The 71,943-nt window shown below is 40.7% G+C and overlaps 2 protein-coding genes and 1 long non-coding RNA gene across 8 annotated transcripts; 2 read left to right on the forward strand and 1 right to left on the reverse strand.

Annotated features, from left to right (window-relative positions):
- Positions 1-5,418: 5,418 nt before the first annotated feature.
- TRIM55 (tripartite motif containing 55) lies at positions 5,419-48,523 on the forward strand. 5 transcript variants are annotated; one of them, XM_029923897.1, is made up of 12 exons: positions 5,419-5,730; positions 6,279-6,451; positions 12,519-12,684; positions 14,589-14,684; positions 26,409-26,642; positions 26,985-27,007; positions 27,111-27,235; positions 28,570-28,647; positions 28,750-28,931; positions 30,269-30,556; positions 31,864-31,951; positions 47,232-47,321. In XM_029923897.1, exons 1-12 carry the CDS (start codon positions 5,563-5,565, stop codon positions 47,240-47,242), a joined length of 1,632 nt encoding a protein of 543 aa, XP_029779757.1. In that variant the 5' UTR covers positions 5,419-5,562; the 3' UTR covers positions 47,243-47,321. The 5 variants fall into 5 exon arrangements, with proteins under 5 accessions (XP_029779757.1, XP_029779756.1, XP_029779755.1 ...); XM_029923896.1 differs by lacking the exon at positions 31,864-31,951 and having other exon boundaries at positions 28,570-28,629; positions 47,232-48,523; XM_029923895.1 differs by lacking the exons at positions 28,570-28,647; positions 31,864-31,951 and having other exon boundaries at positions 28,678-28,931; positions 47,232-48,523.
- Positions 48,524-49,149: 626 nt separating this feature from the next.
- CRH (corticotropin releasing hormone) lies at positions 49,150-51,345 on the reverse strand. 2 transcript variants are annotated; one of them, XM_029923893.1, is made up of 3 exons: positions 51,018-51,345; positions 49,648-50,253; positions 49,150-49,532 (listed from the first exon to the last, which is right to left on the reverse strand). In XM_029923893.1, exon 2 carries the CDS (start codon positions 50,240-50,242, stop codon positions 49,652-49,654), a length of 591 nt encoding a protein of 196 aa, XP_029779753.1. In that variant the 5' UTR covers positions 50,243-50,253; positions 51,018-51,345; the 3' UTR covers positions 49,150-49,532; positions 49,648-49,651. The 2 variants fall into 2 exon arrangements, with proteins under 2 accessions (XP_029779753.1, XP_029779752.1); XM_029923892.1 differs by having other exon boundaries at positions 49,648-50,256.
- Positions 51,346-58,438: 7,093 nt separating this feature from the next.
- Positions 58,439-61,074, forward strand: LOC115279306. The gene is made up of 3 exons (XR_003903353.1): positions 58,439-58,745; positions 59,091-59,224; positions 60,749-61,074. It is a non-coding gene; the product is annotated as an uncharacterized LOC115279306 (long non-coding RNA).
- The last annotated feature ends 10,869 nt before the right edge of the window (positions 61,075-71,943 follow it).

Genomic DNA, 71,943 nt, shown 5'->3' on the forward strand with positions numbered 1-71,943 from the left:
TGGAGGAGTAATTATCAAGAAGAAAAGCTTACAGCCAGAAGTTTGCAAACTATCTAATGAAAGAAATGCCATGGTATTAGCTTCTGTAAAGTACTTTTCAAGTTAACTCATTTGGTTTTATATTTTATAAAATGTTTCTCTTCATTAAAAAATGTTAATTCGTATATCCAAACTCCCTATTTCCAGATGGACAGCTAAATTGAAGAGTGACAACGTAGACAGAAGAAAAATGTTAAGTATTTTATAGAGCTTATGAGTCCTTGGTGTAAAAAGATTGCAAGAATCCTTTTATTGGACAGAGAGTTCTGGGTTATATTTTTTTTCAAGTAACTTGTAAAGTTGCTAAATTGTTACATAATGGTTAGAAGGTGCTTTTCTAGATCACAATCCTGAACTCCAGAGTACCAAAAGAAATAACATTATACTCTACATATGCCTCCTGAGGTCAGATGGGTTATATCTAACAGGACTGATCAATAGAGCCTGGCTCTTGGAACACCAGCTTATCTAAGTCACAAATGAAGTGCTGCCTTATCTCCACTGGTCATGTATTAGCGCTCTCACTAATAGACAGAGGTACAGTGAGAGGGAGAGAGGGATGGATGGATGGATGGATATTGCAGGAAAGAAATAATAACCTCATTGTCTTGGTTTTAAGAGGAGCTGGTCTGCATAACATTAAGAATGGGTCTTTATTTTGGCATGGAATTAAATTGATTTTCAAGAAATGTGTGTCTGGTGCTGGAGTTGACCTGAGGTCCTGGTTTACTCATGCCCTAGTGTTCCAGGCTAAATAAACCTTCTTCGTAAGCAGTCCCTAATTCTCTGCTTCCACATCCACATTATCCAGTGTTCTTTCCCTGTTCTAATGATTTAGTCAGCCACCAACTTTCTCACCTCTGATGGGTAGAAGGAAGAATTCTCCTTCCTTTCTACCTTAGACATGGAGCTAGAAGCAAGAGCAGCATTCTAGTGCCTTTATTTTCTCTTCCTTCCGGCAGGGCCACAGTCTCTCTGCCTCACTGCTTTGTTTGAAACTATTATAAGTCTGCTGCTCTGTTTGATGAATGACTAGCTCCTTGAGCCAAGCCTTGATGATTTTCCAGTACCTGGATTTTCAATTACATGTGCTAACGAGACAAAGAGAACATGGATAAATGAAAGGCGGACATCCTCAGGAAAGTTAGCACTCCTGACACTGATTTCCTGGGACTCTTCTAAGTGCCTCCTGTTCCCAGGATGGTCTCTCTCATTTTGCAAGTTGGGATGAAGAGTTGATGTTGCTCTTGTAGCTATTCTAGCCTTAAAAGAATTTTCATATCACTGACCATGAGGTATAATTTAGAACTCAGATCTTGAATTGCATTATACACATTTAAAGTACTCAATAGCCACCTTTGGATAGAGGTTAGACATTACAGATAGAGAACATTTACATCACTGCAGAAAAGTCTAATGGTTAGTGTGCTATAGAGCATGGGTGTGGTATAGCTTAGTCGGTGAGGTCATGGATTCTGTAGTCCAAAGATGTCTCTAAATCTGCTTCACAACTAGCAGCCATATGTCTAGGCAACTACTTTGTTGAGCTACAGTTGGTTCAATGGACATAATACCTATTATAAAGAGCTATTATAAGTACTGATTTGTACTCTGTACAGATTATGTTTGTTGTGGGAATATACAGTTGACCCTCGAACAATGTGGAGGTTTGGGGTACTGCACTCCCGCCCCCACAGTTGAGAATCCATATAATTTTTGACTCCCTCAAAATTTAACTACTAATAGCTTACTTTTGACCATAAGCCTTATTGATAAAATAGTTACTTAACATATATTTTTGTTATATATATTATATACAATAAAGTAAGCTAGAGAAAAGAAATGTTATTAAGAAAATCATTAAGGAAGAGAAAGTACATTTATAGTACTGTACCATAAAAAAATGTAAGTAATTATTCAAGGGTCAACCATAGTACTAAAATAGACTTTAGGACTCCCTTTTCTTCCTTTCTGAGATGAAAAACACACTGAAATCCACATTTCACTCCTATGCTCTGTTCCCTGAAGTCTAGGTCCATTCAGTCTGGTTGCTAGAGGTTGAAAGAAGTCAAAAGTCTTCTCTTTTTGTTATCATGTCTTAATGCTAAGTCTGCTGTTGGGCACATAGGTTCTTAGGGACTCATCTTGCTTCCTCTGACTTATTTGCGGGATTGGTAAACTGCTGGTCCTCCAGGAAGTGAGAGCAATGGTCATTTTGCTTCAGCTCCTCAATGTGTATAAACATACCCCTACCCTAGTTTGCTGTGACTCAGTAATGAGAGGTGATTGGGGCTTCCAATTAAACCAGTCCCCTATGTTAAAATTGCCCCTAACTGGTTTCAACCTCCTGTCCTAGTTGTGGTGGGTGGGGGTATGAGAAGGGGAGAAAGTTGTGTATCACTTCTATACAGTCAGAACCCCTTCAGGAAACTAAGCTGGTTTTCACATCTTTGGAAATCCCAGAGCCTTGAAGTTGGCTTCAAATCTCATTCAGCTTCACAATCTTCAAAATCTTTCAGGGAAATCTGTGAATGATTTGGGAACCCACTAAAATGTTCTGGTTCTTCCCTAGAACAGAATGCTACTCCTATGACCTACTCTTAACTCACATGCCCATCCCATGGGCTGCTGGTCTCTGAGATTAGGGAGGAGCAAAGAATGGGAAAAATAATTTAAAGAGGGAAAGGTGATAATTACCCATCAACTTGACTCTTACTCCTATGAGATTCTTGCTAGTTTCCTGGGTAGCCTCCTAATGGCAGTTCTAAGAAAAAGTACAAGGCAGAAAGCAAGAAACAGAAAAACAGAGGAGAGGATAAGGATCAACTTAGCATGACATTAATTTAATTGAGGATTCTCGATGTCAAAATTAATATTGTTTCAAGCGTTTTTCTTTTCCCCTGCAAATACAAGCCTTGGTTGTAAACACCATTCACACAGATTAAACAGAAATCAAGCAAAGTGAGGTCAGTTTCCCAAGATGACAAAGCAAGGTAGATATGGAAACTGGATAGAAGGCCTGTCTCCTGACTCACTGTGCACTTCTCACTGCATCACTGGTGGCTACTCAGACTCAGAGCATCTGAGTCACCTCTGTGGATTCCAATTTCATAGCCTCAGAGTCCCTTTCCTCCTTTTCTTCCCCATTGCCATCTCCCAGTGCCAGGGCATTATGACCTCTCACCTAGACAGTTGGCAACAACCTCCCATGTGGTCTTCATCTAGGTCACCTTCACTCTATCCCAGCCACCAATGTGATACTAATCTAACCCATGCATAGCTCTCATGGAAATGCTTCTCTGAGAAACTTTCAACAACTTCCTGTTGTCTAATTTATTAAGTGTTAAAAACTCTTTAGCCCAGTATTTGTGGCCTGCTCCTGTGTCAGCGGTATGCTCTGCTCTCCAGCCCAAAGCACCATATGCTCTGAGCATTCCCCACACTCTTGTGCCTCGCTGCCTTTGCTTCTGTGTCTTCTTTTAGAAAGCCCCAACTATGCCCCATGTAATGACATATCCATTCAGCTAAGTTCTTAGTGGATCAGTTCAGATACCATTTACCCATGAAGCCCTCCTGATTAATCCAACTCTGAAATTTTGTGGCTCTTTATCACATTTCGTTTTGTACTGTGGTTCTGTATTTGCATGTCTTATTTCTGCTGTTAGACTGAGTTCCTTGAGGACAGTAATCTGTGTCTTGTTTGTCTTTCAATCCACAGATCTGAACACAAAAGGGACACAATAAACACTCAATGAAAATTTTTTAAAAGAATGAATTCCTCTAATAACGATAGGGTTGGCTCACTGTACGTTATTAGTTTGTTTCTTTCTTAGATTGAAGAGTCTTTTACAGTAGAAACTTTATCTTTCCTAGAAAATAACTCACATATTGTGTTCAGACCTCCATTATCCATGTAATGATAAACAGTTAACTGTCAGGTGAACTGAATTAAATCAATAAGGAAGTCACCAATTCCTTTCTTTACTGTAGTTGCACAATAGGTATTGAAAGGAATAACAAAATTCCTAAGATCCCTGAAATGTTTATGAATACATGTAACTCATCATTAGTTAATAGAGCTTATTAGATTCTAAATAAGCTTTCAGTGCACACAGCAATAAGACTACATAACCAGTCACACTGGCCTACTAATTAGTGGTAATAAAGTGCACACTGGGGATATGCTGACAAGATGTGTTCAATGTTTGAATATGTTTAAATCAAGGAGAAATAAGCCTACATGTTAATCACATATAAACAGATATTATTTCTTTTTCATTTTTGATCTGATTTTTAATTTTTAAATAACTATATTGATGGAAGTTTCACAAAATCCTGGCAAATATCAGAATTGTTATTTGTGACTCAAGAGCAGACCAAGAATATCAGAAATGACCAGGGAAACTATCATTTAAAAAAATCAACTTGGAGGAGCAGGCGGTAAATGCAAAGAGGTGTTGTACGTATTTCAGACCAGATAAAACCCAGGTGTGGAAGCAGGGCTCTATTTTCACTTCAGTTGGCAACAGCTCATCTCTCATCTCTGTTCTCTGCTTTATGGAAAAATGAGACAATGGGTCTGTTACCCTACATGCCAGTTACTACCTCATTACTGATTATTGTTGCAAACTAAATGTATATTTTAAAAGATTGCCAAATTTTCTTTGTATTTTTAGCATGTATGAGGGTGGCTATAGGGATGCAGGATGAAGGAGGAGGGTAGAGAGGAAGAAGAGCAGTGCAGAAGAAAAGTGAATTTACTAGAATTTTATTCACAACTTATAAAAAAGTGGATTTTTTTCATAGATACTTTTATGGTGAAAAGGACTGAGGGACTGAAATCAGTTTTTAAATTGGAATTTTTCCCAGACCACAATTTTCACAAAGATGAAAAATTTAATGTGAGGCAAATTATTTTAGTGAAGCCAAGGAAATGATTTATGAGACATGTTTTGTTTGTTTTCACTTAAGATAATATGATCACGCTACTTCTGGTGACTTGCTTCCTAAATTCTCCAGACAGAAATGGCATTTGTTATACAGTTAGACACTTGGGCTGCATTTCCCCCTGTCCTGGAGAAACCCGTCACCACGTTCTTATTGAGTGCTCACAGAGGGCATGGCTCGGTGACTAGGCATGCATATTTGCATTTGTTGTTGACAACTGTCAGCTTCAACCTCCCTCTCCTCACAACTCTGTCTAAATGGGGTTTGTAATCCTTCTTCCCACCCACTCTCTTCACTCCCTGGGGCAGGAATGTTGGCTGCTGTTCTCTGTCACCTGTCAGAGTCCATCCTCCTGTCACTGGCTTATATGGACAAGTCAGCCCACTGTCACGTGACCCCCTGCTGCTAAAAACAGCTCCGGCACCCCCTCTCAACCTGGGCCTGAAACAATGTCTTCCACCGAAAAAAACATAAAGGACACTTGATCACCCAATCCTTGGAATTATTTCCAGGAAACACTTGCAGAAACCATTTGGAGCACACTTTCCCTGGCAGTGCACAAGGGACGGCCAGGAGATGAGCGCATCTTTGAATTATAAGTCTTTTTCCAAAGAGCAGCAGACCATGGATAACTTGGAGAAGCAACTCATCTGTCCTATCTGCTTAGAGATGTTCACGAAACCCGTGGTCATTCTCCCCTGTCAGCATAACCTGTGTAGGAAATGTGCCAGTGATATTTTCCAGGTAGGTTTGTTTGGAACTTAGGGGGTAAGAAAGAGTCTCTCTTCTTGGAATCAGGTCCTTAACTTATAAGTGAATTCTTTTAGAAAATGTTATAAGGCTACATTCATTTTCAAGAAAGCCATTTTTTTAATGATTTGCTTTGTGCTTTACTGTCTGCCTCCTCTTTACTCCCAAATCTAATTTTACTTAAATACTAAGGATCTTATTTGTTTAAAAAAAAAACCCTTCAAAACATTAAATCTGCTTCAAAATTGTAAATGAATTGCTGCCTAAGACATTAATGTTAGAGTTTCTGGCCAGACCTTTTGGTTATGAAAACATTGGATGGAAAGGTGCCTCATGCTGAAAATGGTAGACAGCAGTTGACTGTGGATAAAGTTCTGGCCCTGTATTTTAGGACCACTTGCTGCTAAGGCCCTAAGGGATTATCTTATGGCCAACTTAAAGTAGAAGTTGATCTTGTTTATAGTAACAGAGAGTGAAAAGAAGTCTCAGAAAAGCTACCTGTAGCATTACTTAATTCTGCTTTTCTTGCTTGGCAAGAACAGGCCTCTAACCCGTATTTGCCCACGAGAGGAGGCACCACCGTGGCATCAGGGGGCCGGTTTCGCTGCCCATCCTGTAGACACGAAGTGGTTCTGGACAGACATGGGATATACGGCCTTCAGAGGAACCTGCTGGTGGAAAATATCATTGACATCTACAAGCAGGAGTCCACCAGGTACTTCCTGTGTCATACCCATCTGAAGCTTGTTTTGTGTATTTGTTTGTTTGTTCTAACAGATCAATCTATCCAATGCTTGTCTGCCAATCGCAGACATTGTCTTATAGGAAAATGTTTTTCCAAGTGAGTCCCTACCAGTGTGAGAATCGCTCACGGAAAGAGCAGGGAGCTGGTGCCCAAGTCTTTGCGTCAATTTAAAAATGAAGTAATTCATTAACACTAACCCGTTCAGTAATGCTGAGAAAGGCATAATATGGCCCACTCCTCTCAGCCTTGTATTACATATGTTTTAGACATTTCTGCACTTCACAGGTCCTTTGTAGCTCCTGATTCTACATAGCAGAAAATTTACAGTACAAAACTTTAAGGAAAACTAACAGAAATGGCATTTTCCAAAATAGTCCAGTTCCTAGTTTAGACAGTCTCACCTTGAAGTTGTCTAGATGATCATAATAAAAAACAAATTTCTCTAACATAGTTATTCATTGTATGGATTCTGGGAAGTTGCAAAGCAATGCATCGCCCTGCCCTTCAGCAACTGAAAGTTTAGAGACATGGGAAGGGGTGGGGGAGAAGATGGCACTCGGGTTATGGTTCCTTACTCTCTCGATTGTATTTGCTGCATACGCTCAGCATCCACCTGTTGCGTGATTGATACTGAGTATATGCGTCCATTCATTAAAAAAAAAAAAAGACTTCTTCCTCATCGAATCACATTGGCTATAGAGTTCCCTTCCTAGAGACAACACTGCAGGAGTTCATTCCTAGAAGGCATGGTATGAAGAGCCCTTTTTCAATTGTACACAGGTCAGTCCAGTCCACAAAGCTTGATAGCAATACTGAGACCATCTGGGAATGAACTCATTGTGATTCTTATTAGGAGACATGTATTTATGGAACATCTGCAGGACTCTAAGAGCCTTGCACTCTTAGAAGGAAAGCTGTTCCATAAATCTAACATATAATTATTATAATCATTATGGCTTTTAGTTTCTGCTTAAGATTCAAGCTAAATTAGATAGTGCCAGGATCTAGATGGAATTGGGGAAGAAGAGTAATTACCAATGACATATTACAGAGATACAGAGTCAGCCATTTCCCTCCTTCCAAAGTCTCTGCAGAAGAAGGAAAATACCATTGCTGCTGCTGTGCTTCACAGATCTGATTTCATTCTTTTACAATACTTTAAGATGCAAATACACACATTGTCTCTTTAAAAAAGTCAATTATCAACCAATTATTAAGGGTGTTTATATAACAACTGATTCAGTGCCAAGTACAGTGTCTTGCATAGAATAGTTGCTTATTAAGTGCCAACTGATTAAGCAACACCAAAAAGCTTCTTAGATGTTCTATTTACTTCAATAATTTAGTTTTGTTACTTGCTACAGTGAGAGATTGAATCATGGGAAATAATAACAATGTTATGAAATCCAGAGAAGAAGAGAGGTTAAAACTTGTAGCATTAGCAAAACCAAAAGACACATCCTTAACTTTAAAGTCTATGTGTACATCTGCCAAAAAAGTGCCCAGGTGCACAAACTGTATAAAAGTAATGAACCAAATTTCCAACAATGAAGCTTATAGCTAGGTGCACTAGTGGTGTTTTTCTGATTATCAAGTTCTTCTTATGCTGTTGTTTCTTGAACTTGAGACTCACCTTGGGACATTTTTACTTGGTAGCAAAATTGCAAGTCGTACAGAGGGCTCAGGTACATGTTTGGGCATACACCCAGGTGCTCCCTGGAGGCTGGCAGGATTGCTAGCCCCGAAGCCTGAGCTTCAGAGTCCATTAGACAACTTTAGAATAACCTTGGATATTCAGAGTGGATGCACCCATTTCTGGCTCAGTCATTGGCATGGGGGCAGAAAGGAGAGGGGGTTGGTCAACTCTGACCTCCCACAGATAGACCAGACATTGTAGATCTTGACAAAACCTGGCCTTATCTAGTGTGACTGCCTGGTACTGCACTAGCCACAGTTTAGAGAGGTGAAATGGAAAGGAATTTATTTCATTAATATGAATCACAAAAATCATAATAATTAACTTTATAATAAGTAAAACTAATGTGTCAACCACTGTTTAGGGTGCTTTACACGTGAATCGTGCTGTAATTCTTTAAACTGCACAACAATCCTGTTGATATTGTGATTATTATTTTTACCTTATTAAAAACTTTGAATATTTTACTCAAACTAACTCATATACATGATTTAAACATTCAAATAGTACTAGGAAATCTCTAATAAGGCCCATGCTCCCACCCCACTCTCTCTCCACCTCCAATCTCACTCCCCAGAGCCAACCACTTTTAACTGTTTTAATTGTTTTTCTGTTATCGCCCTGTGATATCTGTATACTACTACTGTACTCTATATTTTGATTTTTCAATTTAGACATTCTCTATGGACTATTCGCTGCAGTCAGTCAGGACTTGCCCTCACGTGGTTGGGCTGCACCTACTTTTCCTCTTCCCTGAGTCGAATCCTTATTTCCTAGAGCCCGTGTCTTTCTCTTTATTGGTTTATTCCACTGTTTTTTTTGTGAAGCAGATCCTCAAGCAATCTTCCAAAATATGCAAAAAAGTGCTCCACTTTTCAGCCTCCCTCCCTCCTGTCCCCTGAAGTACCTGGCCTTCGTAATTCCAGAGCCTTTCCGGGGTCCGCAGCTCAAGGCAGCTTGCTCCTCTCAGCCTTCTCCCCTGCAGGTGCTTAGCAGAAAGAAGAGGCAACTCAAGTAGGTCACTTCCTTTCATCCAGATGTTCTCAATTTCCAACATGTGTTTGACATCTCTCATCTGCTGTCATCGCCCTCATTTTTTGTCCTTATTGATTTATACTAGAATGCAATTTTTAAAATTTCCTCACTCTCATTTTAGTGGGATTTCCACAGGAAACAAATAAAAAAGGCATATGTTCATTCTGCTGTATTTAATTAGAAGACCCGTAGGCCAATTTCCAGATATGAATAACAGCTGAGTCTCAAAGAGGTTAAGTAACGTGCCTGAGGTCACACAACCACCACATGGAGAAGATGAGCTGGTATTAAGCTTTGAGATAAGTTTGACTTTAAAGGTATCACCTGCAATGCCTCGCCAAGACCAGATGCCGACCCTTCAGGATTCCCCAGGATGGTCCCAGCAACCTGAGACCAGAGAAAGCAGGCTACAGACTCCTTGACTGGGTAGGGGCCATGGCTAGCATGTGGAGCTGAGCCCTGAGCCACAACTGTGAGCTCAGCCACCCTTACTTCATGAAAGTGCATTTACATCTTTATTCTACATGCCTGTTTGACCCAAGTCTGCTGTATGTTTTAAGTTGTCTAAAGGTTTCTATTATACACCCACTTACAAGTGGTGGACACCTCTGGGCCTGTGTTACCACCTAAACAAGAAAAACCTACTAAGGAATATGGGACATAGTTCTCAGTCTGTATTGTACTATGGAAAAATAATCACAACCAAAATCTAAACATACAGCCTTATGGCTATTGCCTCATATCCAGTGTTTGCAACACACACACACACACACACACACACACACACACACACACACACATATTGTATACATATATATATGTACTCACAGACCTGAGCTCTGGTCAGGGCTACTGACACCAAAAGAACATGGGACACAGGCTGCTGTCAGGAAATGCTTCAAGGAGGTGGGCCACAGAGGCATCACCTGTGCCACTTTCCAGTAAATATGCTCCAGACACATGCTTGACATGTATTATTATGAGGTGGAGATATATGGCGCAGAAGATAGAGGAGGTGGAAAAGCCTTTGACCAAGCAAAGAGCAAACCACTTCTAGTCTCTAGATAACCTCGAAAGGACATTGTCATTTACTAATGGAGTCCAGAATGCTGTCTAGTCTCTTACTTTGCCCCTCATGAGTGTCAAGTGACCCTGGGTTTTCCCCATATTTCACATGCCTTCCCCAGATGAATTAGAGCACCAGGAATACTGGCCAGTAGTCTGGCAAAGTCTCTTTCATTTCTCATTCATCGCATTGTTCTGGGCACTGGGAATCCAGAAAAAAAAAACAAAAAAAACAAAAAAAACAAGACAAACTTGCCCTCATGGAACTCACAGATTTGTAGAGGAAACAGACCTGGGCAGGAATGATACATTTCTTTGTTGCAGACTTTACTTTTGTCACTTGACTTCCAAGGTTAGGGCAGAATTTCAAGTCAGGAGGCCACAGACTTCGTGGAAACCGTATTGTTACAAAGTCCAGGTGACAATTCCTTTTAACAAAAATCTCAAAGCTGGAAGCCCATACAATTCCCTCACCTGAGCCAGGTCTTCTCCTAACAGCTTAGTCTCCTTGACTTGACTCCTACCTGGTGATTTATAGATGTAAATCAATATATTTTCTGCCTTTCTCTGAGTTCTGGGGCCGCAGACATGTGGTACCACACATCAGTATCAATGGCTCTATTTTATTCACATTAGAAGTACATTTTACGTTGTGATTCAATGACCATTACATACATGGATGGATATAGATACATATCCATATCTTATGTACTTTGATACATGTACACACATATGCATGTACATACAAACACATATATTTATGTCCACCAGAAAAAAACGTTTCAGGTATCATTACTTTTTCTTACTACATGTAGCTCACGTATTTACTGTTCTATTTTATTATAATTTTAACAATGCTGGTCATGACCTCTAAATTGATTTCATGGCCCATGATAATCACTTTCACAGCCCATAAATACCTGCAGTTTTTTTAAAGTGGATCTTGATAACAACAGAAAAATTCAGTCCCAAATCTTTTAAATAACCATGCTTATAAATAACTACGTGTTTGGGAATATGAAGAAAGGTTTTGGATTTGTATTTACAATTTTCAGGTACCTCTGAAAACTATTAACAACCTCGGTCTTTAGATAGGATATATAAGAATTCCAGGTTTTTGCAGAAGCAGGCCACACCTCACCATATTCTCCAGAGGGGGTCTAGAGCACCACTGTTTGGCATAATTTTGATCTTGATCATAACACATGTCACGCTGATCGTTAGGAGAATATACAGGGCCCTACTACATGCTGTGCACTTGGGCCGCTCCCAAGTTCCCAAGTTGGTTCCACAACAAGTTATTCTTAAATAGTAATGACCTGTCACTCCCCTTTCATGCTTTCTATTCCTCATTGCTTGGTCTCACTAACACATACATATCCAAGGCTCCATTATTACCTGTTGCAGTTCCAAAAAGTTTTGGCTGGTACTGGGAAAACGAAAACTTGGGGATTATGTGTGAGATCCTTACTTCCAAGCCTACCATCATGTCCCAGAACAGCATTTTGGATTTTTCTTATTGTTTAAAGTGCTGTTCACAGTCACTGAGCACATACTACCCACTCTTAACCCCTGCCAAGTCCTCTCTCGAGAAGTTATTTACATTTAATTTTCTTCGTGACAGGAAGAGACCCAAAGAAATCAATGAAGGACACACTGACATGTTCCTTCTTTTACGCAGCTATTTCTACCAGCGCCTCGACTAATAATCAGAGGTTTGGATTCCTCCAGCCCACCTCTATCCTTCTTATGGTGGGAGAAGTGTGCTAGAAGCTGTAGAGTTTGGACAAAGGGCCTCTGCAAAGCCAGGGTAAACCTGAGATTCAGTTTATCAGCACATACTCCTTCTTTACCCATAATTGCAAAGTATCTCAAGAGACTTATAAGTATGTGGAGACAGTGTTGGAGCACACTTCTAACATAAAAGCCCAGTGTTCAACATCCAGGAATCTGACTAGCTGTGTTTTAATCAGTCAATAATTTGAAATCAGCCACGATGGGAACACTCAGCACAGAAATTGTCAAACACTACAGATCAGACTGTCCGTGGCCTATGCCCTACTCCAGGCTGGCTGTTAGAGATCTGTCAGCACACCACTGCTAAGCCTGAAGGGCAACAATTTGGAGGGCTCTGAGCACAAAAACAGGACCTTGGGAGTGTTCTGGAATGGCAATACTATTCCCCCATCTCTGCTCTGCTGCAATGGGAGTTGACACATTTATCTGCCCACCTCCTCCCAGACCAGAAAAGAAGTCTGACCAGCCCATGTGTGAGGAGCACGAAGAGGAACGCATCAATATCTACTGTCTGAACTGTGAAGTGCCCACCTGCTCTCTGTGCAAGGTCTTCGGGGCACACAAGGATTGCCAGGTGGCTCCCCTAACTCACGTGTTCCAGAGGCAGAAGGTAACAGAGCCTCTTCTCCTCTTCTCCAGCTCCTTCCACATTTTTGTGTGATTGGCTCCCTTTGCTAAAGGGGACCGCCCAAGCCACGAAGCCCTGAGCCTGGGCGGCTCAGAGGGTGGAGTAGGAACAGAGCGGTGCTGGTGCAGACGTGGCCACATGCTAGATCCCCCGGAGAGTAAGGGGACTGCAGGAGAGGGAAGGGGTGCCGAGGCTCAGGAAGGTGCACAGAGGGCAAGGATCCCTGTTGCTTGTGCATCTGGGAGGTTGCTGAAGACAAGCAATGTGTTGGGGCCTGGTCAGAGCTGTTTGAAGTTCAGACTATAGATAAGAAAAGGATAACTTTTCACTCCAGACACAGGAATTTTTCTTCACTCACTAACAAAAGCTTCCGCGTCCCACACCCCTCCCAGGCCTTCTCTCCCCCACTCCTACTGTATCAGCCTTCAAGTCCAGGTTAAACTGGCCTCCTAGGCTTTCAACCTAGGCCGGTTGCTGAAAGGCCTCCTCTCAGTTTGGCACATGTCCCCGCCCCCTGCCAGGGCCTCAGCCTCCTCACCCTGACCGACCACAGCAGCTTATCACTAACCTGCCAACCAGGTTTCACCCATTGGCAAGTAGCAACTTGCCCATTTGATGCAAATAAACATGCAGTTTTGTGCTCAAATAGATGGAGCCACTTCCCACACCTAGGATTTGAGGAGCTCCATATCTCAGCTCCTTTCTGTGAAGAATCATAGATCCTACATTTGGTCAGAGTTTTATTGTGAGCGTCAGAGTTGGAATCGAATGTGAAAGCCAACTTTTGGGCAACACCACTCATGACCAGTGAGTACTAACTGCCAAAAAAGCAAGGTTTAGCAAGACATCTGTAACATTTATTTATTTTTCAATCCATTTATGATTTATTTCCCCTTTTGTTCAATATCCACCCATCCTCCTCAACTCATGGTGTGTTAGAACTGAATGGTACTTGTTTCACATGATTTCCCTCAGAGCCCTAGGAACTCACGGGGGATGGACAGGACAGACTGGCAGGACTTCTGCCCACTCCTGTGTGGACAGAGCAGCCTCACTGTTATCTACTGGGATTCCATATGAGCTTCCTTTTACTGAAGAAAGGGTTCAGAAGCTTTAAGATGTTTCACAAGCACGGTTCTGGTCCAACCTTCTCACTTTATATCCAAGAAGTTTAGGGTCCACCTTGATTACACATTTGCCCAACATCATAAAGAAGTTAAAGGCAGAGTTGGATCAAGCAGGTAGGTCTTCTAAGTCCCCACTCAGTGCTCCCTGGTGCTCTATAGCCAGTCTTGGAAAGTGGAGAGGAATTTCAAGTTGAAAATCCTCCCCTAGAACCAGTCAAATGTTAGAGTTTCAAGTTTGTACTCACTTAGTCTAGTATGTATATATTTGTGCACCTGGCATATAGAAGGTGCATATTAGTTGAGTAAGTGAATAAATGAATACTTACTATTTTCATTTCCCTAGTAAAATTGATCCTGAGCTATACTAGGAAAAGAATTCATTTTGGGTCCCTGAAGTCACATATTGGACTCCATTGAATTTATAAACAACATTTACAATTACTTAGCTTGAATATGCTATTCTCTATAATCTATAATTCAGTGTTTATGATGTTTTTAGCAGGGTCAGGTCACCATCTCCATTAAGAATTTGGTGAAAACTATGAAACTTCTTCCTAGACAAATACATTTATATGTACATTCAGACAGAATTTTATTACAAGACCAGGAAGCTTCCAGGCCTTCTATGCTTCATGGTTACTCCTAAAAGGTTTAGCGGATGCTGGGTTAGGAATTCATGAGTATAATACTACGGTTTATCTACAATCAGTGCTTACTAGAAAACTCCTGAAAGCTTGCATCCCTCCTTTCTCTTCTTAGTCTGAGCTCAGTGATGGCATTGCTGTCCTTGTGGGAAGCAATGATCGCGTCCAGGGAGTAATCAGCCAGCTGGAGGACACCTGTAAAACTATTGAGGTAAGTTAAGCAACTGCAGCTGAATATAAACCAAGCCTAAACTCCTGGGGGGGTTGTGGCTGCCTCACCACCACACAATCTTTCCTTATAGAGTGACCTCCTTCCTCATATGTCTCTAAAACATTCTCCTCCTGACTCAGGAAGACAAGGGACCTCGGGAGTCAACAAGGCAGATCTTACCACATTTACTCGGGTGGCTGTTACATTTGTGGTTCTTTGTTGGCCAACCCATTCTGAAAGATTAGCTGGAAGAAAGATCAACTCCTGGCAATGAAAATGAGTGTTGTCCACCATTATAGCACTATTTCTTTGTGGAAATCCAAACTGTCTCAAGAAATGCTAGTTAGTGCTTTGGAAAATCAGGTTCAGGTTTGAGCTGCATATCTGCACTCTGACAGCGAGTTCACAAAGGGGATAGCAGGAGGAGGAAGATGTGTTTGTGGTTACAGAATGATTCAGTCATGGAGCTCATTGAGACCAGAGCTCTGGCTCATTCATATCTGCCCTCTGCCTGGCCCAGGGCCTGGCACATAATAAACACTTGATACAAACTTGGTGAACAAATGCATAAATGGCTGGCTGTTTAGCTCACACTGAAGCTTGACATATAAGAAATACTGCGAATCCACCCTTCCTCAAGATCAAGTATGAACTGTGTAATTGCTGAAGACAAAAAGCTGAAGCCTAAAGAGGTTTAGCTATGTGGCGGATACCTTTTCAAGAATTGAAGATTCACAGACTAGTTAAGCCAGGCTGCATAAAGGGCAAGTGCAAGACAGGTAGGTTGAGAGCAGGTCTCTGGGTCTGTAACCTGGAGCCATTTATTGTTCCCTGTTTTAAGTTTTGGGTTGTTGGTTTTTGCGGTTGGACCTCAGATGCAGTGTCGAGGCACTGGGCTGCTCACTCTGGAGTATATCGTCTGTACTGCTGTGGGCACGGCCCCTCTTGTTATCTCCTTTCTCTCTTTAACTCCCACGTCCCCTCTTGTTTTCCTCTCTGTACATAAGCAGTCTAGCATGTTTGGTGTTCTGTTTACCGACACTCTTATAAAATCTTGACTGCTTTATATGCACATCTTTTACTTTTATAAATGGTATGGTGCTAGATGTCTCATTCTGCTTTTTTGAAACTATGCATTATGTGTTAAGATCCATTCTCATGTACATTCAATCCCTCATTTTTCTCCTCTGTAAAAATGGGACATAGTACCCACTTTATAGAGTTACTGTGAGAAATTAAGCATAAGCAAAATGCTTAGCATAGTGCCTAGTGTATGGTGAGTGCCTGATAAATACCCTGTTTTTGTTATTTTATCATTAGAAAGGCAAATTCTATCAGGGGCCCAAGACTGGTTCTTGGATGATGACCTCAAGACATTGGCCATAACCATCTCATTTTAGAAATATACATCATTAAAATCAATGTCCTTTCTTCCCCATACTCATAGTCCTGAAAGGATCATGATAAATCTGGGATCCACTTATAGAAGGGAAGTTTTCTTTTGGTGAAGAGCCCAAAGAGATTACAAAATGGACAACATAAACTCTTTTAGTTTTACTTGCCAAATACCACTTAATCAGTAAGCCATGAATCAGCACTCCGGTGTGGTGCCATGTTGAGTCCCGGGTGTATAAATAGGAGTGTATTGCTTGCGGGTAAGTGAGGTAATCTCTATACTCATCTCTGGTCAGGCCTTCATCAGAGATCTCTGCAGCCATGGAGGCTGCAGGACACAAATGGGAGAAAAGCTCTGGGGGTCACATTTGGCCTTGAGCAAATAAATGCAAACAACCAAGGGCCAGCTTCCGGGGACACTGAACGGGTGAGAGATTTGACAACCGGTTTTCTTCCCAGAGGCCAGTTGGGCGCGACAGAGAGCAGCTGTTTTTTCTTTCTCTGAGAACAGGACGAGAAGGAGCAGGTTTGAAATTAAGTCAGCAGAAGGGATTTAGTGCAGATATCAGGAGGAACTGCCTGGCAGTGAAGTTTAGGATTATTACTCCTATGATTACTGATAAAAGCACTCATCAAACATGACACACTTTTATAAGTACTTTCACAGGTTACTAGACAAGTGTAATTGTTCCCTGTAGAGTTTTCAGATGAAGGTGTAAATTGGCAGGGGTCTTAAAAGTAGCCATCACTTTTACCTATTTATTTCACTTCTGAGATTTTACTTTAAGGAAATAAAACAGTATAGAATGTATATATTCATAAATAACCCCCAAATATATTTATATGGGAGGAAACTCCAGAAACCAAAATGTTAGGAGTAGTGAACAGTGGGACTACTGTCTTCCTTATATATTCCTGTATTTCACATTTTTCTAAAGTGACCCAGACATTTTTTAATAATCAGTAAGATAAATATAGAATGAATGTTACTCAGATAAGCACAGTTCTTTTGGATCAGTTTAGGCGGCTTATCTGGAGATGGAGGTATTGGCTCAGAGCCTCATGGAGGTTTTTATGAACCTCTGATTTCATGAATCATATTTGCTGCAAATATCCTCCATTTGAAGATGACAGAGAACAGAGACACTGCCACAAATGGCCGCCTGGTGCACTTGTAGTCACTGAGGTGGTCTCCCACAGAGCCAGGGCCGTATCAGTGGGCAAAACACCAGAGGCTCACTTCGTGAGCACCAGCCTACAAGGCCGCATGTAGGGCATGAAGCACACCAGGTTCTTGGCTTAGAGTGAAATGATCCTACCTTGCAGAGCTGGTGAATTCTGTACGAGAGTTCAGGTCACAGAGCTCCTGTGTCTCCCATTCTCACTGGGGTGGTTGTTTTCCTTCCTGCCTTTGCTCGCCACCTGCCTGGAAACATTTTCTGGGAAGCCATTGGTGGCTCCTGGCCAGGGGGTGGGGAGCTGTTGTTAAAGAAGTCACTGTTCTGATTGGTGAAGAACCCCTTAGGGATGGGAAATGAAATAGTCCCTGGGTGGGCACTATCCTTCCCCAATTACCTTGCCTCTTCCCACTTGGGGCCCAGACACCTGCCCTTTGGTAAGAGTGCCCATCCCTTGTATGTGTCTAATTTTGTCCTTGATCATCTAATGTCTTGCAAGGCTGGGCTGGTCAGACACCTGGCCCAGGACCAGCCCTGGAGAGCTGCCGAGCTTAGGCTAAATCACACTGTGGATTCCTTATTATCCTTTAAAAATAATGTATTCTTTCTCTCCCTCTTTCTCTGTCGCTCCCCAGCTGACGCATGTGTGCTCGCTCTTTCTCTCTTTCTCTCAAAATAAATAACATTTTAAAATTAAAATTAAAAGGGGACACCTAGGTGGCTCAGTTGGTTAAGTGTCCAATTCTTGATTTCATCTCAGGTCACGATCTCCCAGTTTGTGGGAAGGAGCCTCACATCCAGCTCTGTGCGAACTTTGCAGAGTCTGCTTGGAATTCTCCCTCTCTGCTCCTCCCCTGCTCACTCTCTCTCTCTCTCTGTCAAAATAAATAAACATTAAAACATTTTTTAAATAATGTATGCAATTGATGTGAGTTTACAATGAGTATGTGAGCGGCTTTGAAAAGGGCTGTAGTCACAAAAGGACAATCTGATCTGTGTCAAAAGGAGGAGTGGCATTTTTTCCTCTTTGCTGTGGATATGACAGTGGGTAAAGAAGCCTTCAGTCTTTTTTACCAGCCCTGGCTGAATGTGGCTCCACCTGAGATGTTCCCAGAGCTCTAGACTGCAGGTTGTTGGAGGGCCTTCTAGGCTGTTCTAGATAAGCCCAGCATGGTAGGAGCTACACTTGCCTTCCCAGGCCAGGAAATGTTCTGGGATAGGCTGGGTCTCAGAAAGAGGACAGCTGGTTGGAGTGGACAAGTGCACTGCCTTGGGAGCTCTCTGCTTCCAGAATACTGTCTGGCTTTCCTTCCTCATCCCTAGAAATCATAACCTCTGTCTCTATCTTACAGTCTTTACAAAGAGCTCTTATCCTATATCACTGGATACCCAAGAGAGTAGGCTATTAATTCTGGTTCTCCTGAGGCTGGCAGACAAGAGGCCTAGAAATAATCCTGTTTTGAATGGATGCATGTCTAAAGGAAACAGCTACAAGTTGAATAATAACTATTTGATCTTGGGCATTTCCCTTACCTGAAAAATGAGAACTTTAATAAGATCCTCCAATGATTTTGCAATGAGAACAAATCTATTGTATTCCCCAAACAATAATTTTACCCGAATAGCTTTGGGGACACTCTCCATGAAGTTACAAATATGAAGTATAAATATCGTAAGAATTACTATCATAAGCATGCCAGAATTTTTAAGGCAACATTTCACAGGCAATAGAACATATGCCTAAAAGTTTGACTTTTAGTTGCCACTTAACTATATGAGCTTAGAAGTTACTTAAGCCCTTTGTCCCTCAACCTCACTGGTGCAGCGGGGTTAATACTACATCTTCACAGTGTTACTGTGATGACTAAGCTGGGTAAGAGGAGCATGCCAGGAGCTCAGTGTTACCTCATATCATTCTCATAGCTTGGAAAGACCACACTTATTGTAATGATGCTAATAATCATTTGAACCACTGGAACGTCTGGAGCATCTTTTAAATGGTATCAGAAAAAGACTCTTGAGATCTTGAGCAATTACGATGCAGGGCTAAGCAACCCCCTTCAGATGGAAAAACTGAACATGAATGGCAGAAGGTATTATCCCTATTCTTTATCTAAGATATGAGTTATTGCAAAATATGGGCAACTAAGGGAGGCTAAGGCTTTTCTGGGAGACGAGTTGACTCTCTGCTATATACGGAAGCAAATTAAACAACTTCTCAGCTTGCCATGGTCCTGTGGCTTTCACTGAACCAGAGGACTCAAGTCAGTATGGCTCTCTGGGCTCTCTGCTTTAGGGAGTTTGCTTAGGGAACATTTAAATGATCTAGACAAAACCCCAGGAATAAGCTTTAGAGATCCCACAGATTAGAACATAATTGTTCTTTTAACGTGAAGTGGGTGGCAACATGATGTGGTAGAAAACAGCATGAGTTTGGGAGTCTGGAGATTCATGGCTGCTGGGTAGAGTTACTTGGCTGAGCACTGCACATGGGCACCCCACTGACGGGAGAGGAGCTGGACTCCAGTTCATGTGCCTGTAAGAAATACGTTATCCTCACCCTCGTTTGTCTGCTCCGTTTCTTGTATAGCCTGGCAGAGACCTGCCTTCAAATCTTAGTCTGCACTCGTGGGACTTCTCCCAAGTGCTAGAGATTGGGGCTTTACCAGCAAAGGGCTGACCGATTTCCTCAGGAGAATCTTTCTACCTTAATACATTTCTCTCTTTAGTATTATTAACCTGCATTTCCCCCTTCTTTTGGGAGTCATGGGGAAAGGAAACCTTATTTGGGTCAATGAAGGGAATTCTGAAGTACTGTATTTCAAATGAAGCTGAGTGGGCACTTCCAGACCCAGAGCTACAGCCCCAAACGAGAGCGTGCGGGTGAGCGGTGGAGGAATGCAGCGGGTAGTGCATGGGCCATGGGCCTGGGAGAGCCGCAGTTGCTCAGTGACAGATGGCGGGGCTAAGAGCTTGTCTTCAGCTCTATTTTGGTCACAGAGTCATGTTCCTTACATGGTAAGAGCAGCAGTTACAATTGTCTTAGGTTTTCCTGTCATAGCCTTAGCACATTCCCAAGCTGGGACTGACATTGCAGGGCCAGGGCACATAATTTATGTCTTAATGCTCTAGATAACCACTCTGAAACCAGTCAGAAGTAGGAAGAGGCATTTTATAGCCTGATGACACTGAACTATCTCCACATTTACCTCAAGCCCTAGAGTCTTGGAACTGTAGAGTCAAAAGGGACCTTGGCAATCATCCAGTTCCATTCCTTATTGTACAGATAATAAAACTATCCTGAGGTTAAATGGCTTCCCTAAGGTTGCACAGCTATTTTTTGCTGTTTTTTTTGAGGACTAAATGAAGCAGAGACCAGGAGTATCTATTTATATCTATTTTCTGGGAACATAGAAACTTTTGAGGACTGAGTATCCCTAGATACAAGTCATATTTCATTAATTCTCTCAATCATTCAGACCGTATTTGTCATGTGTGCATTATACGCCATATTCTGCCCACATAATACTGGAAAATAGTGATGAACTAAACAGAAAAGGTTCCTGCTCTCAGGAGGGTTTTATTTTAGTAGAGGAGTTAGACAATGAAACAAATAAATAACAAGATCATCTCAGAGAGTAATACGTGCCTGGGGAGAAAATGAGCCACTGAAAATCTAGCCATTAAAAACAACAGAATGACGGTACTTTGCTTGTCTGGCTATGTACTCTTTGGTATAAGATAGTCTATTGTTGATTTTTTTCCATGGAAAGCTTTTCTTTGCAATTGCATATCTTATATCTTATTACCATTAAAATACAAAGAAGGCTAAAAATTAGACTCTGTCATTTTTAACATTTCTATGAAAGCAACAGCTAAACAGGGGGTTTTAGATAAATATTAAAGATTACCTACTCACATCGAAGTAAATGACCAAATGATTACATGATTTTTTTTCTTTATAGCTGGATATTATGACACTGGCTAGAAACAGATATTCCACCTGTCATCAATTTACTATTTTAATATGGGCAGCATAGTTTTCCCTTTATAAAATCACCCTTTTTGGGGTATATTTCATCCATACTGGGTTCACCTGAGAGACGGGATAGATTTTATTTTCATTCAGGGATCATAGACAACTTTTATTTTGTTCTTCTATGAAGCCAATACATATACCTGTCCTGGCAGACCAAGAGGTAGGTCAGGTTGCAGCTGGAGGCTATGCATCAGAATATGCTTGGAGGTCAATGCCTAGGGCATTCAGGACGGAAGTTACTTCAACTACAAACATGCTCACACAGGTATGCATGCATGCACTGGTGTGTGCGTACACACACACACACACACACACACACAGGACATAGGAACCACAGATATCAAGAAGAAGAAAATATTTGAAATATTTGAAAATATAAACTTGAAAGTTTAAAAAGTATATATTTTGATTCAAATACGATCCAGAGACATGGCGGGAAGAGGAAGGTACAAAGCCAATACTTTTTACTGAAGCCTTTTTTTTAACCCAGGTTTTTTACTGAAATAAGTAATATAGAACATTAAAAGCAAAAAGAAATCTTTGAAGTGAGGAAGTTTCTGTGGAGAAGGGATAAAGACAGTTGCTATCACGCTTTTGCAGGTAACAGTCATCCTTTAAAGTATGCTCCCTGCAGACATTTTGATAATGCATAAGTCCACATTTTTCCCATTCCATTTTTCAGGTTACTGGGAAAGTCACTGTTGAAAGCATTTCGGGTCCTTATTTACAAAGGCACAGTAGGTACTGAAATTCAGAGTAATCACTATCACTAGTGAGCTGCCCTCTAAGAGCGTATTTTTCTTTCACAGAATATACTTGCTCCATAATTAACTTCGGAGGGGGAGTTGATAAGCTGAGGTGTTTGTTTTTAACTGACCTTCACAGCACTTTGAAGGTCTTGTAGTTCAGAAAGATGGAAGGGTGCCCACCTTAGTCTTCATGTATTGCTTCTACCTCAGAGAGTAAGGAAAAAATAGAAGAATTTTAATTTCAGAGAGTATTTCTCATTTGAATCTGACATTAGGTTAACCTGAACATCCCAAGTTCATTGCTAGAAGTCTGTAAAGTACTAGTTTCATAATTCCAAGAAATAATGATACTTTTTCTATTTCAGAAACCTGTCTGGCTTACCATATTTTGCACAGAATTATACTAAAGGCACATTAAGCAAGAAAAAAAGTAAAGTTTTTTAAAATGAGAGATTAGAAAATATAATAATTTTTCTACCCTTCTCATGAACACTGGAAAACTATGGCAGGTTTTTAGAACTTCTAATGCCTGGTACATAATAATTAGTGAATTTTGCTGAATGAATGTAATTCTGAAACAACTGGAGTTTTCTTATCTTTAAAAACCCACTTACTGCAGAGTAGGTTTGTTAAAAGACATATATTCAGTTCACAGTACTTCACATAAAATTTTTTTAAAGTTACTTTCAAGTATTTCACAGCAAGGTATGGTAGGAGTAGCAATGCCCCAGGAGTTCAGAGCCCATGGCTATAGGCTAGGCACCAACAATAAATGGCAGAATGCCTTGAGAAAGTGATTTAACTCGGCTGGGTTTCAGCTTCCACATGAGTGAAATGATTGGTTTGGAGCAGGTTACTTCTGATATTCCATGCAACTTCAAAATTCCACAGTTAAATAATTCAAATTAAGGAACTTTGGATCTAAATTTAATAAGCACCTATATGTGTCAGGTAATATTATAAATGTTTTATACAGTATGTAGTCATATCATCATCACCATCATCGTCATCATCAGGCATATGCCATGCATAGGATAGAATTTCCGATACTGTAAATAAATAAATAATAGTTGCTATTAAAATGATAGTAATTTTATTAAAATTCAATAGAGTACAAATTATTAGAAAATCAGAATGGAAATAAAATAATACTTGGAATTGAAAATAATGTATAAATAAAGTGGCTATTTCTCTTAAACCATTAAAGCAAACACTAGCCATGACACATGACATCAGTCTCATAAGTAATTTGGCTTAGAAGAAAACTTGAGAAACAGACATTCTGCCAGTATCACATCTTAATACTTACTATGTATGTTTCAAGTGCATAATTCACTTTAGAAAAATAAGCTAGAAACCATCATATGTTTTCAGTAAACAGCAGAGCTTCTGAATGTCAAAGAGGCATATTTCTGGAATGCAGTGGGCTCAAGGTTACCTATGAGCTTAGAACAGAAAGCAACCCAGCGAAAAAGTTTGACTGGGAAGCTACGAATAGTCCAGATCTCACGCTAAAGGCCTTGAAGTGGATCCAAATTTGGCAAGCCCAACAGTTTCCATGTCTGGACACACCATGTGGACCCTAGTACTATTACTTTGATAACTGCCAATGGAACTCCATGGATTTTCATCCCCTCCTCTGACCTCCTCTGCTCCTGCTCGTCCTTTATGGCTAAAGTCAGGCACCACTTCTACTAAGAATCTTTTCCTGAGCCACCTACCCCAGCTCCCTTTGAAGGTCCCCCACCCACATATTTCTATAAAACCTGGTATAAATCTCTAAAATATTTAAATTATTCAGTCACTAGGTTGTTATTGTATAATTGGCCCATGTTTCTCATTCAGTGAACCCGAGTTCCTTGAGAACAAGAATTACATTTCAGTTCATTGTTGGGTCCCCAGAACTTGTATAGTGCTTGACACAAATGATACACTTAATAATTGATTGCTAAATGAATGAATGGATGGAGGATGATAGAATTAACCAGTAATTATTATTAAAGTGGTTAGAATCATTGGATCTCCTTCATGCTTCATTATTAGTCAGAAGATGTGATAAGAATTGACTGCATTCCAAAAGAGGCAGTAGAGTGAGGGGTGTTATTTCTTGTTCATTTGTGGAATGTTTTCAAAATCAACAATTTGGTTTAGGTTATCCATTTTTCCCCTTTGTCTAAGAATAGTAGAGAAATTGGGGAGAAATGAAACACAGTTTTTAGAAACCTGTTCAACAAGATATATTGAACATCTTATTGTCTGAAATGGTACATGTCCCAGGTAGACCCAGATTCTATCCTTAAAGAGACTATACTTTAGGGGTGCCTGGGTGGCTCAGTCAGTTGAGCGTCCAGCTTTGGCTCCGGTCATGATCTCCCGATCTGTGGATTCAAGCCCCATGTCGGGCTCTGTGCTGACAGCTCAGAACCTGGAGCCTGTCTTCAGATTCTGTGTCTCCTTCTCTCTCTGACTCTCCCCTGCTTACGATGTCTCTCTCTCTCTCTCTCTTTGTCTCTCTCTCTCTCAAAAATAAATAAAACATTAAAAATTTTAAAGAAGACTATACTTTAGATATTTAAGAAACTCATGTGAAGGAAGAAAGTGATACTTAACATCCAAGAGACCAATGTTTACTAAAATGAAAGAACATGTAATAAGGGTCACACAAAGGTCAGAAATGTCAAATCAATTGGTTGTATTTCAAGAAACCTCCACCAGGCAGGAGAGCTATGTTGGACCATCATGTCTCAATACTTGTTCTCAGCTATAAAGGTCCTGGGCTCAGAGATGGTCAGGCCCAAGAATACTGGCATATATACACAACAAGCTTACTGGAGCTTGAAAAAGCAAAAGGCGACTGCCAATATTGATGGGGAGGGGATAGGGATTGGATCACTGTGCCTGTGTTGCCATTTTCTGCAATGCCCCCTCCCTAAAAAAGCCCCTACCCCGCCATGTTCGGGGCTCGCTCCACGTGGATCCAGTGTGTTGGTGGAATCTGTGAGCCCAAGCTTATAAACTCGTAATAAAGCCCTTTGCTTTCGAAAGAAAAAAAAAGAAAGAAAAAGAAAAAGGCCAATGACCAGGCCAAGTGGAAAGTTAATTATTTTTTAAATGTGGACTCAGAGAGAAGGGAGCTAGACGGTACTAGAGATGCTTCAGGGACACAGTGCAAATGCAGAAGCTTGAATTCCCATACAGCCGTTCTCTCCAGGAATCAAAGACCAGATCCCATATTTCCCTGTCTTAAACAGTATTGGATAAATAGATCATCAGGTGAATACAGCTGTATGCCATAAGTGGTAACTATCATGGGATTTCAGAAGAATTAAAAGATGGCATTCGGTCATAGAGATCAAAGACAGTTTTATGGAAGAAGTGGTATTGCAACAATGTCTTTAAGATTACTTAGAGTTTGCAACTATGAATTGGAAAAGAACATTCTATACAGAGGGATGATGATGAGCAAAGAAAGGGAATGGTTCGTTTTTGCTGGACACAGGGTATGTGATGGAGAACTCTGCAGTGTAACGAAGGAAAGCTGGAACCAGGTCATGGAGAAGCTGGAGAAGCCAGTTATGAAGTTTAAATATTATTCTCTAAGCAACGAGTAGTCAGAGAAAGAGCACTTTTCCCAGGGAAATGTACTCCAGGAAAATGAATTTGTTTGTAGTGTATGAGTTTGCTTGAAGGAGGGAATTTCAGATGTAGAGGCCAGTGGGAAGCTTCAGAATCTCCATGGGAAGATCGAAACTAGAACAGCAGCAGTATAGGTGGAGCAGAGAAGGGTACAAACCAGAAAGTACCATAGTGGTTTCCTTATATACATGCATATACACATACTCATTCTAAAGCAAAATATAAGCCTTTAAGCTATATAACCAATATATGATTGTTTAAAAAAACTGTCTGAATTTCTATGAAATTCTCCATTTACATAGAACATATTGAAAAATCATTGATCCATTTAATCAATTGGTTGATTTTGGATCATCTAAGTATCAAAATGAGATGTTCAAAGCATCAACACAATGGGAATCTATACCCAAAGGACAACTTCAAAGAAAAGAAAAAATATCCTATATAAGTAAATTTATCTCCCAAAGTATCCAGGTGATTTAAAAAAATTTTTTTTGAGAGAGGAAAGGGCAGGCAGAGAGAAAGGGAAAGAGTGAATGAATCCCAAGAAGAATGAATCTATCAGCACAGAGCCCAACAAGGGGCTAGAACTCATGAACCATGAGATTATGGTCTGAGCCAAAATCAAGAGTCAGGTGCTTAATGAGCCACCAAGGCACCCCAAGGTGATTTCTCCAAACAGGCACTCTTTCAAACAGTTTCTAACATGTACTAACTCAACTAACAGGAATGCTGCAGAAAACAGAAACAGGAACTTTGTGAGAAGTTTGATTACCTGTATGGTATCCTGGAGGAGAGGAAGAATGAAATGACCCAAGTCATTACCCGAACCCAAGAGGAGAAACTGGAACATGTCCGTGCTCTGATCAAAAAATATTCTGATCACTTGGAAAATGTGTCAAAGTTGGTTGAATCAGGAATCCAGTTCATGGATGAGCCAGAAATGGCAGTGTTTCTGCAGGTAAGTATTCTTTCAGCACCTGAAGGAACTAACCAAGAAGGTGGGTGCTGGAGAAGTTGTCATCATATTTTTGCTATTTTATGTACACAGCATTCTGATTTATTTCACCAACTAAACTCTAAGCTTCTTAAGTGTTCATGTCTCCATCTGTTTAAACAATTTCATAAGCATATATTTAAGGGACTATGACATCGCTTAAATATAAGAAGGTTCTGCTATAAAACAGCAGTTATTCATGGCATTTAGAAACTAAGCTCTGAGATTTTCAGAGTCAGCGGAGGAAAGAATAAAGTCTTTGATGAAAAGAATTTAAGTAGGTCTGTCTTTTGTTTGCTTTCACAGAATGCCAAAACCCTGTTACAAAAGTAAGTAATTTTCATTTTATGGAAAACTGCATACTTTTCATTTTTACCCAAAGCTATCAAATGTTAAACGGTGACAAAAAGTGGCAACTTGTCTTTGTTGCAGAATTTCTGAGGCATCGAAGGCATTTCAGATGGAGAAAATAGAACATGGTTATGAGAACATGAACCACTTCACAGTCAACCTCAATAGAGAAGAAAAAATAATACGCGAAATTGACTTTTACAGAGGTTTGTTATTCTTGTGACCATTTGGCCAAAGTTGCAGGTGTGTGAAAGCTGCAGATGGATTCAGAAGGAGAAAAGGGGGATTCAGAATCACCAACAGAATGGATGTTGAGAATTTAGAAAGATCATAACCCAATGTGAAAGTCTATTACATTACAGATTCATACAGTTGGTTGACAGTGTTTATTTGGCTTCGCACATCACAGTGCCTATTATAATGCCATTATTGGGCATTTGACTCTGGGTAGTCAAATAATAATTAATGGTGATGATAACATCTCAACACCCCTACACAAGGTATTAACTACAATGATGTGAAGTGCCATCAAGTGCAAGGGTAAGGATGAGATAAAAATAAAATGTAGACGACATTTGGATAGACATTGTAGCACTTCCACTTAACCAAACAACAGAGGGCAAGAAGAGAAATGAGTCATAGAATAAGTCACACATGGAAATAAAACTGGCTCTATGTAACCAGCTGTATTTCATGAGTTATAAATGCATCTCTACCATTTGGTCCAGAGGCCCTCCTGGAAATTTGTCCTCATGAAATAATTAAAAAGAAGAAAATAATCTTGGAGCTGATCAAAACTTTGTCTTGATTCATCCTAACCTATCTAGGTCAAAGACTCCTTGGCTAGACCTCTAATAATGCCATGAAGCTGTATTAGTGTATACAGATGTAACTTTAGAAGTAAATCTTCAGGATGAATCTTTTTAAAATAATTACTTAATATTATTATTAATATATATAATATATATTATTAATAATATATTAATATTACATGTTATTGCCTCTCCTTAAAATTGCTTGAGGGAATATTAAGAGCAATGTGTTAGGAAAAGAGTCACGGCATTAACTGTGGCAAAAGTCAGCATTCACCGAACAGAGGACATAAGAAAGTAAAACAAGTGTTCTGAGTGTTCTGAGATAGGGAATAGAGTTGCATTTCCACTTAATTTGACAGAGATACATAAGTGACAATCCCAGTCCTCCAGGAGCTTGCAGATGTGACAGAATAGGATATAAATGTGACCAGGCTTCGGGGGGAGGGGCGCAGGTGAATGGTGCGCAGTGGTAGTGACAACGCACTTTGTACTGGAGAGGGAAACAAGGAGGATGGTGAAGGTTGGGCCCATCTTCACATTTCTCCTGCCCACATTAACTAGCAGCACGGGCCCCAGCATGACGCACTCGGGCCACAGTCCAGTGTCTCATGGAGATTTCCCTAGCCCTCACCTTAATCTGGGCTGGAAGTACTGGCCATTAATTGATTTCATAGCTGCACTATGGTGGTGGTTATAATGATTTTAAAAACACATTACCTTACCAGAAGATGAAGATGAAGATGAAGAAGAAGGAGAAGGAGAAGGAGAAGGAGAAGGAGAAGGAGAAGGAGAAGGAGAAGGAGAAGGAGAAGGAGAAGGAGAAGGAGAAGGAGAAGGAGAAGGAGATGGAGATGGAGATGGAGGAGAAGGAGAAGCAGAAGAAGGAGGAGAAGAAGGAGAGCAAATAGAAGTGGAAGAGGTAGAAAATGTTCGGACAGAGTCCTCAGGAGAGAATGAAAGTCCAGAGAAAGCCTCGGAGCCCTCTCCACTGGCCTCAGAGCTCCAGGCCGCCTTGGGGGCGTCTCCGGGCCCCTCTCCAGAGTCCCCTCCAGGCCTCCCACCTGCTGCAGACGCTCCAGTGATGCAGGTAACCGTCCACATATGCCTTCCTACAGGATTCACAGGTGTGCCTCCTTGCCTAAGAATTTATTCTGCCTTAAGAAAAAGGTAACTACAGGCCAGACATTTGTATGTGGAAGACAAAAGAATTAATTCAGTGCAGTCCATGTTTGGGAGAAAAGTCCTCTAGATGATTCAATAGGTTCGGTATTGTTATAATTGGTTGGTGAGACATGATTTTCCCACAAACCCCACCCTCAAATCTGAGGCAATTTGGAAATTGTGTGTGCATGGGGGGAGGGGTATGTGTGTAACATGTTAATTCACAGTCAATGTCATGCCAATTGGGTCTGCTCTGAATACAGAGAGGGAGTCCAAGGTGATAAAGAATCTAAGGTGAGACATAAAAATGAATGTCCCTTCAGAACTTTGAATTTTCTGTAGATAATAAAGGAAGTAAACAGAGAAGCCATGCTAGTTTATGTCCCTGTCGCTTACCTTGAAATACATCTTTCATTAAGTGGAGAAACAAATGACATCTAGTTTTCTATGTTTCTGTCATTTGATGAGACTATGTGTTAACAGAATTGTTTTTAAAGTCTTCTTAGGAGATAACGCATCCCAAATTCTGTATCTGATTGGCTGACATTTAGCTTCTAAGATGTCACTGTCCAGTTTTCAAGTCTTTGTGCTGACTTCATGACACCTTCAGCAGAGAGGTCTCAACCTATGGAGTTTGTGGGCAATGTAGATTCATCAAAAAGGAACCCTGGCTTTGTACTTGCTTTCAGAATGGATTGAAATTATTCATAGAAACAAAACCTCAGAGGGGGAACTCTGACTTATAGAATTATATTCTGTGCTAGATCTCCATAAGAAACCAGGCTGAAATACTGTTAATGGTTCCTTGAAATTGAATTGCACTGAATTTCAGAGGTGTGGTAACTCAACAAGACTTAGATTTTATCAATAAGATCAATTTGGGATTTCAGGAAAGGGGTTTGGGAAGCCCACCAAGAATGTAAAAAAAATTAACTGTGGCCAATAGTTTGACCTTTCACCTACATCCAATATTTTAAAAGCAACCTTCATTTCAGTTGTCTTCTGTCTATTTGCCCAGGCTGCCATCTAGGGAAGGACAAGCCCAGAACGAGAAGGCACATGCAGTGCCTAGAGAGAGGTGTGCTGTCAGCTTTCCTTCCCTTAGCGCTTGAGAGGGTGGGATGAACTAAAACATGCACTAAATCAGGCACTGCACAGAGAGCTCACGGTTTTCACTCACAGGGAACTTAAATCGACTGCATTTTCTTCTTCTTCTTTTTTTTCTTTTTCTTTTTACTGTTGAATTCATCCGTCCTGATTAAGGGGGAGGTTGTGCCCACTGGCTCTCAGCAGACCACAGAGTCTGAAACTCCAGTCCCTGCAGCAACGGACACTGCGGATCCCTTGTTTTACCCTAGTTGGTATAAAGGCCAAACCCGGAAAGCCACCACCAACCCACCTTCCACCCCAGGGACCGAAAGTCTGGGACACATAGGGCCTCCTGGTTCTGAGGATTCGAATGTGCAGAAGGCAGAAGTGGCAGAAGCTGCAGCCAGTGAGAGGGCAGCAGTGAGTGGTAAGGAAACTAGTTCACCTGCAGCTACTTCTCAGGTTAGTGTCGACGCTCTTGTGTCTCTGAATGCTTCCCCATGCCACCTAGCATCCTGCTGGGAACACAGCAAGAAAGAAGGGCTTCCAAAGGGGCAGAAAGAAACCATGGCCTTGGGAAAAACAGAGAAACAACTGATTCCCCTTTTGGCTTGTTTCTTAAGCCTTGTAAAACAAAACAAAACAAAAAATAATAAAATTGACTTCACTCTACTCATATGTGGTGACATCACACCTGGCTTCCCCAAGCCAGGCCCCTAAGCATGCAGTTGAAAGCTGCTTTGTCTGCAGTGACTGGTTCCTCTTGGCAAAGGCCCCTTGCCCTTGCTCAGCCTTTTCTGTGTCCTCCTTGGGCTTCTCAACACTAATCACCTGCTTTTGTGTCATTCCCAGCAACCCTGAAGGAGCACGTTTGAACTGACTTCTCAGTCTGCTCTGGAAAATAACCTCTGGTTAATTCATGGATTCTGGGAGTGTGCTGGCCTGGGCTAGACCAAGATAGTCTTGCTTGATTAAACCAGCGCTTCTTAAACATGTGCTGCTGGGAACAGAAAAGCACAGGTTTTTCCTAAATTTGGGGTTTTTTTAAGGGTCACTTAGTACCTTTTTTTTTCTTTTATAATATACTTTGAAGGCCATGTCTTTTTCCTATAGGAGTTAGATGTTGCTCAAAGATTCGCCAGAAGGAATATTCTACAATTTCTTTACAAGGAAGAATGCTCATGGTTGTTCCATATCCATGAACATTCTTAAATGATGTGTGGATGTGAGTGTTGCCCAGACAAGGGATGTCAAAAACATACTCTGTTTCCATGCTCCTGGGTCACCAGGTGATTATGAACAACAAACAGCATTTTTCAAAAAAATCAGAAAATTACTTATTGTCTTGACTGTATCTGCTCAAGTGAACCTTAATTTCATGAGGTAATGAAATTGTGTTTGGAAAACTAAAAGTAACATGCTTTTGTATTATATATTTATTTTCACAAGTGAAAAATGACATTTCACAAATGACAAAAATAATTGCTTGGTGTGAGGAAACATCCTGATGTAGTTTTTAGGTTAAAAAATGGAGTATATTGTTTTCTAGAAAGTTTATGGGAATTTTATTTCTAGAAAGTTAATTGGCTTTCTTACATATTTAGTGGAAGTTGAGTCAGGAAGAGCCGTTTTATGAAAAGCATGTGAAATACCCCCATAATAGGAGCATGTAATAGGGCTCCAAACCAAAATGCAAAATCCTTCTAAATGATGTCAAAAAATATTATTTGTGATAATATCAGTGAAGCTTTCTTCTTGTTTTCTCACAGGAGTTAGCAATCTGCCTAGCACTTTTGGCTTTTCTTATACTTCACTACATCTGGCGTCAGATTCAGTGCTTGATTTTTACTTTAATGGGTAGGAAATATTTTCTTTTCCCTTAACTAACATCTCATGTAGTTTCTTCCATAATACCCCTACTCTATAGGCTCAGAGATAAATTCTCTCCAACTTTAAAGCTCAGCCATCTAAAAATTTGAACCAAGTTCTAGATCATAGTCATGGCTTCAAACTACAGTGCAATCTCAAGGTGCCTTCCTGAGGGGTGATTGCTCCATTATCTAATCCTGCATGGAGGGGAAACTCCTGACTCAGAATAGTGACTCAGTGGGCAATTATTCAGTAATCCAGTACACGTGGACCCTCCAAAATGGCCATTAGGACAGGCCAGTTTCAAAAACTTGTCAATAATGCCGTTAGGATTCACTGCTCTTAAATTAGAGGGAGGACCAGCGAAGGACTTGTTCAGGAATATATAGGGTTTCCACAGATTAAGAAGCTGCATTTCATTTGCTTACATCAGAGGCACCCAGGATGCGGCCGGATGACTCCTGTCAAGGAAACATAGGCAATTCTTGCACTGGTGGGAAGGTGGGTCTGGTGACTTCTCAGTTCTCTTTGAAGCCTCAGACTCTACAGTCTTTCCTAAGAGAGGAGCTCTCTGACAGAAAGATACCGCAGGTGCAGCAACATCAAGGGGATTTCAGCCAGGTCAGACTTGAATAAATAAAAAGCAGGAAGAGCAATGTTCATCTACCAGACACAAGGAATGAGGACCAAAGAAGAGCCATAAAGCAAATAGTCTTTATTTTTGAGACACTTTTCTCAAAGTCAAGCATTTTCTTAATTACTGTTATAAGATTTGCTTAGGGACAGACACCTTACTTCTCTAATAGCCTTTTGAATATTATCAGTTTAACAATATTTAAAGATTCAAACCTCACATACTTTTGAGTAAATGACCCTGCTGGATCGGAGGCCCAGCTCCCTGTGCCTGTAGCTCAGAAGCAATTCAGGGTGACTGGTGCTGAAAGCCCTCAGCTATTTCTGGCTCATTGACTTTTTCCTGCGTTGACATTGACTCTTCTGGAAGCTCTGATCATAGCTCCTTTCTGCCTCATTAGCTGTCTGTTCAGCAATGACAGTAGGATCTCCATGGGTCCCTGTCATGTCTGCAATGATGCGTGAGTAGGATCTGCCCCCAATGTCTAATAGCCAGACACCTTGTACCCTAGAATGTTCCTAGTCTTTATAATCTGCTCCTTATTTGTGGTGAAGAGCAGTGGGTAGAATTATTGGCCATGGACTCAGTGGGGCAAGTGGGGAGAGCGAAAACTCCATATTTTACTGAAATATCCTGAGTAACTGTGGATCTGAATAATTGTCTGAAGAGTTCGGTTTACATTCTGAGAATTCAGGTTTTGGGCTTTGTTGCCATACATTCTTGTAATGCTTCTCTGAGACTGCAGGGGGAGAGTCATGCTTCTCGTCTGCCATCCATTGAGCCCATGTCGTGCACCCTCACATTCACATGCCCGTAAGATAAGGGTGAGGCGGACAGGAGAGGGTGGAGTAGGGTGATTGGGATTCAGTACTGCAAAAAATACGGACAGGTTGATAGAGACCTCACCATAGTATCAGGTTGCTGGCTTCTGTGACTTTTTTGTGGCCTGATTTGCTTTCAACGCCTCAGAATCCAACTCACTAGACTAGTATTTGTTCAATCCAAAGTTAGCTTATTGGAACTTCGCACTTTATCATTTGTCTTTCCCTGGACATTTAGGATGTGATACAGAAGTTCTTGATTCACTGTTGGTCTTACCTCTCTTTATTATGTCAGGGAATAATGTTGCCTTAGAATCTCAGAAACCTCTCAGGCCCACCTGCTGATCTGTAAACTCACTTCAGTCACCTTCAAACTTTTAAGAAGGCAAATGTTCTGTTCCCACGTGCTTTTTTCATAGCCATCCACATAGTGAAACCTGCCTTTGCTTTTGCTGCCTGTGATTTCTGATACCATACAATCTCTACTTTATCCTATTTTTTTAACGTTTATTTATTTTTGAGAGACAGAGAGACAGAGTATGAGCAGGGCAGGGTGTGAGAAAGAGGGAGGCACACAATGTGAAGTAGGCTCTAAGCTCTGAGCTGTCAGCACAGAGCCTGATGCAGGGCTTGAACCCACGAACCACGAGATGATAACCCAAGCCACAGTCGGACGCTCAAACTGACTGAGCCACCCAGACGCCCCCTTACTTTATCCCGTTTACCTTCTCTCTTCACCTAATCACACACGCCGATTATATATTAGAAACTGATCATGGCAAAAAGCAGTCTCCACCAGTGGTGAACTGGGATTCTGCTTTTGTTGAATCAAAGGAGCACTCATTCTTGGAGAAAAAATTTTTTCTCAACAGGGTTTGGATTCAGCCTTGTGGCAAAACTGAATCTCTCAGAAGATTCTTCTGCAGGATGCACTAAGAGCCCTGTAACATCCGATTTCTCCCAGGAAGCCCTGTGAAAAAGGTCACAGGTCACACTGTGCAGAGCCCCTGGGCATGAACTGCAAAACTGCCCTCTAAGTCTCCCCCTTTCTAGGCTGCATGCTCTGTCAATGCAAAAAGAGTTTGGGAAGAAATAACATTTGATTTACTTCATGTGTTAAGTTTTAAATTTATTTTGAAAAAAATGACACCCCTCCCTAGTCAATCTTAGATGACAGGGCAATAATAAGGTGGGAAGAAGGCAGGTCAGCTGCCCATGGAAAGCCGCCTCATCTCCCAGGCATGCCTCATTGGGGCCATTTCTGGGTCAAATCTACTTCCCTCATTGTCCTTCCTCTTCCTACACAACTTTCATGCAAATTACACCAGGGTGTTAACACAGGGACCACTCCCACCATCCATACCCAAGGACAATCGAGGATTTTATTGGGAATATAGCAGTTAGATTTTTCTAGAAGTAGGAGCAGCAACAATGAAAGATCCTCCCTGTTACCCTTCTTTCCTTCCCAATGAGGCTTAGCAGCCTTGTGTGGAAGAATTTGTCCAAACTGTTTAATGGGAACTGTTCAGGGAAAGGGATTTCCAGAGAAATGTCTTCCTATTTGGTGGATCAACTGGGCAGCTGCCTCAGTCAAGGTCAGAGGACCTCCCATCCTCCCTCACTGCACCGCAGTGAAAGTCAATTGCTTTGGAGATAGGGACTTTGACATTAAAATCTCTATAATTTCTGCCTCTATGAAGAACCACAGCTCATTTCACCAGAGTCTGAAGTCACAGTTATAAGAGAACCTAAAAGTTTTACTATATTATAAATACTTGTTTTTTAAGAATAGAATATCTACTTTTCACATTCCATTTCTCAAGCCTGAAAACAGGCAAACAAGTTGGGTAGAAATTCTGCTAAGTCTTGGGCACTGGAAAGATCAATGAAGTTAGGACTTAGGTTCCTGTCCTGCCGCCTCTCAGCATTGACTCTGGGCATTTACTTTTATTTACTTTCATTTTCCCACTGAGAAAAGGTAGCAACTACTCAGTGAAAAGGTTCATCTATTTATATATTTAGAGAGTGAGAAATTTAGTTTCAGGATGTTTTCACTGGGAAGGTTATGGACCCAGGTCTGCCACAAACCATGCTGAGTGACAGCCATAACAGGCTCTCAGAGAAATAGCCTGTGCATTTCTCAAAATATGTCTTGCCTTGAAGCTCTTACATAAATGTCCACTTCCCAAACTGTTTTCCAGATCTCTTCCTAGGCACCTCTTCAGCTGAATATTTCCACAGCTGCAATGACCTTTCTGAAGTCCATCTAAAGGCACTTACATACTTCACTGCCCAGTGTAGCAAATTCTTAGTATGTACACAGTCCATGAAGTCCCAGAATACTGAATGAAGAGATTACAGATACACGGTTTAAAAGTTTACTGATTTTAAGTGTTACACAGTACGATCACTTTTGACAAATATGTAGGCTTATAACGCCACCACCACATTAAGACGTAGAATATTTCTCTCTCTCCCGAAAGTGCCCTCAGGTGCCTTTGTAGTTAGTTAACCCCCTCCCTGCATCCCAGTTGGTTCTGTGTCAGTCTTTTACATGGCAGGCATTCTAATGGATGCGTATGGCACAGAGTTTTAATTTGCATTTTCCCAATGATTAATGATGTTTGGCATCTTTTCATGTGCTTCTAAGTCATTTTAATATTTTCTTTGATGAAGTTTCTGCCCACTTTCTTTGGATTGCTTATCTTACTAGAGAGTTATAAAAGTTCTTTATGTTATTTAGGCTAAAACTCCCTTACCAGACATGCTTTGCAAATATTTTCTCCCAGTCTGTGACTCGCCTTTTCATGTTCTTAAGTGTATTTTGAAGAACAAACATTTTTTGTTTTGATAAAGTTCAATTTTTAATTTTTCCCTTTATGTTTTGTGTTTTTTGTGTCTTAAGAAATCTTTGCTTAACTCAAAAATCACAAGGATTTTCTTTCACATTTTCTTCTAGAATTTTTATAGTTTCAGCTCTTAGATCTACGATCATTTTAGGTTACTTTTTGTATTGTGAGATAAGGATCAAGTTTCTGTATTTTCTTTGCTTATTTTCTATATACATATTTGATATTCCAGCACTATTTATTAAAAAGGTTATCTCCCCTCCACACCCACCCTCACCCCTCTCGCCAGTGAAGTACCTTGATGACTGTAGAAATTCAAATGACCATATATATTCAGGTCTACTTGTAGATCAGCTATTTTGAACCATTGATCTGTATCTTTGTCCCTCTACCAATACCACACTGTCCTGATTATTATAGCTTTATAGAAGTCTCTAAACCAGGAAATGTAAGGGGTGAGTGGGTGGCTCAGTTGGTTAAGTGTCCAACTTAAGCTCAGGTCATGATCTTGTGGTTCATGAATTCAAGCCCTGTGTCAGGCTCTGAGCCTGAAGCCTGCTTTGGATTCTTTGTCTCCTTCTCTTTGCTCCTCCTCTCCTTGCGTGCATGCTCTCTCTCTCAAAAATAAATAAACAAAAAAATTAAATCAGATAATGTAAGTCCTCTGCTTTATTCGTTTTATTTGGCTTTATTGGTTTTCTCTATAGGGCTTTTTTTGGGTCTATTTTCTTTTTTCTTTTTTTAATTTTTTTAATGTTTTATTTATTTTTGATACAGAGAGAGATAGAGCATGAGAGGGGAAGGGGCAGAGAGAGAAGGAGACACAGAACCGGAAGCAGGCTCCAGGCTCTGAGCTAGCTGTCAGCACAGAGCCTGACGCGGGGCTCGAACCCACAACGTGAGATCTGACCTGAGCCGAAGCCAGAGGCTTAACCGACTGAGCCACCCAGACGCCCCGGGTCTATTTTCTAATTCATTCATTTCTGCTCTTTATTATTTTCATCCTTACGCTTACTTTGCGTTTAATTTTCTCTTCTCTTTCTAGTTTCGTATGGTGAAAACCTGTTATTGATTTGAAATCTTTCTTATTTTCTCATATAAGCATTTAATGCTATAAATTTTTCTAATCACTGTTCTAGCTACATCCCACAAGATTTGATATGTTGTATTTTCATTTAATTCAAAATATTTTCTAATTTGCCTTGAGATTTGTTCTGTGACCCATGAGTTAGATTAGTCGTGTTTATTTCTAGATATTTGGAGATTTTTCCAGACACCTTTTGTTTGATTTCTGTTTGATTCTGTCATGTACAGACAATACTTTTTATATGATTTCAATCCTTTTAAATTTAAGATTTAAATATAAGCAACTTAAGGTTTTATGGCCCAGAATATGATCTACCTTGGGGAATTTTCCAAGTACACTTGAAAACATTGATTTTTTTATTGTTGTTAGGTGAGCGTTCTAGAAAGGTCAGTTAGGTCAGTTGATCAAGTTTCTGATAATCCTTACTGATTTTCTATTGACTTGTTTCATCAATAGCTGCAAAAGGAGATTTGAGGTCTCTGATTATAACTGTGGGTTTGTCTATTTATCTTTGCAATACTATCACTTTTGCTTCGTGCATTTTGAGGCTTTGTTTAGGTTCATTCACATTTATCATTGTTATATTTTCTTAATACATCTCAAGGTAAGTGTTAAACAAAATTCTTTTCTATCTCTGTGTGTGTGTGTGTGTGTGTGTGTGTGTGTGTGTGTGTGTCTGTGTGTGTGTGTGTGTGTGTGTCCACCTGCTTTAATGGGCATGAAGGAGGTCCTCATACACATGTGTTATCTTTTAAAGTAGATTAGCAAAGTTAGAAGGCAGGTGGGGAGAGCCTGAAGAAGAAAGCTGCTGACAATCCTTAAGGTGTTCCAAGGGTCTGGCCATGGGGAAGTCCTCAGCTCAGAACCAGCAAGCCGTCTCCCCCTTCCTCCCGAAGCCATGCCCCAGGGCCAAGCACAGCAAGAGCTGAGATAGCTGAGGGACTAATGCTTTTAAGTCACTAGGCTGAACTTGATGATTCAGTGACTAGTCGTCACTGGTCTGTGGGACCCTATTTTTAGTTCTGATATAAATTGCTTTATAAGCTAATGTCTCTGTATATTTTCATGACACACTTATGCCCTAACTCACTCCTTATCTTACCTAAACCAGATTTTACAGGACTTCAGAGGCCACCCTGTCATGGGCCAAGGACTTACAGCACCAAGCTGTCTTCTTGCTAAGAAGTCCAAGATCCCTAAGCCGAGTGTTAACAAGCAGGCGCACATGGTCCCTGCTACTATCTCACGTTTACAGATTCTTCCTATCTAGCATATCATGAGCTCAGACACAGAACCTAAGAACCACATTGGGCCCCTACACCTCTGAACTCTTTACTCTAAAATAGGAAAAGGGATGTGTGGAAGTCAAGTTCAGTGGGAAGGTGTCACCAAGGAGCACCAGCCCATACCATCTTAGTTCCCAACCCAGGAACTATAAATGTTGTCCTATGAGGTTACAAAGGTGCTCCCAGAGGAAAATAAAAAACATTTCATGAGAGAGAGAGAGAGACAGAGAGAGAGAGAGAGAGAGAGAGAGAGAGAGAGCGAGCGCGAGAGCATGCGAGCGAGCGCATGGGGGAGGGGAAAAAGGAAAGAGAAAGGGGAGGAGAGTAGATGAGACAAGACAAGAGGAAAGAAAGGAAAGGAAATGGGGGGAAAGGAGAAAAGTAGGAAAGGAGGGGAGGAAGGAAGAGAGAGAAAAGGAGGGAAGAAAAAAAAAACTATGTTTTAAATGGTTTAAAAACAGGCAGGGACTGGCAAAGAGTCTTTTCCCTTCTTGAAGGGTTTTTTTCCTAGGTTCTCAGAAACCAGTACATGTGTCCCCAGATCTGAGACGGTATCAAATTTCTGATCATCCCAACATTCAGTCTCCTTGAAAATATTCCTGTTTTCCTAAACCAGGATGAACAATAGCCCTGAGTTCCAAAGGAAAGCAGCCAGGTGGAGCCCTGGGTCTACACAGGTGTCACAGGCAAAAAGATAAAATCATTTTCATGCAAATGACCTTTGAGATCAAACCATTCATCCTGATTTCTAGGGCAAACTCTCGTTGCCACTTGAGGCTGAGAGGTGAGAGATGTTGGAGGCTCGAGGGCTGGAAAGCTGGTGTTCTGAGTGAGATTAATCTCACAAAGTATTATAGAACATTTTTAAAAATAAAGCAAGAGACCAAGAAGATGATTTCCCATGAGTGTGACTATAGGTCCTGTGTTCTTTGAAATGATCTATTTAATTTTCCAAAACAAACTGAAATGAATGGAAATTTAACTATGTTCTCTAAATTTAATTGAGGGATTCAAGGTGTCAAATTATTTTCAAACAGAAGTCCCTACTGAGAGTGTCTGCTTGTGTTTTACAAATTAGGAGATTCGAGCTTACAAATCACTGATATACCAGCGCCCTAACTGTGCTGGAATTAAGCTTGGTAAAAATAGAGAAAATTGATCAATGCTCAGGACTGACCTACATTTACTGCATAACACTATCCAGGACTTAATAAGCCTGGCAATTATAAAAAGTTATTATAATAAAATGCAGTCATTTTACATAGAAAAAGCTATAGGGGAGACCATTACATAAACATTACTAATGTTTTTTCATTTGTATTCTATAACTGCAATTCTTTCTCTGACCTTTTTTTCTTTTTTCCTGTTGGGAAAGTGACATTCTAATCACTCAATTTGGGGGCTTTCCTAGGAGGACAAAAAAGACCAAACATACACTAAAACTGCAGGCTGTATTTCTCAGGATCAAATAGCATCCTTAGTAAAGGTTACTTTAATAGGAAGCTAAAATGGATGTATCCATTTAAAAGAGGGAGATATAAATTATTTGTGAGCAGTGTAATGAATGCATTCCCCCTGGCAACCTGTACCTGCCGCTCCCCAATTCCATGAAAACGGTAGCACAGCACCAGGGAGAGCTCTCTGGGGAGCTGCTATGACACGGCTAGTTGAGTTTTGCTTCCTGGGTTTGAAAACTGTTTATTATTCGGATTTAACCTTAAGACCCTTGTTAGTGTTGTACATCCCGAGGATTTTTTTCCTGTCTTTATTTACATATCTCAGTGGATTCCATGAAATGTCTTTTCTCCCAATGCAACCCACAAAGCAAAGATTTCATCTACCACCGTTAATGCGTCTGAAAAACCAATGCTGTGTGGCAGGGCTGTAACTAATGTGTGTACCTTGCTATATCATTTACAAAGTCTTTCACAAAGGTCCTCTCAGGACCCTCAGGACAGTCCTGTAAAGTAGGAATCGTTAAACTTACACATTTTACAGTGGAGGGTCTACAGAACTTTTGAAGAGCACCTCTTTTCTTTTTCCTCAAGCATTCTGGAGAGCGGGCTATATTTTCACAGCTCTGTGCTTCCTCGTGTATGCCGGTTGCTCCGTAAGAAGCAGGCATGTCTGTATCCTTGTGAAAGAAATGCCCATAATGGAAGACCGCCCAGCAGAACTTCCAGGCCTCAGACTCTTGGCTGGGAATTAGAGACCATGTCTCACTTATTCCTCAGACACTGATGCCTGCCTCAGGCTTTTGGCTGTATTCTCTTTTCCAGTCTGGAATCCATAATGCTTAAGCTATCCAAGGGCCTACAGTTCAGGAATGCCATGTAGGGGCAAGCCAGTGCTTGAGTTTAGTCTTTCTGAATAAGCATTCTAAGCACGACCTCAGCAATCCCACGCACACCTGTTTCTAGCATCTGGCTTTGAGCTCTGACCTAGCCTAGTGGGCTCAGGGCAGAGACAGGGTGGTTTATTCAGCAGCCTCAAGTCTAGCTTTACCCCTTCCATGCACATTCCTTTAAGGCAAACGCATTTCATTATAAATGCGCAAGGGTCCTTTTGAATTGGCCAAGAAACACTGGCATTTAACAGGCAGTAATAACTAGATCCTTCTGTCAGGTGGAGTTTGTGATTGGCATTCACAGGGGCAGAGAGGAAATGGAGGCCCAAATGTGGGGGCCTGGACACAAACTTCCTCACTGTCCCCAATATCCTTTCAATGGCCTGGCATAGTGGCTCCATGTCTACCACAGTTACCCCTCAGGATAAGCCATGTCATGTGGGGCAGGGGTCTACATTAAACCATCATCGTCCATTAATGTCTCAGCCATAATTCAGCTTATCAGATAAATTACTACCACCCGGATAAGCTGAGGAACTGGAACATAGGCAGGGAGATGGTAATGGATCAGGAGCATGGGTGGAGTAGACAATGATCATTTGGGGAAAGGAAGATGCTGGCACCTCATGGAACCCCTGGGAAGCTTGGAGGAGGTCTGAGGGCACTAGTTACCTATCAAAGAGTTCATTCTTTTACTTCAGGCCAGCTAAAAATGTATTTTCCCTCCTAAATGTGGCTACCAGACTTGTGACAGAGTGAATACCAGGAAAGCATCTGTTTAATTCAGTCAGTGAATCATGTGGTGCAGGATGCATTTAGTAGAGGGGGCTGTGGGGATTGCCCCCATGCTGAAGTAAGAGCATGTACATGAAACTGCACCATTATATCCCCTATGCTAAGTGTCCAGGGACACATCTGGCTTCAATCGAGCACTAAAGGCACTTTCATGCTTTGATTGTCAAGAATCTTGCCAAAAGAAGCATGTTGGCTTAAAAGAAAGTCAGGTTTAGCATAAAAATCAAGCCAAAGACCCCACTGATCATTTCACTCTCTCTTCTTTGATGCTTCCCTACTAAAAAACTAGCCTTTGGTTAAGAGCAACAAGCTTGTGTACCCTTAGAGCCCAAACAGGTAACATTAATGAAAAAGCAAGCCAGGTAAAAGAAAAAGGTTGATAAAGGCATAAATACAAGCTATAGTTTGCTTTCCTCTTTACTCTGAGCATAGCAACTATAAATGAAAAAATGGCCACGCAAACCAGCCTTGCAGAAAAGGAGGGAAAAGGGAGCGGTGGGCACGATGGAAATCACAGGAGAGAGAAGGAGCAAACCCAGTCCAAGGGGACAGGGCTGCTCAGCTCTCCATGTAGGTTCTGGATCACTACATTTTTGCTTCGTCAAGAGAACCTGCAAATCCATATTTTAATGTGAAGTCTCCTATTTTTTTTGTTTTTAATTTAAAACTCACATAACATAAAAATTACCATCTTAACCATTTCTAAGTATGCAGTTCAAGTGTTCAGTACATTCACATTGTTATGCAACCAATCTCTAGAATTTTTTCATCTTGCAAAACTTAAACTCTGTACCCATTAAAAAACAACTCTCCATTGCCCCCCTACCCCAGCCCCTGGCAACCTCCATTCTACTTTCTGTTCCTATGAAGTTGACTACTCTAGATACTTCTTATATTATGTAAGTGAAATCACAAAGTATTTGTTGTTTTGTGACTGGCTTATTTCACTTAGCATAATGTCCTCAACATTCATCCATGTTGTAGCATGTGCCAGAATTTCCTTCCTTTATAAAGCTGAATAATATTCTATTATATATAAATGTCACATTTTATTTATCCATTCACCCACTGATGAAACTTGGGTTGCTTCCTTCCACGTCTTGGCTATTGTAAATAGCGCTTCTTTGAACATAAGTGTGCAAATATCTGTGTGAGTCTCTATTTTCAACTCTTTTGAGGGTATACCCCAAAGCGGAAGAATTGCTGGATCATATGGTGATCTTATGTTTAATCTTTTGAGAAACTGCCACGCTGTTTCCTACAGCAGTTGTACCATTTTACATTCCTACCAATAGTGCACAAGAACTTCTATTTCTCTACCTCCTTGCTCCTGATTTTTTAAGTGTTTATTTATTTATTTTGAGGGAGAGAGAGATAGAAAGCAAGCAGGGGAGGGAGAGAGAGAGAGACAGACAGAGAGAGAGAATCCCAAGCAGGCTCCTTGCTGTCAGTGCATAGCTCAATACAGGGCTTGAACTCACAAACTGTGAGATTATGACCTGAGCTGAAACTGAGAGTCAGATGCTTAACCAAATGAGCAACCCTGTTGCCCCTGCTCCTGATTTTTTAATGTTTGCAACTAATTGAAGTTTTTGTCAAAATGCCACTCAGCCACACAGTTCAGAACAAGTAAACACTTTCCACAATCTGGAACTGTCCTGTGCGCAGGACAGACGTCTGTAGCCTCTGGCAGAATGCATGCTCCTTAATCCTCATCATCAAGAAATGATTCTAAATGACCTAACTTGTCAAGGATGATGCCAGAACGTCATGCAGTTCTGGGTGGAAGAACCTCTCATCTATGACCCTGCTTGGCAATGACGTAAAACCTTTGGATCATAATCTGACATTATTTTTTCTCTCACAAATCATTTGGAAGTAATAGGAAAAAAATTCAAGATTTTGTTTCTGAGATGGCTGGCTTCCTAACCATTCCAGCATTCCTAACCAAGGTCATCTAAGTAAAATGGTCTTTCCACTGAGCAAATGTTTGTCACTCCCTTCTATGGTCTTTTGTGGATCTTGACTAGATTGCATTTCATGGTTGAGACAGGGGGAAATGCTGCCTTCCTATTCCACTTCCTGCTTTTATTTTATGACTAAAACTCATTTCTCAAATGATCTGAGGCCCCGTGGTGACACAGCCCAGTGTTAAGTGATGGTTGTAAGTTTGGTCACCTGAGGAAAATGTGTGAAATTTAGAAATAATATAGGACTAATAGTAATGTCTTCATCTTTTTATACATCTCAAAGTAAACTGAATGCAGGACAAACTCAAAAGCAGGTAGGGAAGTTCAGTCATTTTTCATTTCTTTGTTTGGCTTCAAAGAACATCTATATTCCTAAGAAATAGCATTTCCTGTATGGAGAAGAATAGCTTTTGGAAAATTATTTAAGGAATACATGTATATAATTCCATTTGATGAAGGCTATAGGAAAATGTCTGCTTATGATTTAATGGGCTGTACTTATAGAAAGGAGATTTCTAAATCTTTAATTCATTCTTCCTTTAGGAGAGAGCCATATATAGTGTTAGGCCACTTGGAGATACACGACAGGGTCATGGATAATCATGATTACAATGTGCCACAGGAATTAAGTCCTAAAAGTAATATCCAATTCTGAAAAGATGAGCATTGCAAATATGATTGTCTTTCCTTATTGAGGGTCACTGCTGCTGTGTATAGTTCCTCATAAGAAGTCCCAGGTAATTCTGCATGGTAGAGGAGCCTCTTTACTAATGTAAGAAAAAGGGAAGAAAGGAGAGAGGAAGTGAGGATAGGAGGAAGGAAGGAAGGATACAAGGGAGGAACAAATGAAGGGGGGGAGGAAGGAAGGAAATATACATTTTTAAAACAATATAAGTGAAACATGTACAAAGTGTTTTGGGTGTATTACTTTATTTATTCAGTACTTATGACAGCCTTGTGAGATAGGATCTCATCTCTGTTTTACAAAAGAAAACACTAAGGGCTTAGAGAGGTTGACTGACTTGTCCAAGTCATACAGCTAAGAAGTGGTTAGTCTGGGAATCAAAACCAGGCTAAACCTCTTGGCATAGAACTGTGCTGAGATGGTCGGTGGGTCCTCAAATTTATATAAATATGACCAGGAGATGGTATAATCACCTAAAAATACTTAGGATAAATCTCTGCTCTTGGCACCCACTCTGGCACTGGCCTTTCTTCTCTGAAACATAGCATCTGTCCATACTGTTCAGAGGAAAATCTAATAGCCTCATGAAAACATGGGAATGTAAAAGCAGCAAACCCAAACTACGTGATACCAAGTTTTGAAGGCTGTTAGGTCTGATAGCTAGAACATTTTAAATGGAAGATAGACTTTAATCTCAAGTACAGAAAAGTACAAAAATATATACAAACCCCCAAAACAGTACCAAATGGTTTGTTAGCTACCAGCACTTTTGCGAAGATTATATCCCTCTATAGAAAATACCTTACCTAACTAGTTTTGCCCTTTAGATATTTAAGAGTAGCTGTCATGAAAGATTCCTCTAGATTAGGAATTGTTTTCACGGAAAAGAGGCTACAACATGAACACTGATGGTCCGTTTGTTTGGGCAGAATTCAGTATTCACACCTATAAAATGGTTAGAAAAAGGTCTTTTACAGATCTTGATATACCCAGATCATTTGGGTTGGGGTTTTTTGTTTTAAGGATTAGTTTGAGTAAGATGACTACGGTGGGGAAGAGAAGAGTTTGATGTACATAAGTAGGCACAGAATTTGTAATGATATTGTTTTTTCCACATTAACTTCAAGGACACCAAGGTATCTAACCCATGACCAAGAGAATCTAATAACATAAGAGCAGCCTTTTTTAAAAGCCCAATTTCACTTGACATGCCAACTATTCCTTCATGGAAAACTACATGCCTAAGTTTTATTCAATTGTAGCTATTATGATTTCATGGCCCTTTTAAGCTTTTTAAAAATGCTTATTTATTTTTGAGAGAGCGAGCGAGCAGGGAAGGGACAGAGGTGGGGGGCGGACAGAGGATCTGAAGCAGGCTCTGCAGTGACAGCACAGAGCCCCGTGTGGGGTTGAACTCAGGAATCTTGAGGTCCTGACCTGAGCCAAAGTTGGACACTTAACTGACTGAGACACCCAGGTGCCCCCATCCTTTGAAACTTTCTATCGAGGAACAACATGGCAGTGGGAAGGGTAATCCTAAGGATCTGAGACAAATTTACTAAACTTGAAACGTTACCCCCCAAACCTATATTTAGGTAAAATCTGGGAAGGTGTAGGAAAAGTACTCATTTTTCACTCACAACTATTTTAAGAGGCAACAAAACAGCATACTTACCAAAGTTCTGCTTTGTCATGCCAGCTAGTGTCCATTCTTACAGCAGCTTCATAAAATCACCCAGGCCTTCTGAGTTGAATGCATGTGCCAACCTCATCGCTTGGAAATCAGTCGCATTCTAATCCAGTGGGATAATTTTACCAGTGAAGTCAGAATATATTAGCCCGTCTTCAGTAGTTCTAGGAAGAACTGTGTTTGTCAGAGTACTTTTAAATGTAAGGAGTTTGAGTTTATACATCACAATGCATTTCAGCAAGATTGCTTTATGACTGTCCCCCATCTCATTGTTATTTTTTAAGCTCAAAACTTTAGAAATAAATTTGACTTATGAGGTTATATTGATCAATTGCTTCAAAATCATAGCTGTATCTGTCTGGTATCTATAAAAGATAGGTACCTTTTAAAGAGATGGCTTTATAAAAAATAAGTTTTTACGTTATTAGATTTTATTGCCTAGAGAAAAAAAAAGTCCTTTCATTCATGATTTGCTCAAAACTAAGCCTGCAGCATTGCAAAAATTATACTATTTACATATACATATATGATATACAGCACTGTATAAACTTAAGGTATAAATGATTTGACTTACATATACTTTGAAATGATTACCACCATAAGTTTAGTTAACATCCATCATCTCATATAGATGCCAAAAAGAGAAAAAAGTTTCTTTCCTTTGTGGTTTTTTTCCCTTGTGAGGAGAACTCTTGGGATCTACTCTCTTAACAACTTTCAAATATGTCATACAGCAGTGTTAACTATAGCCATCATGTTGTATGCTGCAGACTTTTCTAAATCCAAATTCCTATTAGTTCAATGCCACTTTCACTTCAGTAAATTATGTATAAGTGGACCTAAAAACAAATAGCCTGGACGCTCTCCAAGCACCTCTCTCCACTGCATGCATTATTGCTGCTGCTTTTGGGATTATGAGTGTGAATTACTTTCAGGGCTCTTGGCCATGGCCAAGACAACCTGAGCTTGCTTTCTATCCCTAATAATAATTATGTCCTATATAATAATTATTATTATTATCCTTCCTCCTACTAGAAAAGCGACTGGATGAACCCAAAAGGACTAGGCTCTTCTTCCTCTGATTCAGATTTTCTTCTATTGCAGACTGGATCTGAGGACCCTCCCCTCCAGGTACAGGCTACAGCTTCGGGGAGTGGGAATGGAGCTGATTCTGAGCCAGCTCGCCACGTCTTCTCCTTTTCCTGGTTGAACTCCCTGAATGAATGATGTGCATTCCAACAGTTGCCCTCTGTCTGCCTGGCTGAGATGGACACCAGCAGCAGGGAACCTAGATGCAATTAATATGATGCAGGTGATGAAAGGGACCTCTGAACAGGTTTTCTGCAAAAAACCAAACCAAACCAAAACAAAAACCCCTTTAATTCCAGATGACGTTCCAGAGGGAAAACAATTTTGAAAAGCATAGTTGCTTGAAAACAATGGAAAAAAGAAACTTGATCCTATGCAAATCCTTTATTGTGTGGGAAACATTATAAAGAGTATGTAGGTGTGATACGTGTACATGTGTTCGTAACAAGTGGCAAGTGTTGAAAAAGTGTACACCACACTCTTGTCTCTAATAGGCACTGGCTTTTGTTATTATATCATAGTAGCTCTTATTCTTTCTTCTTTAACAATGCAGTTGGTCAGTGAAATTCAGTGTTAATTCAGAAGTGACTGATTTATCAATATATGGACAACAGGTAAATCATTGACCAAAGATGAAACACTTTACAAAGGTTTCCTCTTTTCCATAACAGATGTCACTCATATATCCAGAAATGGTCTTTAACTCTGGTGATACTTCCATAGTCCAGAAGGCTGAAGGCTTGGGACATTGCTTGTGACATTTTTCTAATCTTAGTTAGATGTGCAGAATATCAAGCACTTAATTTGAAAAGAGAATTTCCAACAGGAAATCTCTACTTTCTTATGTCTCCAGTGAGGCTCCAACCTGGTGAATTATAGAATAGCTGCATGTGTTTAAATATATATACACAAATATAATCCATATATAAAATACATATATATTTAAATCATGTGTTATTTGTCCCACCAAAATGCCTCTTTCGAAACTTAAGTATAACTTTATTCTGTATGAACTCTAAAATAAATGCTGTTTTTAACAACTTAGTTTTATAATGACTTATTCAGTGTTTCATGTTATCTTATTAATACATTAGTCAAGCGCATTGAAGGGGTCCCAAGGGAAGAAGCATCTTCAGACATCCAAATTAATTTAAAGTATTAAACATTCAACTGAATTTCTGTAAGTTGTAACTCAACTACCAAAGATAAATACATTACTAAACTAACTGGATGTGCCTGTTCCATTTTAGAAATGCATAGAGATAACTTATATTCTTTAGAATTAAACTGACTAGGATTGGTATAGACATAAATGAGAAGAGCATTTTGTGACATTATTAAAGTCAAAATACTTTTTATATGAAGTGTTTTCCCAAGTGCCATTTCATAGCAATTAAATTTAAGTGTAGAAACTATTGAGTTTCTCCTATTAGAAGTAGGTACTGACAAAGAGCATAGAAGAAGTATATTTTATGGTGCTAATGTAGTAGCTTCATAAAGTGAGACTTTCTCATACCAAAAAAAAAAAAAAAAAAAAAAAGGCAGAATGTTGGCCCTAGAGTTTGGAGGAATGCCCTGCCTAAATACTTCTCTTTTCCTTTCCTCCTTCCCTGCCCTCTTCAATTATTTACATCTTATAGTTAATCAGGGTTAAATGTTATTTCCATTATGAACTGATCTTCCATTCATAGAATTACCAAGTCTTAGAGCTGGAAGCAACTTCCCGAATTATTTAACTTAACCTCAGAGCAGTAACCTGAGGTACAGAGAGGAGTCCAAGGCAATCGCAGTATCTGTGTAAGCCACGTAACATATGTTTGTATTTTCAGTAGGACATTAATGCAAAGAGTTTTCAGCCCTTCTTGTGCTGATATCAGGTTGAAGGAAGCCAGGAACTGAAAGTTTTACTCCTATGAATATTGAAAAGGAAAAATAAAGTCATGATTATATTTGCAGCTTTATTAAAAATATAAATATTCGACATTCTCTTACACAGCCAAATTGACCAATGATTGGTAAGATTTTTTTTATTACTGAAACATTTACAAGGAAAAGTTGATTCAAAGAGCTTACAGAGTTTGTTTCACCAACATTCTCTTTGGCTCAGACCACAACAAAATAGAGTGACTTCTGTCTGCTTCAAAAAATTTCCTTCTGGGTCCATACTTTCTAAACACCATTAAAGACACCTGGAAATGGAAACTAAAAGCAGACCATACAAATAACATTTCGCTGCTGTTGCTGCGCGTGAAGACATGTTGTGCATGCTAATTAAGGAGTGTAGGCTCTCTTGCTGGGCATCGTCTAAACTTGAAGCTATAAAAAAGATAAACAAATGGTATCAGAGCAATGCTATGGTACAGAATACTGTATTTTTTAATTTTTTTTTTAATTTTTGTGCTAAATGCTGCATCCTTTTGGCCAAACGCACCATTTTATTTCCCAATAATCTCCATCAGTTTCCTGTTGCTGTGAGCTCGCTGCGCTAACTGCTCAGCCCTGGCCATTTCCAAGACTTCTCGGAGAAGGTGGAAGGTGAGATCCAGCGAGATGGGAGGTTCCTCGGATCGCCTCTGCCTCTCGAGTGTCTCCTGGCGGCTGCTGAGGGCGTTCTCGGCTCCGTGCTCAGCCGGACCTGCAGCGCTGTCGAGCGGGCGCCGGGGCAGCGGCTGCTGCTGCAGCAATGCTCGGAAAAAGTTGGCAGCCGCCTCGTCCGGTGAAAGGCGGCTGCCGCTGCCGCCAGCGACAGGTGACGAGGCGGGCAAGAGGGGAGCAGCGGGGCTCTTGTTGAGGTTACCCAGGCGGAGGAAATATTCCTCTCCCATGCGGAGCAGGACGGGCCGAGCCTGTGGCTGTTGGGGCTGCTGAGGCTGCAGCGGCAGCTGGGAGAAATCCAGAGGCTGGGGCTGCGGCGGGGGCTGCCGGGCGCCCGGGATGGGTCCCCGGCTGAGGAGGGCCCTGCATGGCGGGCAGGGCAGGAAAGCCACCAGCAGGACGCCCGCGGACAAGAGCAGTGGCAGCCGCATGTTAGGGGTGCCTGCTGCGGCACAGAGGTGGGCGGAGAGCGGAAGGAGAGAAAAGAAGAGAGAAAGAGTTGGTCAGAGTTTTAGCTCAAATGGAAGGTGCTCTTGGGGGGCGGGGAGTCTTCCTACACTGACACCCGAGGATCTGCCTCAGGCGGTTGGGCAGGCACTGTCCGCGGTGCTGAAGCGCCCGAACTAGGACTTCTACAAGAGTTTGGGGGGTTGGGGGAAGACAGGAAAGGGGACGCCTGCAAGGCTCAGCACCAAAACTCAGTCCATCACCAGGCTGGAGTGACTCTTCTCCTTCCGAGACCCTTGAAGGGTCTCTGGGTCCCCTTTCTAACGATCCCCAAAACTGATTCCCTGAGCTCTCGAGAAGATCTACAAATTTTATATCTCACAAGCAGTAAATACCCGCCCCTCTTCCGGATGTTTCAGCGTTGTCCTCCCAAATGAGAACTGCTGCCTCCTTCTACTCCTCCTTTTTCTCCATACTAGCTCTGATGTCCTTCTCTCAGGGGTCAAGATCGATGGGGGTGGGAGGGGCTCATCTACACCGCCAGGGACTAGTAACTGGCAGTTCAAATAACAATTAGCAACCGTCTAAGTTTGTTTTTGACGCATCCCAATTACTATCGGAATCTTGAGGCACAGTCAGCAAATCCATGCACACACACTCAACACTTGGCCGCACCGGGACACCTGGCTCGGCCGCGCACACCGTGGCAGCTTAGGCAATGCAAAATTGGAGGCACGTTTCCGTCTAGGCGCTCCCTACCTTCTGAGGTGCTTCTGCAGGTGAGTGGGGCACTGCTGCCTCTCAGCAGAGGAGAGTGTCCGGGGCTTTTTCAAGGGTTTTCTTCTCTTCTCCTTTCTGTCCTCACTCTCTTTTTCTTCCCTTCTTCTTCTTCTCTTCAGTCTCTTAACCGACTTGGGCTCTGAGTTTCTCCACACCAGAGCCTGGAGTGGGATTTTATAGTGTCGACCCTCTTCAGAAACCACGCAGCATTTGCCTAATAAGCTGACGCTCTCTTGACAGCTCGATTGCGTGCTGCCTCTGCTTCTGCATAAATCATAGGGCCCTGCCAGAGAACGAGGGGCAGAGTTTTGCTATCTCAACACTGAATCTCACATCCAATTATATCAACAGATATTTATCGCCTCCTTGGTGACGTCAACGAGCCCTAAAATGGAAGGGCTTCTTATGACTTGTCCATTGACAAAAATTCTTGAATGAGATTTCCCAAGTATGAAAGCATACTGACCTCTCACTATGAAAGGTGAAATTTAGGGTCAGAAAAGAGACATCAAATGAGGGGAGGGGAAAAGAAAGAGTGTGGGACAGGAGGTCTATCAATGCAGAGTCCTGTGGCAAAAGCAACAACCAGTTATAGGGGATCTGGATCCCCCTTTTTGCTCTCCCCTAACTTCTCTGACCAGTGTCTCTGGAAACACTTCAGTATCTAAAAATATCCCTTTGCTAGAGACAAACTGTCCCATCATCTTTCTGCGTGATTAAGAATGATGAACAAGATGGAAGTGCAGGGACATCCAGCTTTTAAGCTTCTACCTGCTTTTTCTTCCAAAGAGTAAATAAAGGAATTGTGAGTCTGCAGAAGTAAGACCAATAAGTCTCTTGAAACAAGACTCAAGTCTTTTAAATGATTGGCAGGAAATGCTTCCATGATGAAGGGGCCCAAACCATGGTGAGTTGGGGATGCAGCAAGATTTTAAATTCCCCCAGAACAAAACTGCTCCTCCTTTGTCTCTCCTGTCAGAATCCAAAATTAATTGTTGATTTTTCTGTTCCCACATTAGAGAGAGAAAGGACAAGCCAAAGGTGCATGAGTTACACAATCTTCATTTGGTCAACTTGATGCAAACCCAGTGAGAGAAGCATCCATTCTAACTTCCTGTTCTATATTGGGAAAGGCTTAAATTGCCTGATAACAAGGCTGAATTAATCAGTTGCATATTTTCACTGATGAATACTGAGTCTGTAAAAAGCTAATCTCATTCATTTTACTTCTAAATACTATCAATATCCATTATGGTATCCATATCAGGACACCCAGGGTTTTTTAAAAATCATTTCTTTTTCCAAATTTAAATGGGCTCCATGGAAGCCTGATAAGTAAATAAATGTTCTCTGTACTAACACCGAATGGAACACTAAGCCCATAAAACCATACTCAAATTTCATATTAAATTGACACTACCATATAAGTGGGAGGCAATTACCTCTAATTTTGCAGTTCAAAATGCAATTCTAAACTCTTGTGTCTATGATTTAATTCAGCTTCTAGATAACCATCAGAGTTGTTTATAAGAAATCTCCTGTTGCTTATTTCTGGTTAGCTCTGCTGCTTCCTTTGTAGCTACATGACAAATGATACAATACATATTTCAACTCCTATTATGGGTCTATACTAATCCACAACTGCTCTTAGAATCAAAAGGAAGGTAGAAAGAGAAATGATGGCAGTTTCCAGAGAATTCAGCCCATAGTTGCTCATTGTGCTATGGAATACTTTCATATGGAATGTACATAAGAGAACAAAAAAAATGTGTCTTCTGGGAAAGATGTAGATTATCAAAAGAAAATCAGAATTATAGAAAATGGCTGAGCTTCTAGAGGAAAGCAGTGTTTTATGTTGGGAGGGGGCATACAGAACCTTGGCTTTTGTTGATGTGGCTTCCCCCATCCCCCACCTTTGAATGGATATTAATTTCTTTACTTACTTTCTTTTATGATCCCTTCACTGTCCCCACTGGCAGAATCAGCTTAGATTCTGTCAGTCTGGAGGTACAAGTAGATTTGGAAGAAGTTGTTCAGGTAAATGGATACAGAAGAAGAACTAGGAAAGGGATAAGAGTATGAGTTGAGCTGGGGACGCCAGAGAACTTCCTCCAGAGAAGACATGTTTTGGACTCTAAACCCTTACCCCTTGAGATCTCTCTCCTTTGGGCTCTATGAAGGATGTTGTTTTAGTACAGCTCCCTCATCACTATTGGATCCTTGCTGTGAGATTTCCCTGATACAGGTAGTTGGTAGAGGACAAAGTGGCTCTGAATAGGGGTGAGGACAAAAGGCCTGGATCCCAGAGGAGGAGGAACTGTGCAGAGCAGCCCTTACTCTCCACAATTTATCCAAAAGTTAGATCTCATTGAATCACTGAACACTGACATTAGAAATGACTTGAAGAGATCATTTGTTTTAAATGAGAACCCGAGAAGTTAAGTGACTTAACTGGTTAATGGTAAAGTCAGAATTAGAACCCAGTTCTTTGGACTGGCAGACTGTACTATTTCTGTAATATAACAATACTCCTTGAACCTTCCCCCTTTTCTAGCAGAGACACACAAATAGAAGTGAGAAGATGAAGTTAGATAAAGTGACACATTCATACACCAATCCTACACTTTCCTTATATTGATAAATCTCCTAAGGAATGAGAACACAGGAAATTTTCTGTGAATGCTGATGCCCCTGGAACCTGATTTTAAGTCTCTGGGTGCACACACTACAATTGACCTTTCAGCTGAATCTTATAGTTATGATATGAGGTTTTTATATGTATTGCCAACTTATGATTTTCCACCTTAGTTCATGTTGGAGAAAAAAGATGTTTGGATAAAATATAGTTATGTGGTTCTCAAAGTAATGATATAAATGTGTGATCGGAGAAATAATATACGGTAGAGGACTCATATGTGCAGTACACTCAATGTCCAAGTCCATAAAAATTACCACTGACAGATTTAATCTTACATGTAGGAATAACTTCTGAAAGTAGTCGCTAGAAAACTAATTTAAAGGTTTTTAGAACCAGAAACACAACCCAAGGAACATGGGCATAAAAACAGGAATTACTTTACATTTTAAACCATATTTTTTTCCACTAAAAACAAACTACAGGGTACAGTTAAATTTTAAAAGGCATGGCACAGTAGTCCAATAAACAAAGATCAGAAATACTAGGTCACTGCTAAGTTTATTCCTGTCATCTCCATCTCCTTGCACTCTCAAGGAGTATCCCAACATGTGCTTCTATTAGCAAAATTCATCACAAACAAAGACAGTCTCCAAGTCTGCTAACATAAATATTTGTTGAAATGAATCTACCATCCCCAGTGACAGCCTTTGGAAATGCCTAAGGTAGACAGATGTTTTCGTAACCATTTGTAATTGTGCCTCAGATAGATTAGTAACTGCCTTTGGCTTCCATAGGTAGTACTGGGGAAAGGATCTCAAAGCACAAATAACTAACTGCTTCACCAGTAATAATAACTTTTATTATCAAAGCCATTCATACACTTTGTAGAAAACTTAGAAAAATCAGAAAAGTGTAAAGAAGAATACAAAATTCCTCAGATTCCAGAATCTAAATATAATCTGTTAATATTTTACTGTTTCTCTTGAGAATTTTTCCTCAGCACATACATTTATGTATTGATTGAGATAACAATATGTTCCTATCTTTGAATCTCTGATTTTAAAAAACAAAAACAAAATAAATCATTCTTATTTAAAACTTAAAAGAAGTTGGTTGAAGTAATCTTTTAAATATTCCTAGATTGGGTTTAGGACTTGTGCTCAATGTTCTCCTAACATCATGATTATCCTCCATCATAAAGCTCACTTTTTTTTTTACTTTATTTTTGAGAAAGAGAGAGACAGAGCATGAGCTGGGGAGGGGCAGAGAGAGAGGGAGACATAGAATACAAAGCAGGCTGACAGCCCAGAGCTGACAGCCCAGAGCCTGACACAGGGCTTGAACTTATGAAACACAAGATCATGACCTGCGCGTAGGTCAGATGCTTAACCAACTGAGGCACCCAGGTGCCCCCATAAACCTCAGGTTTTATAATAATTACTTGCACAATATTTATCTTCCTTGCTGGACAGTAAGCTGTGTGGCACAGACTTGAGTATCTTTATAAACTTCCATATTCATTACTCCCAGCCTCTAGCATAGTACAGCAACATAGCAGACAACCAATGAACCTTCTAAATGGATGAACCTTCTAAATGAATTTGTTGAATGTATGTATAGAAGATGACCTATAAGCCTATCAAGAAATAACTAGATGAATATTTTACAACTAAAATTTTATAGTCTACTTTTTTATTTAAAATATCTCAAACATGTTCCTATATTTAAATGATATCCATTTTATTGACTGCAAGATGTACCACATTTCTTGTTGTAGATCACCACCCTAATGACCTGCTTTTTAATTATCGTCTACATCTGACCTTTGTACCTTTAAGTAATATCTATATAGAATCATTTCCTGATCCTTCAAATATAAACATCTCTTAACCCCCCAGATTGTAAATGAGAATATTAGTATCACTTCAGCTTTTTACACAGCCTTCTGAACCTTGATCTACCAGGCTTTCTCATCTGTACTTTTATTTCTAGATTGTCCATATTATTTTTATAACCATCATTAAGTCTTCTGTGTTTTCACTATAGATTGATCTAAAAGTTGAAAAGCAATATAGTTTGTAATTATTGACTGTGTAAAAATTGTTCATTGCATAAAAATATCATAGACTCTGATTATATTTTCTTCTTGTTTTTGTTTCACAATTACCAAGTCAACTTTTTTTATATTCAGTCTGGTTTTTTTCCTAGAATTACTGTCTTAATTTTACTCCCATTTTTCTTTTGGATTTTCAATCATGATGAGTAATCTATCAAGCCTCCCCTTTTTTAGATCCCTCTCCTTGAGCACTGTAATATCCTGCTTTAGACTGGTCATTTTCTAAATCTGATGCAGAGTTGAATTCTCAGTTAAACTCACTATCTAGAATCAGATAATTTATTCCTTTCTGATTCCTGAATGTATTTTGCTGAAGTACATTCACAGTACTTTCTAAGAAAGGATGTATGGTAAGTAGATTTTCTGTATTTTGCTGAAGTACATTCACAGTACTTTCTAAGAAAGGATGTATGGTAAGTAGATTTTCTGAATTCTTACATTTCTGAAAAGGATTTTATTTTACCCCTATGATTGTCTTGAATGATACTTTAGCAAGGTATGCAATCTGCCTCCAGAACTTTTATAGTATTGCTCCCTGTGTTTTATCATTGGATAATGGTGCTGATGAGAAATCCAATGTCATTCGGATTCTCATTTCTTTATAGGATGCTTTTCCCCCTCTCATTCTCACTTGAAGATTTTATTATTTTGTCTTTGTTGTTGATGTTCTGAAGTTTTACAATGATATTGGCTCTTTTTTCATTTATCCATTTTAATTTGGAGATTCTTGCTTTTCAAGTGTAGGAAAATTCCCTGCATTATTAACTTGTATGATAATTTCCTCTACTTTCTGTTCTTTCTTCCTGGGACTTCTATTATAAGGTGTTCTCTCTGCTGGCCCTCTACGTTTATTTATTCTCTCCTTTTTGGCTCTTTCTTTTGTGTTCTCCTTTCTGGGAAGGCCTTAAATATCCTACAGTTCTTCAATTAGTCTTATTTTACCACACATATAGTCAACTTCCAGGCTAAAGTCTTTCTCCACCTTTTGTTCATAGCTCTTATTTTTGCTTTATAGTTTATTTGTTCCTCAAATTTCTTTATGGCTATTAAGTAGGAAACACTACCCTTCTTTCCCTAAATTATCTATTCCATCCATGATCATTTTTAGAAATGTATTTTCCTGGTTTCTCTATTTAATGTAGATACTACCCTTAAATCTCTTCAAGTAACCTATGTATAAATGGTGGCACTCTCATATTTAAGAATTAGGCAATACAGGGGTGTCTGGGTGGGTCAGTCAGTTAAGTGTTCCACTTAGGCTCATGTCATGATCTCATAGTTCAGGAGTTTGAGCCCCACATCAGGCTCTGTGCTGATAGTGCAGAGCCTGGAGCCTGCTTCGGATTCTGTGTTTCCCTCTCTCTCTGCCCCTCCCCTGCTTATGCTCTGTTTCTGTCTCTCTCTCAAAAATAATATTTAAAAAAATTTTAAGGAGCACCTTGGTGGATCCAACAGTTGAGCAGCTGACTTTGGCTCAGATCATGATCTCACAGCTTGTGAATTAGAGCCCCCCCCCCCCCCATTGGACTGTGATGACAGCTCAGAGCCTGAAGCCTACTTCAGATTCTGTGTCTCCCTCTCTCTCTTCCCCTGCCCCACTCATGCTCTGTCTCCCTCTCTCAAAAATAAATAAACATTAAATTAAAAAAAATTTTAAATAAAGAACTAGGTGATACAAAGCTGACTGGGAACTCTCTGTGAAGAAATCTTGTCACCAAGCAGCCTACCTTTTAGGGTGATCAGATAGTGAAACAGTCACCCATCAGTGTCAAATTACAGAGAACTTTTCTCTGTAGCTATTCAATTTTAGTTAAGGAAAATACATGCATTAGTCTTTTAGAGTTGCCAACACGAAGTACCACAGACTGGGTGGCTGAAACAAAAATTTATTTTCTCATGTCTCTGGAGGCTAGAAGTCCAAGATTAAGGTGTCAGCAGGGTCAATTTCTTCTGAGGCTCACTTCCTTGTCTTGTCTTGCAGATGGCTGTCTTCTCCCTGTGCCTTCACATGGTCTTTCCTCTGTGTATGTCTGTCTTAATCTCATCTTCTTATAAGGACACTAGTCATATTGGATTAGGGTCCACCCATACAACCTCATTTTACTTTAATTACCTCTTTACAGGCCCCATCTCCAAATATGGTCACATTCTGAGGTACTGGGGTTAGGGCTTTAAGATATGAATGTTGAGAGGATACAATTTGGCCAATAATAATATGCTTTGCAAATTTTTTTCTTTCTTTCTTTCTTTCTTTCTTTCTTTCTTTCTTTCTTTCTTTCTTTCTTTCTTTCTTTTTCTTTCCTTCCTTCCTTCCTTCCTTCCTTCCTTCCTTCCTTCCTTCCTTCCTTCCTTCTTTCTTTCTTTTTTGCCTAACAGGTAGATATTTGAATGTTCAACATTCTCCACAAGGGATAAGAAAGGTTGCTAGACAGGTTGACTCTTCCAAATATAGACTTTCAAGTATCCTCTCTATTTGACCCCCTTTCTCCTTCCTGCCTTTGGTGATACTTGGTATTTCTAAGTCCTGAGCCCCTCCTACGTTCTATAGGTGGGATCCTTCCTCAGCTGCCTGTTCCTTTGTGTGCAATGTCTTTGTGTTCTTTTTCTGCATTGTCTTCCTTACCTTCTTCCTCAGACACCAATCCCATCTTCTCTGCTCTCCTTTCTCAGCTACCTCTTTGCAAGCCCTTGATCCTCTCTGCTCTCCTTATTTCAGAAGTTTGTTAAACTCTCTTACCTGCTTATAGTCCTCATCCGAGTCTCTCTTACCATTTTGGGTTTATACTATCACTTTAACAGAATCTCAGAGGGAGGGGAGGTAAACACACATGTGTTTTGGAAAGACTTCTCTGAATACAGTGTTGAAGAGTTGATTGGAGGGGCATAAAGGGAGACAAATGAGCGTGACCATCACATGGCAGTGAAGACAGGAGCTGTACAAGACGATCGCAGGGTAAGTGCCTCAGAAGCCTGGGACACGACACTACCTGTGGGGAGCCACACTTTTGTTTAGGGTTGTAGGGTTGTAGGGCAGGGCTTCCTTTTAGTTCCCCATCAGTCAGCAATTCTCTCAGCATCCAGGAATCCTGGTGTGCTTCATCTCCTTTCTTCATAAAACAGCAAGGATTTTGTTATCTGTCCCTTTATTTTTCCAAAAGTTAGGAAGTTAGTTACCCTGGAGAGATGACTCAGAGCAACAGAAAAGGAGCACGTTTCTGCTTCTCTAACAAGCGCTTGTCTTGATAGACACAACTGACCTTTCTATTTACATCATAATACATCGAATTTTCTGTTTTAGGCTCCAGATAATGGATGGAGGACAGTGAGAAGATGTGTGTGAACTTTCTGTCATGAAGGGCAATTTGCAGGAACTAATCATCTTACAATGGTTGGTCATAAGAAAGAAATCCATCAACCAAGCATCCTGCATAGGTATTTATATTCATGAACATCTCTTGACTCTAAAGAAAGATTTCTCATGGAACTCTAGTAGCAATGTCACTAGTGTTACATAGGGAAAGATGAAGGGGGAGGGCGGGATGTAAAAAAAAGGTTAAACACATTTTTTAAATGCAGGATTTTCTAGTATTTTAAAATATTTTTTCTACAGTATAAATCCTCAAGTCTTCCCCATTTCCCAGACTTATCTAACCACAAAGCAAGTTTATTGTGGAAGTAGTTGAAAGATATAATAACTCAAGGCATTTTATGTGGACTCCAGCTACACTTTCTTTGGCATCCATGTCAAAGTCCATGATTAGAGCTACTGAGTCATTTTCTACCACTCCTGGGAGAAACTTTAAAGATAACACTTTTTACCCTTGAATAAAGGGTTTCAGGTATGGGAAAATGCCATTTCCAATCTCAGGATTACCTGCCCTGGGAAGGATCATCTGGGAAAGAACTGTAGAGCTCTCTCTTACCACCCATAAATGGTCAAGTACACTTCCTGGTTAGGAGAAGGACTTGGTCTCTACAGTAATTTAGCCCAGTCAAAATCTGTGGGCCCATCTTGCAAAGGAGGAACTTCTTTTGAGTGTAAAAAAGTATTAGTGTCCTAGACAAAACTGATTGTAATAAGTGATATTGGGATTTTCACTAAAAAATTCAGTCATTCAAGAGGTAGTAGGCAGTGAGGGCTGTAAGGATGGACAGAGATGATGAGTAGCCAACATTTAAGAGCTCTGGATTTCAAAGATGCTGTTCCTGGTTGTGGGTGCAGACCTTTTTTGAACTTCGCTGCATGCTCTTTTCATCTCCAAGGCTTCTGTCATCCAATTGTGAGGAATGTGATGCTAGCTTTCATTATGAGATCTACAGTTATTTTTCTCATGTGTGTGTGCTTGTTTCTCTGTTTTCTAGTTCTTTTTGAGATTACTTCCCACTTTGTAGACCATAACTCCTAGTACACTGCTTACACGTGGTGTTTGCTTGGTTGTTAGATTGACCATGCCTTACGTAGGAGGAGGTCTCACAACTGTGAGTCAACAAACTCTTGAAAGGACGGCTATATGAAACCTATGTGTGGGAAAGAAAGGATCTGTCTCATTTTCCACAGTCACTGTTCTCGTTTGCATGAATTTTAGAAGTGATCTGAGCAATAGTGTTCCCTGGATAATAAAAAAGATTTTAATGGTCTCATGCAGCAGTGAAGCTTGATGCTCCTCTTATTCATATAAAGTTAAATATAGATACATACTTGAGCCTCACCTCATTTTTCAATTTGTTTTCCTTGTAGTTTAATTCTCAACAGCTGTAAAGTTCTGCCTTGTGCTAATGTACTCTTCACAGTAACAACAATAATTGCAATAAAGGGATTTTTCAAATTTGAATGGAGAAATACAATTATATAATCTGATACATTTCTTCTGCAAAAAGAGTTACTCAGCTTTTTGAGGCAGAACCATATCAGATTCCTGTTTATAATGGAATTTGTTCTAATATCTTTACTTGAAGACTTCCCTAAGAACAACAAAACTCTTCAAAGCAGCCTTGCAAGTAGAATGAAGAATGTTACCTGGCTCCGTGCTCCTGTGGGATACGCTGGAGATCCGATGCGGCAGTTGTCAGATTACCTCAATACAGTGTTGACTCTGTTATTTCCTAGGTGGGTGACCCTGGGCAAGTTATTGAAATTTCCCAAACTTATTTCCTTATTTGTCAAGCCAATATAAAATCTAAAAAGCCCCTCTCGGGGTTATGGGATTAAATGAGATAGTGAATTCAGGGCCTAGAACAGAAGAAACAGTCAATAAACATTAGTTATTGCTGTTGTGGACTAATGATGTGGTTATTAGTGATTCTATTTAATCTCAGCTCCTCAGAGCCTTGCATTAGCTTAGTATTTACTAGGCTTATGTTTATTAATGAAATAAAATAAATGTAATCACTAAGATTTTCTTTTTCTAACACTAGAAGTTTTTCAGCCACCCAGATGATTTAGGGAAAAAAAAGTTAAGGGACGGAGAGGGCCTGGGTGGCTCAGTTGGCTAAGCGTCCCACTTCAGCTCAGGTCATGATCTCACGGTTCATGGGTTCAAGCCCCACACTGGGCTCTGTGCTGACAGAGCCTGGAGCCTGCTTTGGATTCTGTGTCTCCCTTCCTCTGCCCCTCCCCTTCTTACATGTTGTGTCTCTCAAATAAATAAATGCTGAAAATATTTTTTAAAAAATTAATCAATAATGTTTTAAAGAGCAGTTTTAGGTGTACAGAAAAGTGAGCGGAAAGTACAAGGAATTCCCATGTACTCTTTCTCCCTCCACCTTAGATTTCCCCCATTACTGTCATTATTACTAATATCTTGCACTGGGACGCTACATTTGTTACGACAGATGAGCCAATAACTTTGATACATTATTACTAATAACATCTTTAGTGTATATTAGGGTTCACTCTTTGTGTTGTATTATTCTGTGAGGTTTGACAAATGCAATAATGTCATGTATCCACCATGACAGTGTCAAACAGAATCATTTCACAGCCCTAAACATCCCCGGTGCACCGTCTATTCATGCCTTCCTCTTCCCCCTCTACCTCCAACCCCTGATCTCTTTACTGTCCTTATAGCTTTGCCTTTTCCAGAATGACATAGAGTTGGAATCACACAGTCTGCAGCCTTTTCAAACTGACTTTTTTCACTTAGCAATATGCAATTCAGCGTCCTCCTTGTCTTCTCAAACAAAGATACACTTTTATCTAGGAATAGCATAATTTTGAGTTGGGATATATCTGTTTGGCTGATGTCACTCTACTTGGTAAATGTCTGCTCACTTAAGGACTATTTCTGTGTTGAAACTTCTAGTCTTAACCTAATCATCTATCTATTTAAGTGAAAGTAGGTGTACTCAAGGGGGAATTTTACATTATAAGAAGGGGTTAAAAACAACAATAAGATTCCTAATAAAAAATAAAATACAAAAATTATACATCTCTTTTCTATTCCAAGATCAGTAAGTCCTTCACTGCCCGGTAGGAGCCTTCAATGCGCCACAGGCTGCCATAGACCTGCCAGATTCTCCAAATTTGACCTGGATGACCACTTGCATCAAGCTGGCTGAGAGTTCATTTTTTCTCCACACCCTAAATATTCTTGGATGACCTTATTATTGTTCATTCGTAGCTTCTGCTCTATGATTAGGCAATAGAAAATAATCATTCACCATAATTTTAAATTCCCTTTTACTCATCTGTTTCCCTGAGCCAATCCCCAGACAACTCCCTCCAGCCCCTTCTTCAGCCAGGGAGGCAGCAGGGACAGCACAGGTGCAGCTGCCTTCACGTCTTCCCAGGAGGCCAACCCTAGACTAGCAGGCCTCTTCCAAATTTCATTTCCTTGATAATTACATGTTCATCCTGTTCCATCAAATATTCTGAGATACAGTTTCTTATGCAACCCCTCAGCTTCCTCTTACCTCTACAGTGTTTACACCTTGCAAGCACTTAAAAACAGTATGTCTCTCCCCACTGGTCTAAATTTAGAAAATGCATAAATAGATTTATTTGACTCCTTCAGTGCCTTTCTTAAAAGCCACCTTCCTGGGTGCTTGATCTTTCTGTAGGGACTTTTTTGAGGGGGAGATGGGAAAGAGTAGGCATTTTACCAAACTCCCTGAAGCTAGGTCATCTAGATTTCCATAAAAGAGCTGTCATTTTCTTCCTGCTCCTACTTCTGTATCTAATCATGGGGGCGGCTCCTGATCTTGGAGCATGATGCCATCGAAACGTCCATTGCCATATACACAGGTGGCCTTCTGGGCACAGGGCCAGGGTGGTGAGACTGGTCAGGATGGGGTGGGAGCAACAAGAAGGGGATGGCTCAAAGTGGCACCCTTGTGTCTATCCTAGTCTCAATCACATCCCCAAATAATGGCAGGGCTCCTGAAGCCATGTCAACTCTCTAACACTGAGCACCTTCATTGGGTCATGAATAAACAAGAATGAATATAAACAGTGGCTGAAAACTGGAGCTCTGGGATTTTAATGAAATATTAAAATGTCAACCCATGTTTGTATCTGTTGAGATTTTATCAGAAATCTTCAGGGGAGGGGGATTGAGTACTATGAAAGGAGCTGAGTAGGTTCTTAGAACTGGCCACCAAGACTTCTCGTCTGGACCACTGTAGCTCCTTCCCTTTTGGTCAAGAAAAGTGTAATAATGGCTCCCCTTTTTTATGCTTCTTCTAGAAGTCTTTTCCTTTCTTATCTCTAATCTTTGTTGGAACCTTGTTAAGAAGTAGATGTTCTTATCTACAGTCCATAGATGAAGAACCAGAGGCTCAGAATAGGCAAGTAAGTTGGCTGGTGTCTGCCAGCGAGTATGTGGAGGGTTGCTGGGATCCCCAAAGAGTTCTGTTCTCTTCTCCTCTTTCTTACGCAGGCCTCCCAGGAGCTCTGGGGAGGGTTGGGGTAGGACATATGGTTTTGAAAGAACAGGCCCCATATTTACCCCATGCTCCTGGTTTGTCTCTTTCTTCAGCACTAACCATGAGGTGTGATTATGGGGAATATCACTGCTTGCGTTCATGTCGCTCAACAGAATGGTAACTAAAACATCTGGGCTCAATGGGAACATCCTTGGAAATGTACCTAGGTATTATCCATAGTTATTTGCTGTTTGCTCTTATTTTTTCCTCCTTAATTTTAATCCTTACACCTCTTCTATATAAGCCATGCTGAACATCCTATTCCATCCATCCTTTGCTGTCATTCCCAGGACAATCTACTAAAAAATGTGTTTATCCAGATCCTCAAAATAGATTCCAACCTCTTATATCTCTGCACCTTGAAAACATTTATATCATTTCTCATTCTATAATATATGTTATGTTATGTTTATGCTTCACACCAGTTTCTAAATTAATATTTGCTATATGGAGGCCTGCTAATTAATACATACCTTTCTGAAATTTCAAATTAGCTATTTGAAATGGGAGGAAGGCAGAAAGCAACTTGCAAATTCTGTGCATAATGAAGTGAGGAACAAGCTCACATAATGAAGACAAACAATTATACAACATTTGCGTGATTCTTTTTTCTTACAACATGAGACAAGACACACAGGGGTGATCAGCATGCTGCCTTTGCCGTGAGTCTTGCTACTTATTTCTCCACGATTTGGTAGGATTTTCAAAGCGAAGAGCAGATCATACTGTTTTGTAAAAGTTTTCTTATATTATCCTGTCAGGCAGGGACTGTCAGGCAACCAACATCACCTTGCCAAATTCACCCTGACATAAGTGACTGTCCCTGGGAGTGTGTCCCTCAGCTGACAGACATACGCCCAGAGGAAGACCCCAATTCAGGTTCTAACAACTAACCTCAACTGGCCAGAGAGTACTGAAAATAATCCTTTCGAGTCCCCAAAATATTTACTGGCCTTTTACTAGGTCCTAGCTCCCATACTACATGCTGGACAGAAACCGGAACAAGTGAAATCCCTGCTGCCCTTGAAGTTGTCACTGCTCATCAAGGAAGACGTGTTAACAACATTTCTGGTAAACGGTCTGTAAGTACAAAGAAGGGAGTCTACTCTGACAGTGGGGAGGAAGAAGATTCTGGAAGAGCTCCACAGAAGGAAATTGACTCAGGCAAGCTGGGGGTTCATCCAAGGTGCTTGAGAGGCTGTGGTGCAGCATGGTTCAGAGCCCAACTTCCTGAATTGAAATCTGAGCTCTGTGACTTACTGTGTGACCAAGTAGATCACACAAATTTTCTGTACCTCAGTTTCTTCATCCATAAAATGGACTTAACTCATAGAGTTACTGCTGTGAGGATTAAATGAGTTCTATACAAAGTGTTTAGTATGGCTTCTGGAACACATTAAGTGCTCTATAAATGTTAGCTCTCATTATCTGAACTATAGCAGGAGCTACAGAGGGAAGTCAAAGCCTCAAGAGATGTTAAATGCAAATAAAGGCAGGATGTAGGGCAGAGGGAGAAATCCAAACAGATCTTTTCATTTTGTCTTGGGCAATGGGGCAGATGGTGAACATAGCAGGAGAGCAGTTTGGGAGAAGATGATGACAAGATTTATTTGGAAAATGCTGAGACTAAAGAGCCTGGGGAATATTCAGGTAGAAAGATAAAACCAGCAGTTGTAAATAGGAGTGTGGTGAGCTCTAGAGAAAAATCTGAGCAAGCCTGGAGAACTGGAATTCTTAACAAGAGGTTGGAGTCAGGGCTCAGAATGGAGCAGGATGAGAAGAGAAGCCAGGGAGAGAGCTCAGGTCAAGATTTAAAGGGTAGTCAGAGATCATGGGGGAGACTAAGAAGGGCAGTTCAAGAGTGAGAAGGAGAACCAAGAAAGAATGGTCTCATGAGGCAGAGGAAAGAGAGCTCTTGAAGGAGAGAGCAGTCAGAAAATTAAGTGCTACATGATATAAAAGATGGAGAGAGATCCATTTGGTTTGGCAGTCAAATCCAGGAGTTAAAGAGCTGAAAATGCAAAAGAGAACATTGAGAAGGCACAGAGACTTTAACTGCAGGAAGCAGTCACCTCCTCCAGGGCCAGGGAAACAAAAGGCAGAGGTGGGAGTCACCGCAATTCAGGCCCTTGGAGGAGTGGCCGCAAGGAGCTGGGCTCTGGCCTCCAAGAAGGGAGTGCCGCCCAGCTGCTTCTGATACCTCTGGAGCTCACTGAAGAGCCTTGGGCAGCCGGGACTCAGGGGAGGGAGCCTCCTCAGCTAGAGCTGATGCCTTAGAAACTTGGAGGATGGAGCCAGCAGAGCAGAGGCTGCGACCCCTGAGGAGAAGGACTCGAGGGTGCTGGCAGAACCAACTACTCCCTCTGGGGTGTGGGGCTGCGGCTGGGGAAATGCTGACCAAAACAGCATGCAAACGGTGAGGACAACCCTTCCCACCTCCTTCTGCCTGACAGTCTCCCTCTAGTGTCCCCTCTCAGCAAGACCAGTAGAAACCAGATGACAAAGGAGAAATGGAGTTTGCAGACTCCTGGTCCCAGGATCCCCAAAAAGAGTCTAGAAAGGTGGTCGGAGGCTGAACAACTGGCTTTATAATCTGCATATAGTGACCCTCACAAGTAGAATTTTAATGGTTTGGAGGAAAGCCATCTAACAACGGGTTGAAAGGCAGAAGTCAAGACAGTAAATCAGGACCATTTTCCCAGTAAGTTTTGTTATAAAATAGAGAAGAGAATAAAGTGATAGAATAAATACAATGTTCAGGAAGGGCATTTCATTGTTTGTTTGTTTGTTTGTTTGTTTACTAAGAAGGAAAACCCTAAGCAAGTTTCAACCTAAACCCATAGGAAGATTAGTTCCTTACATATGAGTAAAAGCAATTCTAGGAGATGGGAAAGATGGAACCCAGTGCAAAGATGTGGGGATTTGGCGAAGGCAGAAGCAAGAGAACATTGATTCTTTTGAGAGGTGAAGATGTTTCATAGAAAACAAACGAACACCCACTTTGTAACTGATGTGCTGAGTCTACCTACAAAATGATCTAAACAAAAAGCACTTCTCCTCTCTTCACAGAGATCTTTCCAGTCTTCACACAGATCATCACTGAGGCCTTCTTTGACCACCCTATCTAAAATTTTAACCCATCCTCCCCACACACATGAAAACCCCCTATTTGTCTTCTTTAGTGCTCATATTCTATATAACTTAATTATCAGATGTATTTGTTGTCTCTCCAAAAGGCAAGGATTTTCATCTGTTTTGTTCATTGTTGTAATCCAGAATTAAGACAATGCTTGGCACAAAGTAGGCACTCAGTAAGTATTTGCTGAATACACGAATACATGAATGAAATCCCCATGTTAAGTACTTTTGAAACAGAGAAAAGGATACATATATCACTCAATCAGTATTCAGACACATTCTGCTGGGCCCTATTGGGGGCCATGGGAAAAGAATATGGGGGAATCTCTTCTATCATAGAATTTATAATATTTGAAGAAATGAAACAAATTAGCCCATATAGTAACAAAAGAGTGACTGAACCCTGCCCTCCTCCATCCCAGGCTTTCTTTCCCCTTCAGATTGATCTCCAGCCATCTCTCTCTCTCTCTGCTGGATCTCTGAAGACTCACAGTCCACAGCATCCTTTCTTCTCCCAAACCCAAGATTCAGTGCCTTCAGCCGGTCAAGGTCATGGGCTTCAGTGAGAAGAGTTCTTGGCCCTTCCTGGGAGTAAGATTAGATGGTCTGGACCCACTGGTGCAGCTCTTTCACACCTGACATGTGTGTGTTTTGAAAGGCTCATCAGAGCTGACTTTGATGGGCAGCAGAAGCCCTCCAGGCAGCGGGCTGCCAATACTGTCAGCCCAAATTGGGTGAAAGGGGGCTGGGGGTCAAATCACCATCTGTCAAGGTGTTAGAAGAGATCTCAGAGTGCTTTGCAGATGCTAAGGATGAAAAATCAGCAACACCAAATGAGTGTGTGCTGTTCTTAGAGAAAGCACTGGGTAATACTGCTATACTCTGGACTATTCCAATAAAATTCTGTTTATTCCTTTTTGAGCAAACCCAAATTCAGTGCACCCAATGTGTATGCACACATGCCACAAAGAAACACACAGACATCATGCACACCCACAATACATAAACACAGGCAAGGACTCAGTGTGTGTGTGTATGCAGATACTTGGCCTCAGCCAGAGAGTTTGGGGAAATAAATAATACATGAATGAATGAGTGAAATTAATATTTTAGCTGTAATCATTTAATAGAGGATAGAACACAGTAGCCATCTACTCTGAACCCTCCCAGGTTAAAGGAGTTTCTTACTGAGATTGGAGTTCAATTTCTTTTTTAAAAAAATCAAAAGTTTGAGGTAAAGGGTTCCTCCCAAAAGCCTTTGCTGTTACTAGATTTTACTATTTTAAGGAATCCAAATAATTTGTTGGGGACTTTTTCCTTTAAAGAGAAGAAGAAATCTCTTTGAAGAGAATAAATCAAGCTGAAGAAGCAAAGTTGAGTTCATGGGAAGGGCACCAGACTAGGAGCCAATTGAACTGGATTCCAATCCTGTCTTTTTACTATTGTTAGATGCAACTGTGTACAAATTACTTCTTCTCTCAAAGTTTCAGTTTTTATCATTTATAATTTATAATAAGGTGAGATAGGAGAGCCTTTATTTAAATATAGTACACAGACCATCCATACTCATCTATATTCTGCCCTAAGACTTCCTAAAATATAGAAAGCCACAGACTGATCTCAGTTGGGTAGGAATTTTGCCCTGTTCCCCAGGGACACTTGTCAATGTCTGAAGATACCTGATTGTCATGACTGGTATCTAGTGAGTCAAAGAAGCCAGAGATGCTACTAACCACCCTTCCATGCACAGGACAGGTCCCACAACAAAGAATTATGTAGCCTAAAATGTCAGAAGTGCCAAATTTAAGAAATCCTACTCTTGACCCAACAGTTGATCTCACACTTTAAAGTCCTCTTATTATTGGCAGACTGACAGATAATTATCTATCTGCTGTTAGGGACTGAAAAGTACCCTCCCCAAAATTCACATGTTGAAGTCCTAACCCACAGTAACTCAGAGTATGAATGTATTTGGATATGGGGCCCTAAAAAAGAGGTAGTTAACAAAATGAGGCCATTAAGTATTTATAAGAAGAGAAAGGAGCACCAGGCATACACACACTCAGAAGAAAGGCCATAAGAGGACACAGTAGAAGATGACCTTATGCTGGCCAAAGAGTGAGGCTTCTGGAGAAACCAAACCCTGCCGATGCCATTATCTTGGACTTGTTACCTCCAGAACTGTAAGTAAATACATTTCTGCTGTGTGAGCCACATGGCCCATGGTACTTTGTTATGACAGCCCTGGCAAACTAATATACCCACCATGTAAGTAACAAGAAGATTCTTTCCAAAGCAGTGGAAAGCCCACAGAGCAAAGATCTCAAACCTGATAAGGTTCCCCAGGATTATTGCCCACTTCTGCACAGCACATTAAAGGGAACTGCCAATCTGAAAGCATTGACCACTCCCCTTCCCCTTACACACACACACACACACACACACACACACACACACACACACCTCAAGATCAGCTTATTGTCTGGTTCTTAAATATGATGGAATAGCCAAATATCACTGGACTTTTGAGAAAATTCTACAACATAAGAGGGAAACCAAAATAAACAAGCAGCATAGATCATTCTGAAAGGAACAGATATACTTTGGAAAAACACAATTTAACCTTTAAAAACTTTCTAAATGGGGCACCTGGGTGGCTCAGTCAGTTAAATGTCTGACTTCAGCTCAGATCATGATCTCACTGTTTGTGGGTTTGAGCCCTGCATCAGGTTCTGTGCTGACAGCTCAGAGCCTGGAGCCTGCTTCAAATTCTGTGTCTCCCTCTCTCTGCCCCTCTTCAATCTGCCCCTCCACACTCTGTCTCTCTCTCAAATATAAATAAACATTAAAATTAAAAAATAAATTAAAAAATAAAAACTTCCTAATTAATATTCTTAGAGATAGGGTCACCTGAGTGGCTCGGTCAGTTAAGCGTCGAGGTCCAGCTTCAGCTTAGGTCATGATCTCACTGTCCATGAGCTCAAGCCCTGTGTCCTGATAGCTTGGAACTCGAAGCCTAGAGCCTGCTTTGGATCCTGTGTCTCCATCTCTTCCTGACCCTCCCCCACTCATGCTCTCTCTCTCTCTCTCTCTCTCTCTCTCTCTCTCTCTCTCTCTCTCTCTTTCTCAAAAATAAACATTAGAAAATGTTTTCAAAAAGGAGTAAAAAATTATTGTATCAACAAAAATACAAATAGCTAATGAGGAGGAACTATTGTAAAATGAAAATATGACTCTGAAATTCAAATAAAATTGTGGATACAACCTAATAAAATCACCACAGGAAGTAGAACAAAGTGATGTGAAAAATCTAAGAGAAAATGTAAGATATACAGAGGATCAGTCTAAGAAGCCCCATGCCAAGTCAATGGAATGATAGAGAAAACAAATAGGAAGAAATCATCAAGAAAACATCACAAAGGATTTTCCAAGAGTCAAAGGATATGAGTGTACAAATTCAGATGCCAATCAAGTGCCCAAGGAAATAAGCTACCTAAGTCACATAATATATATACACGTGCTCACATACACTCTAGACTCAGCATTATAGTTTTTTTTAAGCTTTGACATTTATTAATTGAGGAAATACTAATTCTAAATTCTAGGGTTGAGGCTGTCCACCAAAAGAAGTCTTCTCAAAATATTTTGCAGCAAAGTGGTATTTGATTACATCTGAAAAAGATTGCCTGTAGTTTTGAAGGTTATTATAATACACTGTGCAGAACTGGACAGATGTTCTGTGGTGTCTGGCTTCCCTTTCTTTTCTCTCCTGCTTGCTCTGTGCAATAGTGGCAGCTCATTTCTCTTAGGCTGGAAAGCCTGGGTCTTGGAAGTGACATCCCTCCCACACCTGGTTACAAGTAGTGATCGTGCTATACAATGCATCATGCTTAACGGTGTGGTCCCTCCTGGCCTTTTGTACTGAGTTTCCTTTTTAAAATATAGCTCTTATAAAAAGGCACAATAAATCATTGTGCAGGTGATACTTCAGTGGCTCCTAGGCAGTCTGTTGCCTGCCCTGGACATCTCAGTAATACCCAGTGCCAGGTATTTCAGTAATAAAGTTCAATAAAAAAGAGAAGACAGTAAGAACCTTCAGTAGGAAAAAGAGAAATTTAAAAGATACTTATAAAAAAAGATGCTTTGACCAGCATCAGACCTCTTATCAGCTACACTAGATCTGAGAAGAGAGTGGACCAAAGGCCTTCAAAGTTCTGAGTTAAAATGACTATCAATCTTGAATTCCATACTCAACACAACAATCAAGGATTAGGGTGGAAAAAGCCATATCCACAAATGCATAAACTTAAAAATACCACATTTCACACCTGTCTAATACCACCCTGAGACTCTTGTCCGAGAGGAATCCAATTCCTTGAAGTTCTAAGTTCCCTCCAGGTGTCTGGGAGTTAATAGTGCCAGATGGGGAGGACCAAGCTCCAATCTGGTTTTGCATGGGATCTGGTCTTTGGAAGTGTCCTTTTTGAAACTTCCTAAGGCCTCCTCCAGTGCCTGGGATCAGCCAGGGTCAGCAGAACCCTCCTGGGAGGCACCCTAGCCCAGACCAGGATCTATGGGGGCCCTAGTCTTCTTTCATCCCCTTCCTGGTGTTCTCCCACCATCTTACCTTACATATGCCAAAAGGTTTCCTGAGGTCCTGGACTGACCCTGGTTCTAGGAGGATATCCTGATCAGTGGAATGCTCATGCTATAAGGTTCAAAACTTCTTTCACAGAATCCTATAGATTGGGCTGCCAGAATGGCAGTGATATGATGAGTTTTAGTGACTCTCTAACATTGGACATAAGACAACATTGGTTTAACACTAACAGACCCTTGGCTTAAGCTACATGTGTGAACCCATGTGTCAGCTTTGTTTTATGGTGCTATGTCTGATCCTCAGCTTCCAAGGGCAGTGCGGGGTGGCAACAGGTATCCTTTATTCTATGTGACCCTGGTTGATGTCCTCTCCTGCTTCCATGATGTGAGGCCATATGCTTTTCCAGGTCAGCTAAAGTCATGCCTGATGAGAGTCATACATTCCTTGTGCCAGTGAGGCCTCTTTTGCCATTCCTTCTTATAGTCCTCTC

This window comes from Suricata suricatta, chromosome 15 (assembly GCF_006229205.1).
Source record: "Suricata suricatta isolate VVHF042 chromosome 15, meerkat_22Aug2017_6uvM2_HiC, whole genome shotgun sequence".
NCBI classification, from domain to species: domain Eukaryota; kingdom Metazoa; phylum Chordata; class Mammalia; order Carnivora; family Herpestidae; genus Suricata; species Suricata suricatta.

Coding starts and splice junctions, on each gene's coding strand:
- TRIM55 (XM_029923895.1), top strand. CDS start 5,563: ATGAGCGCATCTTTGAATTATAAGTCTTTTTCCAAAGAGCAGCAGACC. Junction 27,236..28,677: donor CGAAATTGACTTTTACAGAG/GTTTGTTATTCT, acceptor AAGGAGAAGGAG/AAGGAGAAGGAGATGGAGAT. Junction 30,557..47,231: donor CACCTGCAGCTACTTCTCAG/GTTAGTGTCGAC, acceptor CTTCTATTGCAG/ACTGGATCTGAGGACCCTCC.
- CRH (XM_029923893.1), bottom strand. CDS start 50,242: ATGCGGCTGCCACTGCTCTTGTCCGCGGGCGTCCTGCTGGTGGCTTTC.